Raw genomic sequence first — 63061 nt, 5'->3', positions numbered from 1 at the left:
TTCCACAGGAAACAAATATGAATTGCTTTCCTTGGGAAATAACTATTGAAAAACATCGAATCACCTTTGGTAACGTATCTGGTAAAATATAAGTAATAATTTTAGTTGTGTATGAATTAATAAATATCACCTGTTTAATTATTTACCTCATGAATTGATGTAAAAATGAATGATGTAAGCCAAAATTAACCATTTTAAACATTGTACGTAATATTTAAACTATGAAATGTAGTGGAAAAGAGCCATAAATGTGAAAGCTGAGTTCTTCATTCACAGAATATTCTCATCTTACGTCTGAATGTATTTATCCATCTGACTGTAAATATTCATTAAGTTTTGATGGATAATGCAAACAAGGTTTGAAAAATATATTTTTGCAGGCACTTAGAAGGAAGTAGGTACAGTCTCTATGAAATCGATATGCTAAACAGTTGTTTGACCTATGGTAACGTATTTGGCTCATCCCTTTAAATGAAAATGAATAAATAATTGTTCAACTTATCAATGAACCTCGAGTAGTTCTTCATATGTTGAAAAACACTAGAATAAATACGCAACAGAACACTGAAACTTTTCTCGGAAGCGTTTCATAAACTACTTTTTACTCTTTCAAAGTTTGGTAACGTATCTGGCGTACCGTAAATGAATCTGTCGGTGAAGTTACAAAGCGATTTCTACTGAATATTCTTCATTTGAACATAACTTTAATTTTTTATGGAAGCGTCATTCTATGCAGAATTGTTTTATGAACACTTTGTTTTACATAACATTATTTGTCACCGTGGGTGCCCTGAATTATACGTAACGTATCTGCTAAATCTGAAAAGCGAAAAACTGATATGCTGAATCTTAGCTTCGTCTTGTAAAATAAACGTTCAAAGTTGTTGCATAGAATATGAAAGTGGCTGGGTTTTATAGAATAGAACGTTGGAGTTTATGAGCACACAACGATTTGTTTGTAAAAACATTTACAATTTCTTTTCAGCATTTTGATTATGTGGTAACGTATCTGTCGGAAAACTTGGCATTAAGTTGTGAGACACTGACGCACAAAGAAAAATCATGTGGAAGTGTCGCTCTTTTTCACCTCTCTGTCCTTTTGGTGTAAGAATATAATCCTGAGGTCCAACAAAACGAAGCATGTAATGTGTAGGGATGAATATTGACCAGATTTGATCCCCAGAAAGCACAAGACCAATGAGCAAAATTCGGTCACGTATCTGGGGTAACGTATCTGTGGTAACGTATATGGTCGATCATATTATTATGAGAGCGATATCTACCAAATATTTCTCACTTGTACTAAACTTTAATGTTGAATCGATGCGTCATTCCGAGGAGTAATGCATAATATACAATTTGTCTGACATTGCAATATCTGTCGCAGTGGGTGGGGTGAAAAGTATGTAACGTATCTGTCCAAATAAAAGTGTAGAAAACCGATATTTCAAACATTATACCGTATTCTCAATAAAGAGCTGTTGCCCAAAAAATCTAAGTACTTGCAGTGTATGAAGTATATCCTCAGGGTTTCATATACACAGGGTCATTGCATAGTCTTGTTATTTTCCCAATGCTGTAACACTAAAGAAACTGGTAACGTATCTGGCGGTGAATTTGGCGACAGGTTTCAAAAGGCTATAAAAAAAGAAGTCAATAAAAATTTTGGAACTTTTTGAGTATTGTGATTAGCACATATGATATGCTCATCGTCCATGAAAATGATATTTGGAAAGTGTGTTTGTGGACGGAGAGGAGCAATAAAACATAATTCTGAAATAGCCGGCGACACTGCGTTTTGGGGGTCTTAACGAAGTTTAACAGCAAAATTTTATACAAAAAGGCAGACGACCGCATTTGATCGTGTTTATTTCTAACAAATAAAGTCCTCGTGATATATTATAAACATTTAAATAGTATCTAATAGGTTTCAGGGAACCGCAAACTGTCATGGAATGTCGGCGACACCAAAATTCCGTATTTGAACGCTTTTGCTGAGAATGGGCCATAAGATTGAGGGATAGCTGAACCCTCCCCCCTTCCCTGGAGAAAATTCCATGATTAGGCGAATGCCATGAACATTGAAATACAGTGTCATGAAATAAAACTGAGAAAATGTCGCTAAATGCTGTTCACACAATATTCACGCTACAGAACTGGTTCTGCACGAAACTACTATGGACAGCTAGTGGTTATTGCACTTTGAAGGGGCTGCACAAACGAGATTACTGTCTGACATTATTTCAAATAAGCTAGGCTGTTTGTGATAATAGAGTTGATGTCACGCAATGGAATTATGAACTCAACTGCTTGTTTCAATGTTTGGTAGAATAATAAAGTGCTTTTAAAAAATCTATGAACAACCAAACGAGGTGATAATAAAAAATACATTGCATCGAATGATATTCATGATAAAGATTGCACTCTTACGGGTGTTATGGACCACATGAAAGAAATGACTCATAACAGAACATCAGAGCGTAATAATGCAGTTGGTTGTCACTTGTCATGGTGGGTTAATTTATTACATATTTTGATGAAAACAAACAAACAAACAAACATACAAAAATGGTCATGGTCATACAGAAGGAGTTACATACTTCGGTAAAATACAAAGGTAAAAACACCAAAGCTGCTACGAGAAAACAGTAAATATCAAATGCGAGGGAAAACAAAGGCCAAAGGCCTATCAATGCCTTATCCCAAGAAAGTTTTAAAAATATATATATAATTGTTACTAAACAGACACAAATTTTTTATTTATTTATTTTTTTTTTTTGGGGGGGGAGATGCTGATGTCCTATAGATATTCCCATTAGTTTTAAGATAATGGACGTTAAGAGACAGTCATGAGGACATCTATAAAACTAACATTATGTTAGTGACGTTCTAAACGTTTTGATACTAGTATTGAATGACTGTATACAACAGCTCCAATAACTTTCTTCCATCATTTACAATCTATCATAATGAATAACATTACAACGGTATTAAAACATCAAAATCATTCCTCCTTTTAAATGTGATTATCGAGTCTTTATAAAAACTAACCAAAACTACACCACGTTTCTCAGGTCTACCTTGACTGAGAAAACTATTACCATCTAAATCAAAATTTGTTTTTCGAGTAACCACGTTTCTGATATGATGATCAAAACTTATGATAACTTGAGGGGGTACATAAGGGCGCCTTCATATCGTCAAATTTTTCATATTTCTATACAACTGAAATAAATCAAGATAAAACATATTTCGATATCAGAACTGTCTACTACAAAGTTATCATAATCATGAAGTAGAATATAGCGTGTGCCACATACAAAATCATAATGCATTGCCCTTGCATCATCATATTGACAAGTGATTGACTATATGAACACATCCATGATTATGGTTATCGTTGATATGAATTCTACTGACTAGAACATGGTGCGAGAGCATGACAAATACTGTAATAAATGTTTAAATATATTGTACCAGTTCAAAAGTGTAATAAGTGGAAAGGAGGTAGAGAATTCATTCATTCATTCATTTAATGAATGACAGTTGGCGCATTCTGAGTGACACAGATGTGTTCGCTCATTCAACCCAGTTATGGGCTCAAAAGGTCTTTGACAGTGCGAACTACTTTTGTTATCAAATTCCCACTTGAGACACTGACAATAAAAGGCAAATTACTTAAAAAAACAACAATCAAACCCCAAAACATGCAATTTGGATTTTCATAGCACGCGATTGCACCGCATTTATGGTGATTGACATGACCGTACGTCCTGTAGTCTTATCCTCTGTTTTCAATAATGTTTTTAGATGTACGATCCATTCAGTCAAAGCTGGAAAACCATCTGTCTCAACCGACCAGGATTGTGTTTTATCATTTTCCGTTTCCTTTTCATTGTATGTGCTGGCAGAGAAAGTACACTCACAAAAACCATCGTGCAGTATTTTGAAATACACTGACGCTACTATAGTTCAATGATCCTGATGACCACTTTAATAGTCGTATACGGCCTATCCCAGGATGATGACTTTGTCTGGTGGTGCAAAGATCATCATCTCTCACTGAATATACAAACAAGCATGAAGATAATGATCATGATTTCAGGAACGACAATGCACGACATGAACGTATTCAAGAAAGTGTCACTGAACAGGTTCAAGAGTATTAGTAATTGTGAAGAGTCATTGACGACAAGCTATGCTACAGAAAGACTTGTATGTCTATTCAAAAGAGACCAAACCAGAGGATTTTTTTCCCTCCGAAACTTAAGACGTTACAAGCCGACCGGACCATTAATTTTACCTTCATCAATCCATCATTGAAAGTGGAACAGCCTTTAACATTATCATGCGCATTCGGGATCATTATAATCGTTTCGACTTATGCGATTTATCGACTAACACGATGACGGGATTTGCTGTATTATCATTTTCATGATTGAAGGACTAAGAGGCGCCTTTACGAAATTAAAGAGACGCGCACGCGCCCACCATTTTTCCTTGTTTTATTATTTTTTTGTTAAAAAAAATTATAAAGTGTAGGCGCGCCCCGGTACGCCCCCCCCCCCCCGATCCGCCACTGGCAACTGAGTGTTCACAAAGTGCGTGCTGAAATAATAATGATACTGATAACAAATTCTTATATACCGCATTTCAGACTTGAAAAGGATTTCAATGCGCTTTACAAACAAATTATCCCATAATACAAAATATAACAACAAAAATAGCAATTTACCAAACGCAATATATTACTCTATACAATAACTATTTCTTGTTCGTACATAAAGGGTCAGAGTTGCCAATATATCTGATACCGCTTTCAGTAACTCATGCATTTTTGGCCCGCTCCTGGTCCGAGCTAAATTAGCCCGCGCCAAGCATGAAAAATTGCGTTCAGTAACTTTAGCAGAGCCGCGCTACTTTTACGGTGACCCATTCATAAACTCGGTCAAGTAAGGGATAACTGCCATGGTAACTGAACACCTCATGGACAGAGCGGAAGTGCATTTTCGCGCGATATTTGATGTGCGTGCCGCGCGCTTGTGTGCTGAGCAGCGTAAGCTGTGACCTTTGACCGTGCAAGGAATTTTGGCCCGCGCCTGGTCCGCACCTGGAGCTAGCTGCAGCAGCGCTAAAATAGTCCGCACCTGGCGCGGGCCACTTTGGCCCCCACCCATTCATAAACTCAAAATTTTCGGCTTGGTCCGCTCCTGGTCTGAGCCAAGACAAGAGGGTTACTGAAAGGGGTATGATATAACTACATTAATGAGTTCAAGTTCGACAATCATATGCTACTTTGTATAAATAAGTTTCGAGTTTTTGTTTGAAATTGTCTATTGGCATCTGACTTTTCAGTGGGTCTGGCAGAGAATTCCACAAAGTAGGTGCGGCAAAAGAAAAAGCCCTCTCCCCATAAGACTTTGTTCGAATGGTAGGTACAACAAGTAAGTTTCGAGCAGAGGATCGGACACACCTTGAAGGCTCGTATGGGTTAATCGAGTTCTGTAATGTAGTGCGGGGCTGTTCCATGTAGTGCTTTGAAAGTGATGAGGAGGATCCTCTTGTGCACGACGATAACAAATAGCGCCAGTAGAATAGTGCTCGATTAACGTGGCTTTGCGGTCAAACCATGGCTCGCAGTTCTTAACGTTGGGAAGGGGCAGAGAAGGAGTGTATGGGTTTTGAAAACGTCAGGAAATGATCTTTTCTTTGATAAAATCAGCGTAACTAATCTGTTATGCTGGAGGAGAGGGTAGAAATGACAATTGCATGACGATTTTATGACGATTGTCATACGTAAAGTGTGTAGAAAGCCTGCTTCTAAAGAGTGTAACTGCACACCCATCGGGATCATCCCACGAGACCGACACCCACGAGTCATACGGTCCACGAGACCGACATCAACAATAGGTCCATGAGTCATACAGCCCATGAGTTACACGGCTCACGAATCATACAGCCCATGAGTTCGACACTACGCACAAAAGGCTCACAAGACCGACACAAAGCAAAGAAAGCCCACGAGACCAACACTGCACAGTAAAGGCTCACGAGACCGACAGTACGCAAAAGAGACTCACGAGACCGACACTAGGCAAAGAAGGCTCACGAGACCGACACTAGGCAAAGAAGGCTCGCGAGACCGACACTAGGCAAAGAAGGCTCACGAGACCGACACTAGGCAAAGAAAGCCCACGAGACCGACACCAGGCATAGAAGGCTCACGAGACCGACAGGATGAACAGCGCCATCTACATGTCAATTACCTGTACAGGGTGTTCCATGAAGGGGAAAATTACATATTGGCGTCACGCTATCGAGCGAGAGATTGTAACTAATTGAACAGCAGCATCTACATATCAACGATATCAAGTAACTATGTATTTCTACACGTGTGGTTTTTAGAGGGCAGTTCTGCTACGCTACGGGGAGCGACATTGTTACCAATTGTGACCCTGCACCTCAAAACAAACAAAAAGTCGCCAGACATGAAATTTTAGTAAAGACCATATTCTGAAAGAGCAGACTTTAAGCTTTAAAGTGATGTATAACTCAAATCAAATGGACTCTCCTAACGATATCAAGTAAGTACAGTGTCTATGTAATCTTTACTACACGTGTGGGGATTTTAGATTAGAGGGTCCAGTTTCTATCACTATCCTTTCAAAAGTTATTAGAGTTGAAAGTGAAGAGTGTGGACAAGGTTTTTCACGACCCACCTACACACTATTCTACCAAAAATGTTCGGGTGCTAAAAAAACACACTTTCCTGCCCGTTTTACATTTTAGTAATGTAAAAGAAGACCCGCTCTTTCAGATTAACAAGTTTATCTCTTCTTTTTTTTTGGGAACAAAATTATCCTCTTCATGGGACCCCCCCCCCCAAAAAAAAAAAAAAAAATGTATGAAAAAATAGCAGAGGACAAGAACGATGTATGGTTGGATTTTAGATGCCATCGTGCTATTTTTGATAGGCTCTCCCAATTTCTAGATAGGCGGTGGACAGGATGTAAGTTGTTTTTTTCGCCTTTTCTTTCTCGCTTCACTAGTTAAGTATTCCTTATTAGATCCTATCCCCATGCTTATACCCGCCTGCTTAGAATTCAATTTGTATTTTTTTTTCTTTAACTATAGTGCATGACATTTCAAAGGATGAAAACGTGTTTTTATCGCAGCGATTCACCTCGATTTTTGGCTTGTATTTGTAAAATTATTCTCCTCAAAACGGTACATTTTTCGTGAAATAGAATAGCTGTCTTCATGGTTGCATCTCCTTTTTCCGAATCCTTAAAGCTACATTAATAGACGATTATATCATTTTCTGTGAATTTGTACTAAATCAGCACCTTTACAGATGACTACTCCCCTTCCATATCATGTAACGCAAATGTGCACTGCAACATTGACCATTTTGTGAAATATTTCCTTGTAAACTTCATTTCACACCTAGGTATTATTTTAGTTGGTTGATCTGAATGTCCACATAATTTTATTTTATTTTATTTTATTTTTCTAAGCAGGTGTATACCGGTATATGTTTTGCGGAAAGGGAAACGAGAGTGTTTGTGCATTTTCGAAATTAATGTTGAAACATCTTATGCACTTTTATTGAATTTTGTTTATTTTTTTCACAAGCATTCAAACGCGCAAACACAATTAAAAATCTTGAACAATTCGGGGGGCGAGGGAGGGCAATTGACGGGGTAATCCCCTAGCAACTCTCGAACCCTTTTCCATCTCTCATATTTTCCTTATGCCATTATCTGGACACCCTATACAATTAATTGGTCTATAGGTGGCGCTGTTTATCCTGTCGGTCTCGTGGGCCTCTTTTGCCTAGTGTCGGTCTCGTGAGCTTTGTTTGCCTAATGTCGGTCTCGTGAGCCTTTTAAGTGTAGTGTCGGTCTCGTGGGCTTTGTTTACATAGTGTCGGTCTCGTGAGCCTTTTGTGTGTAGTGTCGAACTCATGGGCTGTATGACTCGTGGGCTTGTTCTACTTCATGTCGAACTTGTGGGCTTTATTTACTCAGTGTCGAACTCGTGGGCTGTATAACTAGTGGGCTGTATGACTTGTGAGCTGTATGACTCGTGAGCTGTATGACTTGTGGGCTGTATGACTCGTGGGTGTCGGTCTCGTGACGTGCACCCCACCCATCTCCATCCACAATGCACCATAGAAAGTCTCATCAGTAATTATTTAAGCACCATGCTTCTTGTCATAATGATCTGTTTTGTGATTACGTTGTTACACAGTGGATGAGACACTGCATGATGGACTGTACAATAGTTGATCCAAAGCTCGAATCCGGTATATTATTGTGCTGACACTATAGTAGCTGATGGACAAAATGCCTATACAAAACATCTTCTCATCCAGATATCTAAATGGTCATCGAGCAATGCTGCGGCAGTAATAATGACAAAGCCATCCGGAATGGCAAAGTGAACACCAACGAACATTGATGATATACCCTTGGTAGATCAGTGACATGATTAGGATACCCCCCGACTCTAACATATTTCATACCACGGATTCTCACACGTTTCGCTTATCAGTAGATCACAACTTTCCACGGCTATTTTACTTTTTGTCATAATTGAAAAGTATGCAATGTTTCTCTCATTTTGAATATCCATATATCATACTTTGTATTATACTCTGTGGCTTATCCTTCATACAAATTGTTAAGCAATGTAATTTCCCGAATGGATACTTTGTATCATGTTTTTGCTTTGTTGGATGGAGAGTACAATAATTATTGAATTGGAATTGAAATATTCTAAGAGCGATAAATTTCTATGCGGCCCTACGGCACTTTAGGCAGAATGGTATATCTTAGGAAGTTTTTAGGACGATGTGATTATAAATTTTGTATTTAGTGGAGAATCTGGTGAGGAGGGCATAGGTGAAGTAGCAGAAGAACATGAGTAGCTCTGCTATGCCAAACACGACGAAGGCCAGACGATAATCAGACGTAACATCGAAGAGGAGACCTGAGGTGAAACGGAAAGAGTAATATAAACAGAGTGATGAGTTTCCATCTGGCCAGACGAGTTAGGAAAGAATCATAACTGGCAAGCTAGCTTTTCTGGACTTGTTTGAAATGTGGAGGTAACAATTAGGACTCGATGAGTAATGTGTTATGTAAAGGACTGTATAGATAAAATTTGTTTCTGGAAGTCGCTGCTTGGCCGAAACTCTGTCATCCTTTCAACTTACAGGCAAATTGCCCGCAAGTAATATTCTTTGTTTGCGAGCTTAACGTCTTACCATCTACTTGACAGGATGAAGACTGTGTATGCACGTAGTAACTTAAGTTTGTTAAATATTTAGAACTTTTTACAGCGAAAGTGTACAGTATACATTCTCTCAAAAATAATGAAAAGTAAACAAAATAAACGTCCGACTTCTATAAACGAACAAAATTCATAACGTACTATCAACATTAGCATTGTGTCAGTAGTAGAATGAGTAATTCACCTGTGACAAAACTTCCTGTCAGGGTCCCGGCTCCATTTGCGACTAATGTGAGACCAAGTCCCATGTTGAAGTCTTCTGGAGGAACAGCATACTTGACACCTACGACGATTAAGGCACACTGGCTGTAGAGGATGAAACCGATGATGAAAGCATGGACGGCCTGAAAGGAGAAACTGCTGTCAATGTAATCAAGAAAGAACACCACGGAGCCAACGACACCGGAGACAGCGGCAGCATCGACCCCACTGTTCGGCTTGAAAAAGAGCACGGACGAGGAGATGGCAAGTCCGAAAAACCCACCGATACCGCCGATCATCGCTAGATACGATCCGTTAGTTTGAGACATTCCTAAGTACTCTGCATGAGGAACGAGAAATAGCGTCCATCCAGCCCAAACAGCCATTAGGAAGAAGTTTGATATGATAAACAGCGAGAAGAGCGGTGATCGATGCAAGACTGACAAGTTGGTTGCTTGGCAGAGGTAGGTACAAGCTAAGAAGTTGCGCCGTCGATCTCTCTTGGGTGATACACCGTTATATCCGACGTCCTCTACAGGATAGTTTTTAACTTCTCCGTGGTTGGATTCCGAAGTGGGCAATTGCTTGAAATCGGCACATTTCTCAGGAGCTGAAGATTTTGTCAGGGGCCTGAGCGTCGCGGCGCAGACAAACGTGTTCATGTAGAGGGAACCCAGGATAAAGATGGTTCCCCACAGTCCGTAGTATTCGAACAACTTCTCGGACACGACTGGTAGCAAGAAAGCACCGACTGGTGAACCCATGATTGCAAGTGTGTTGATCACTCCAAACCTGACCGGAAAGTGTTCGTTGATGCCGAGTATGGTGCATATAATCAAAATGTTGTTTCCTATTCCTGGGAATCGAGAAATGAAAGCGGGGACCCATTAACAATGCCATAATCTCGTTTGTTGGATATCGTGCACAAATCCCTCTCTACTACATAATGAAGAAAGTCGTAGATAGAAATAATCTAGATAAAAAGAAACAAAACAAACTGGGCGTTCAATTACCACAGTCATGATCTGCGTTGCAGTATGATTGTGCAGTTCCATGAGTGCTCCAGTTAACGTGGTATGATCAAATCCTTAAAGATGATGCAGTAGCTTAGAATCAGTACATGCTCACCGAGGAAAGCCATGGAGAAACCTAGAGCAATCTCACTCTTTGAAAAAGCTGCCGAGACCAGTCCGACGCTGCAGGAGATTGCACCAAGGAACGCCGCCTTTCGAGGGGAAGTCCGCTTGATGAGGTATGACAGAAATGGCGCTGTCGGGAAATACAAAATGAAAGACAACAAGGACATTCGTTTTACCAGTATATTATGGTGACCCATGACCTTTCCTCATAAGTTCCCCGAAGAACTAAACAAAATGTGTTATATTTCCCCTTTCCTGATTATCATCATTACCTACCAACTACCGATGATGGATGTATAAAATCCAGCATTACCTTACGTATATTTCAAATTCGTTTTACATAGAAAATGCCTGTATTTCTTTAGCATAAACATTGCATTTGAGATATTTCTCGTACCATTCTCCTGAATGTTCCCAGATGTATATTCTGTATGTCTTTGTCGAATGAAAGTACAAGCATCATCTAGTACACTGTACTAATTTCATACTCTCGAAAGTATTTTTTGATCATCGTTGACTCAACGTGTTGATAGTTTCATATAATACATTTACCATGTTTTGTATGGAATACGGTTAAAGGCCGTGGACATTTTTTCTTTTCCTGCCTTTTCCCAGCTCGCTCACTCCACTTGTTTATAATCCTGAAAATAATCGTCATGGGAACATCTCAGTATATGTATGATACACGAAGCATGGAACGTAATTACCTCAGCCATAGTAAACTGGGCTGGCGGAACTGGGAGGCACCCCGGCCCCCTCCCACACACTACTAGTATTTCTTTTTTTTTTACCCCGGAAGTGGGACCCAGAGCGATTCTTTTGTTTTCCTTTTCTGAAGAAAGCCGGGAGTGGAATCAGAAAGGGGTTTGTTGTTGTTGTTGTTGTTGTTTTGTTTTGTTGTTGTTTTTGCTTGTCAGCTGAAGAAACCCGGAAAATGTTTTGCTTGTTAGCTGATGAAACCCGGAAGTGGTAGCAGAAGTTGTACTGAAGCCCCCCCCCCCCCACACACACACACTCACACACTTTTTTTCTTTGTTTGCTTGTTAACTGATGAAACCGAGAAGTGGCACCAGAAATATAAACTGGGCCCCCTCCGCTTTTGAAAACTTGGCGCCGGCCGTGATAAACCTTAAATATAAAGCTTTTCCGCCACCACCCTTGCCCCTCCCCACCCCTGTACTCTCATTACACCAACGAAAGCAATAGAACGACCTGTCCTCGTGAGAGAGGCTATGCTGTTGTCAACAGCAGACTGTAGGGGTATTTCATATTGGAATAACACCATAGTAATGGACACTATAGACTGAAAGAATCATGACTGCCTACTTCTGTCGTTCACCATGACGAACAAGCGGATATCCTGAAAGATGGCGTTCTCACCGCATGATAACGCGGCAGCTGTGAAGCTACGGATGATGGCATATAATCTCTGCCAAATTGATAACCCAAGGGCGCTCCTTTTTTAAAGGGTACTCCTTTTTTTAACCTTCAAAAGTCGGTGTCAGATTCTCTGACTAACTGTTTGAATGAATGCTAATTTTTTTTCAGGAATTTTCTGAAATTAATCACCAAATATCTACAGTTAAGCGTGATTGTCTCAATTGGAGAAGAGATTTTGATCGTTGGTATTGAGCTGGATGAGAGAATTCATCTTGTTCAAGATCGATTCGTTGACTTGTACAAGGTGCTTTCTGTGCTTGATGAAAAACGGTGATCAGGGGCCCGTTTCATAAAAATTGTTATCAGTGACAACTGCCACATATCTAAGACAAATTTGCTCTCAGCCAATCAGATGCAAGGATTTCCGTAGCTTGTCACATCTATGACAACTTGTCACTGATGACAAGTTTTATGAAACAGGCCCCTGGTAACCGACCTGCAAGTCAGCAGGGTGAACCGAAGCTATATCGTAGGACGAAGATTGGGCGTGACGTCAAATTCATGACTAATGAGTACCTTGCGTTAGAACTGCACATACTGAATAATTCATTTTGCACGTCAGTCCCCATTGGCATAAATAGATCACAATGGATCAATGCTACCTTGAACGTATGCATATACTGCCAGGTCAGTGAGTTAGTCTCAGAAAAAATACATATGAGTGAAAATTTAATAGTAATGAATGACATGATGTCTTTAACTGATTCGCATGGAGTCAATTTATATGCATGACCGAGGAAGAGGTATATGCTGTCATACTTTCGTGTCAGTTCATGAATATATAATTGTAATCGAGATACGGTGAAGTGTTGCATCCGAATCTGGTTAATGCAAGTCTTGCTTTCCTGAGGGTTTTGTGCTATTCAAGATGGCCGCCAAAATGGCCGCAAAATCTTGAAAATCTCAAAACCATTAACCAGATTAGGATTCAGCACCTTTGAAATAGGATAATCCCATCAGTAGTAATATTTCTTTTTCAATTTATTCATCATATTTAAGGATGTACTTATTGTTGGAATTTTAATTTTTGACGACCATTTTGGACATCTCAAACCCTCTGGTCTGCAAGAGTTACATCATCCAGATTCGGATTCAGCACCCTCGAAATAGAGTAAAACTATCTAAAACATGGGCGGACGGTGAAACAAAATTAGGCCCAAAATCTGACTTTTGCATCCAGACTGTTACATCTGTGCATCACGATGTTTATAGTAATTAGATAAAAAGAAAGTGGATCACACAGAAAGTGATTCAACTCAGTACAATTGTATTTCAACTGTAGCTCGCATAACCTTACTCATGCGAGATTCCTTCTACAATACTTCAAGGACACGAACTCTCTGAAACAATAACAATTTAATTTCAGTTTTTATATAGTTTCAAATTATTTTTGCCTTCATTCAAACAATATAACAAATTTTCAATCTTTGTACATAATTATGGAAATGAATGAAAAAGAAGATTGGGAAACCTAGCACAGCCTATGATAAAGAATCCCTCTTATACCAGCAGCAAACATACTGTAACACTATATAACAAAAGGAAAAATAAACCCATTGTAAGCAATCAATTATAGAAAACAAAATTTTAGAGGCTTTGGTGTAAATGGCTGTACACGTAATATTGGAAACAGACAAAGGAAGAGAGAACAGGAAGGGGAAAGGGAAAAGGAAAATGGGGAATGTAAACTAGATAAGCACAGAAAAGAGGAGCATGTGATATATTGATACATTAGCTAACTAGAGATTTTAAACTGATACACCTACCAATAAAGTATACACGAGCATTTCAAATGATTAAAATATCCATGAATCAAAGCAATACCTTTGGAGAAAATAGGATTTTGGTCAACGTTTAAATACACACAGACTGGCAGCCTCAGCAATCTTGAATCAGTGAGCACAGAAGCCTGTTTCAGGCTTGAACATTCGAGATCCTAGCTGCACTGGTGTAGATGTCCCCAACTTTCAGAATTTGGTGTTTCTGGAAAAGTGCGCTAGATTGCAGGCCACGAGATTTAACATCGCATGCGACATTATGATCCTTAAGACCATTTTTATCAGTAATAATGTATCTTAATGAAATCATCATATGTATTTTTAAATTGTCCTGTGATGGTACACCAATATTGATGTAGGGAAAGCAGTCCACGAGATTTAACATCACATATACGACATTATGATCCTTCAGACCATTTTGATCAGTAATCTTAATGAAATCATATATATTTTTAAATTGTCCTGTGATGGTACACAAATATTGATGTAGGGAAACAAAAAGACTTACGTACAAAACAAAAATGAACAATGAATAGTGTGGAAAGCAAGATTTCACTTTCCGTATCACGCCAGCGTTCTTTGACCAAATTACAAGGATTGTATTGATATTACCATTCAGATATTACCATTGAAAAAAAAAATCATCTGTATAGTATCTTCTGCTTGCACTGTTGAAAAATGCAGATCTCTTTAAAGAGTTACAATTTGCATGAATCCAAGTAGTAATATTATGAAATTCTAAGTTTAGCTTCCCAAGTTCTGATAAGGGTCGATAGATTTGAGGTCATCAGCTAATACAATGACGGAAAATTACGTAAGAGGAATATTGAATATCACTGATATACCGAAAATAACAGTGGGCCTAGGAGAGATCCTTGAGGGACACAACTTTTTTTCAATTCAGAATCACTTCCACCTAATCTCCATGTATTCCAAACACAATCAAGTCCATCATATGCAAACTGTTTTCATGTCGTTTCATTTCATTCAATTCAATTCAATTCAAAATGATTTTATTTCCATATAAAGTAATACAAAGTAATGTACATAACGCTTACATGAGTACATAATATTTAAAGGAACTTTGAACCACGTAAATTTCATTAAAATATGAATAAAATTATTATAATGATATCAACTCTGGTTTGGATAAATAAACAAGTAAGCAATATAATCTAAAAATAACTCTACATGGAAAAGAGGAATTCACAAGAAAAGCATAAGTTTGTAAAATTTGTGAATTACTCTAGAAGGTGAGGGCATCTCAAGATCCGTCAAGGACAAGTAAACATTCCAAAATATTTCTAGCTCAGTAAAAATCTGGTATGACTGCTTCACTGTATGTTTTGATATAAGCCTCTGTGCACAAAGTAATTCCTAAAGTCTTCATATTCTAGTAACTCGTTAGGTAAACTGAACACAACTTTGGCGGTTGCACTCCGTGTGGCTTCCGAAAGAAGGCTGCAAAGAAAACCATGACCCCTTGTATCTTCCGAAAGTTCCATTTCATGTCCATTTCATTTATTGTTTCTGCATGATACAAATTAACAAATCACCTGAGAAAAAAATACGAATCAATTTGCCGTTATTTTATCATGGCTATTTTATCACATGAGAGAATATATGAAAAATCATCGTGACAAAGAAACACAAAGAAAATCAAATCACCATGCAGGTGGGTCCCCAGTAGGCAAAGCTAAATGCATGGTGTTAATACACAGAAAAAGAGATAGTTACATAAACTATCATTGTACATAGCTACAACAAAAACAACAAACTATTTCAGAAAACAAAACAATAACAGACAATAAAAAAAAGGAATGACAAAAACAGATGATAATGAGAGGGAGTAAGACAAAGGGAAGACTCCGCGTTAATCTGCACTGTGATTATTCATTAACACGCTAGGCCTATATAGGTGCGCCAGGTAACGGCTGTGTGAAGCAACTGAACGCCCATGATAAAGGTAAAAACATTCCTATGGCAAACTAAGTCTGTATACATAAGACAGAGCAACAACACTCAAAATGTTCCAAATAACACAGTATACATTTGATGGGATGTTGTAGGTCAGGTCACTGATAGTTGGCAACAAGCAAACCTTTCTCTCTCTCTCTCTCTCTCTCTGAAAAATCAGTTGGTTGGGCTAATTGCACGAGACTGGGCTGGTTAAAGGGTATACATGGCATAGGTAACGACATGTTACTGATCGTATTACAGGAATGTACACACAATACACATACACAACGTGCACAAACATGTGTCGGGCATGCAAGCAATGTATGCTCCTTCCCTTTTGAAGAACACTGATACAAACGCCTGTTTAAAAAAATTAAATTAAATTAAATTAAATTAGATTAAATTAAATTAAATTAAATTATATTAAATTCAATTCTATTCAATTAAATTAAATGCAGATTGTATTTTTTTCAATAGATTATACAAAGTAATGGTGAAATTGGACATGTGTGCGTTAGAACAAAGTCAGATTTTATGAAATTTCATACATTTTGTCAATTGTGCTGGACAAAAAGAAATGTGTCTACGAGCCCTAAATGTAGTTTTAGTTGATGTTCTAGGCCTAGCCCACTCGCGAATGTAATAAAAATACATTGATCTGAATTGAGTTCAATTGGATTCAACGCTTGCACACATTCATGTGCGTGTAAGGAAAGTAGGAGGCCCTACATGGCTGCAGTCATTGTAAAAGTGGGCTGTGAAGTTATCAATTCGCATGCACTTTGTACTAGTAGTCCAAGAGTATTAGCTTTAACCTGGACATTTTTGGTAACAAGCTGATTTTTTCAGGATAAGTCCAGAAAAATGTCTAGAATAACAAACTAAAAGTCCTCATAAATCCTCCTTGAGCATTTTCCGCAATCCAAGATGGCGTCCAAAATGGCCGCCATTTCCAGAAATTCTTATAACTTTTCAACCAGAGAACCCAAATACAAAATTTGAATGTCTAAATATATGTTTTGAAGCATGAAGAACTCAATAAAATACATATCAAGAGATGTTGATGCATGCAAGTACCGAAATCCAAGATGGCGTCCAAAATGGCCGCCATTTTCTGAAATTCTTATAACTTTTCAGCCAGGTAGCCTAAGTACAAAATTTAAATTTCTACATATATGTTTTGAAGGATGAAGAACTCAATAAATTGCATATTAAGAGTTGTTGAAGCTCACAAGTACCGTAATCCAAGATGGCGTCCAAAATGGCCGCCATTTCCTGATTTTTTTTTCATAATTTTGCAAGCAGATTTCAACTGTACACACTTGGAATGTCGAAATATACGTTTTGAGTCTCAAGGAACCAAATATAATACTTATTCAGAGATTTTGAAACACAAATAAAGCACTTGAGCACTTTCAGAAATCCAAAATGGTGTCCAAAATGGCTGCCATTTCCTGTTTTTCTCATAACCCTGCACCTATGTAATCGCGATACGCACTTAAATGTATACATATATATTTTAAGACATAAGGAACCCAACGAAATACTTATTTACAGATCATGAGGCACATAAGTACAAATAAAACCACGTGAGTTCTTCCCGAAAACAAAATGTTGCCCCACATGGCCGCCGTTTGTTTATCAAAAATGGCTGTTTTTAGCCTGTTTCAAGAGACAAAGAAATTCAACATAATGTTCGAGATTCAACAACTCAGAAGGTCCAGTGGAATCTTTCCCTTAAATGTGCACAAAACAGGTATAGGTTGGGTTGGATGCACCCCCCCCTCCTCCTCCTTGGGGAAGGTGGTGGCCTGTACAATCATTATTTTCCAAATTCAACCTGAAGTATTTGCACTTTGTCATTCAGCACTTTGTCATTCAATTGCAATCATAAAGATGCTAAACGTCCCTCGCTCGGCCCCTTTCCATAGACTTTGTACACTTCTGAGATTAACAAATTTCCGAATCTGTCATCAAAAAGTGTGCACTAGATCTTTCACTTACAAAATGCAAAAGTTAGTTCCCTCATATTGAAGGGTAATTTGCCCTAACTCTTCAACCGCTCACTTCCCCCAATATATATTAAATTCCCCTTTTGATTAACAATTCCCAAATATTCCATCAAAATTAATGTGTGTAAATGATATAATTATTTCATTTCTATTCAAGTGTAAAAGCTCTCTCGTTTCGGTGGGGGATGGGGATATTGAGACTATTATTATCTACTCTTCGAGGATGGATAATTTTCTCTATATAACACCAAGGGTGCATTAGGCCGTTTAACGACGATCATCGAAATGCAAAACTCCCTCCAGTCGAAAGAGACCCCCCCCCCCCATCATCTACTAGCTCATAGCCTTGAATATTCTAGTCTTTATTCTACTTACACTTTTTAATAGACACAAATATCTAGTATTTCACCAACAGAGCGCACCATGAAACTCGTAACCTAAAAAAAAAAAAAACATCTCCATTTTGTGGGAAGGTGCATCACCTCATACACCTCCCCCGCATATTTCCATAAGTATATATGAAGAGTTTGTTTGCAAAAACCGATAAGTCCATTTTTGAAGATTTTGAGGTACGGTCTCTGTAATGAAGTACAAAATAATACCTTTTAAATGATATATTGGTGGCTACATAAAGGTACATTTTTTAAGTTATGGTAAAAAGAAGCAAACATTTTCTCATTATTCTCTTTATTTTTCTTGACCTTTAATCGCAAATATCTCCATTTGGCAAATATATAGACTTATCGGTTTTTGCGAACAAACTCTTCATATTTTCTTACTTTTAGGACAAAAACAAATCTCAGATATTTCACCAAAGAGTGCGCTAAATCTCTGAATTTCAAATTGGAAAATCCAAAGATTTCCGAGGTATGGGAAGGAGTATTCTCCTCTCACACTTCTCCCTCCCCGACACTTTCCTGAATATATATTTTTCCTAACGTTTTCAAGTAGAAAAACAAATATCGGGTACTTCACCAAATGGATGCAACAGCTCTGTGAATTTCTAGTCCGAAAATACGAAATTTTCCCTCGTGTGGGAGCAGGCAACCCTATAACAGCGCACTTCCATGATTGTATATCTTTTTGTTCCTTTTTTGATGGAAACAAAAATCTAATATTTCACCAATAGGGTGCATCAGATCAAGGAGCTCGTAGCTCTTTGATCAGATGTCTGAATATCAGGTCTGAAAATGCAAAATCTCCCTCATGTTGGAGGGGGGAGGGGGAGGGGACCCCCCCCCCTTCCACACCCTTCCATAATCATATTGCCCATTTCCCTGAATACTACTTTATATCCAATTTCCTACTCTTTGATGGAAATAATTCAATATCTTACCAAACGTTTGCACTATGCATTTCACTTTCGAGTAAAAACAAGAAAGAAAAAAGGTCCCTCGTGTGGTAGAGGAGTATCCCTCCTCCATGTACCAGTAACTTTACTTTTCAAAGAATTGTTTTTACTTCTCAAGTGGTAGCTGACAGTTTCAACTGGAACTCACCTCATGGTAGACATCAAATGCATTGGTAATAATTCAATTCAATTCAATTCAAAGTTTATTTCATTTTCCGACATAACATATGTTTCACTTCTTTTGATAACAGAGAACAAGGTAAATAGAACATAGTGAAATGAAAAGACTGTACAATAATTGAGGACCTTTAGTAATCATACATTGTATAGTAAAAAAGAAACAGAAGTGATCGAAATGAAGTACATGTATACCGTGCGAAAAATGGAGGGACCCACTAAAAAGACAGAGCTTGTAGTGTGTGGGCCCCTCTGGAGAAGAACATTGATGGAATTGAATCATCGTAGATACAAAAGATAACAAAGTGGAAGAAGTCTGGATACAAAAGATAATAAAGTGGAAGAAGTCTGGAAGCCCACTAAAAATTAGATTACCATATATACACTTTCATAGACGCTAAAATAAAAAGGGGCTAGCGCTAAATTTTCATCTCATGTGCTTAAGGTGACGAAAATAGACCATGTGGTAAACAGATATAGCCTTCTAGTAGGCTTTCTGTTTAGCAACAAATCTGTTGGTGAAATATTTCTCTCGTAACAAGGACACACTCCTTGAGGTTAACATGCAAATGCTATTATTTGTATACTTTACACATAAGAACTATATTTTAAATAAAAAGTTTCTTATAAAATATTTTTGACATTTCTTTACATAATTGTGAGATAAAATTGTGACATTTTGCACCCCATTTTCCATATTAGGAAGAGCTCGAGCGTTAAAATCGGTACATGCGTGCGTCTAAATCTCTTAATATGTATTTTAATGAGTTATTCATGTTTCGAAACTTGTAAAGACACTTAAATTGTGTATTGGGTTCTCTAGTTGAAAGGTTATAAGAATTTCAGGAAATGGCGGCCATTTTGGTTGCCATATTGGATTACGGTACTTGTGTGCGTCAACATCTCTTAATATGTATTTTATTGAGTTCTTCATCCTTCAAAACATATATCTAGACACTTAAATTTTGTATTTAGGTTACCTGGCTGAAAAGCTATAACAATTTCAGAAAACGGCGGCCATTTTGGACGCCATCTTGGATTTCGGTACCTGCGTGCATCAAAATCTCTTGATATGTGTTTCATTGAGTTCTTCATGCTTCAAAACATATATTTAGACATTTAAATTTCGTATTGGGTTACCTGACTGAAAAGCTATAAGAATTTCAGAAAATGACGGCCATTTTGGACGCCATCTTGGATTTCGGTACTTGCGTGCATCAACATCTATTGATATGTGTTTTATTGAGTTCTTCATGCTTCAAAACATATATTTAGACATTTAAATTTTGTATTTGGGTTCTCTGGTTGAAAAGTAATAAGAATTTTTGGAAATGGCGGCCATTTTGGACGCCATCTGGATTGCGGAAAACGCTCAAAGAGGATTCATGAGGACTTTTAGTATGTTATTCTAGACATTTTTCTGGACCTATCTTGAAAAAAATCAGCTTGTTACCAAAAATGTCCAGGCTTAGGCCTTTTTTGACCTAATGCTCTTGGACTATAGCAGGGGCGAGACGATAAATGCTCCACTGACAGAGAGTATCGGGGTTATGTTTTTCGTCTCCTGTTTGAGTATTCACGGTTGATCGGTGAAACTGCATGTATAAATGCAGTGTGACCAGTGATATCTCGCAATATAACTCAGAGTCAATATGAACAACCAAGGACCTCTCCTTTGTGATACAAAGCCATAGAAATAGATGTAGCAGAATATGAACAACAATCTAAATATATTGTGGTATGAATCCATATTTTCATGCTATAAAATGGACTAAAGGGATGGTATAGATTTTGTTGAGATGGCGCTTCATTTCTCCAGTGTTTTTGTGAGGTAATGGAAAACCTCTCATGAAACATTAGGTATAGCATTAATTATTCTGAGACGAATTCAAAGTTTATTTCATGAAAATTGGTTTTGAAATGGCTGGGATATCTTTAAAAAAAGACCTTTCCAAAACTGATTTTCATCAAATAAACTTTGAATTCCTCTTTGAATTATGCTGTTTAATTTCATAATTGGTTTCTAACCATCTCGCAAAAGAATTCCCAGTCTCGACCAAAATCATACCATCCCTTAAAGGCAGCCGATCGCCATCCCTAATGGTACGTAAACTCCGAACGACCGAAGTTTGTGCATGCAATTGCGCAATGCTACCACTGAGACATGTGTGTGTGTGTGTGCGTGTGTGTGTAAGCATCATGCACAAACATTGTCACCGCGAGCTACGGTGATTGGAGGAGAGAGGCCAGAAGACGCTGCGGCGTGTGTGTGTGTGTGTGTGTGTGTGTGCGTGTACGCATCATACACAAATATTGTCACCGCGAGCTGCGGTGATTGGAGGAGAGAGGCCAGAAGACGCGTGGCTCTTTTGGCCTCTCTTCATGTGCATGCGCACTGAGAGTGTGCGTCCATTCGGAAGCTCTCGTGGCTCGCTTTGACCGCCATTTTGGGTTGGGAGATAAGCACAGGGAGCCCTCTTGTAGCCTATCGTACTTTCGCTGACCCATTGAGCCATCGCTATTCTCATTCGGGGGTCACTACATTTGATACAGAATGGGGGAGGCAGCGTGTTGCGTTCGTCTCCGTGCCGCACAAACCACTCGCCACGACTGAGTGTCTTTAAACGCCATTCAAACAAGGAATTATTCAATTTTGATAAGGTTTATCTCTCAATAATGATGATAATAATAATGATAATGATAATTGTATCTATATAGCTCTTTATGCGGGTGTTTCTAAGCGCACTGGTGCTCTTTTTACAAAAAATGAAAAAAATAATAACATTAGAACAATGCAAAACCAAAGAAACATGAACGAAAAAGAAAATACATATGTCATGATGAATAGACAATGACTGTGTGTATAGTTATCATTGAAAACAAATGTATATTAAATTGTGTTCAAGGATTTTTTGAGATTTAAAGTAATTGTAGATCATCAACTATTGACAATTATTGATTCCTGGAAATATCTTGTTTCACACGCAGATATATAAAACTATGACCCCCCCCCCCCAAAAAAAAAAAAAAAACAAAAACAAAAACAAAAAAAAAAACAAAACAAAACAACAACAACAACAACAACCAACAACAAACAAACAAATACAAAACAAAAACAAATACAAAACAAAACATTGCAACGCATTCCCTCTTAGGCCCACATAAAGTATATTTACTTGTGTCAATTACAGGTAACATTATGCAAACATTCGTTGACATCTATAATGTTTTGTTAGTTTGTTCGTTTACATAATAGAGTTTGCTGAAAACTTGCCCAAGCTTATTATGCATGAAGATAAAGTCATATAAGATTGAACTGAATTACCTAGCAGACTTCCGAGTGACTCTGGAAGGCCGCAAATCAGTCCAACCACGGCATTGGTAGACCCGAGTTGTGCGACAAGGTGCGGAATAAATATGCCGAAAGACTTCACGACGCCCGTGCTCAACATTAGGCACACAAATTTAGCCACCATACAGGCATAGCCCCAATTTAGAAACGTCTTACAGTTCTTCATCTTACCCGGCAGTGTCGGGGCAAACAGACTCGAGCGGAGTGCTTGAGCTTCAAAAGTGAGATAATCACCAGTAGATCAGATCTTCCAGGTGAAGTCCTTTTCACGGGCTGGGATCCAGCTCTCCCTTCGAAAACCAAGACCGATGCGCACGTTATCAAGCGCATAGAAAACAGGAAGAACAATACGATGCAGTTTAGCGTGCACGACAGCTATTATGCGTTTCAGGATCGCCGGGTGCCGGGGGGGGGGGGGGGGGGGCTTGAGTGGAGGGACTGAAAAGAATTAAATGTGCGAGCATGGTGGGAGCGGAGCGACCGATCAGCGGGGGGGGGGGGGGGGGGGGGGGGGGGGGAGGGGGTGCAGTAGAAGCTCCCACCCCGATCCCAAAAAGGGGGATTTTGGATGTTCAGAATTGAAATTCAACTATCTGATGCACGCTTTAGATAGAATATTTGGAAATTGTTTTTATCTATAACGTCAAAATTTTAGAATATCTAGGTATCTGTCACCTTCTGTTCCGCGTGTGCGTCGTCAGTGTGTTCTACGTACGTCTTTGAAGGTGGACCGAACATGGGTGGGGGGGGGGGGGGGGGTTTGGAGGGCTACCTCCCCCCCCCCCCCCCCCACACACACACTCACTAAGGAGCCTTTGCCTTTCTTGAATTTATGAAAAGATCTCAGGCACAAATTTTATGGAATGTTCGAAAAATTGTCAATCCCTAATATTTAGAGTACTTTGTCTACGGAGGGGGACCAAGCAAGACCCGGAGAAGATTAGAGGTAGATACCCCCCCCCCTCACATCAGAGAGCGCACTCTTTAGAAAAGTATCTTGAAATCAGACAATGCAAAAAGTGTTCTAAAGTCAATATGGAGGGAGAGGTAAAGGGTAAGGGTATAGGACGGGATATCCCTCCCCCCCCCCACATACATCCTTTGTCATGTTCCAAACACATTGTGAACCTAGATGGCCCATGATATATTCAATCTTTTCTCCCTGCTTTTATCTTAATCGGCACCAGTTTGCTGCTTATCTTACTGCACGTCCAATAGTACATGCTTGAACAAATAAGATACCACTCTCGCACACACAAAACAAACACACACACACACACAAACACAAACACACACACACACACACACACACATATATATATATATATATATCATGGGCGTAAATCCCGGGGGGATGGGGGGGATATATCCCCCCACTTTTGGAGGGGGATGGCCTGTACAAATATCCCCCCTTGAAATTCTCCCAAGAAAAAGATGTAGGAACAAAAAACAAACAAAAAGAAATGTGGCGATATTGATTTCAGCATGATGGATTATTGCTGTCACATTGAAAATGCATTTCCAGGTTGTTTCATGTACAACACCTATCGGTCATTCAACTAGACAAACATGTTTACGGGTAGGGATAACGAGACAAAAAGTGCGAGTGAGTGAGCGAGAGAGAAAGCGAGAGTGAGAGAGAGAAAGTGCTAGGACAGGTGTAAATGTTTTACAAGTCGCGCCATCGATGACCGAGAGGAGTTCATTTATTTTTGCATGTCAATTAATGTAGAAAGAAAAGACAGGAAATAGCTCCAGTTCCGGGAGAGTGCGGTATAGGTGTTTTCGTTCAAGTCCTTTTAGTTGTATCAAATATTCCAAATGCCTCGAAAAGGAGTGTCGTAGTCGAGTAGCAATTTAACAGTAGAGTTGGATCTTTTCGTGGCAGACACCATTTTGATTTCACCGAGAGAACATTGAGTTAGCTCCGTGATGGCAGGAAACCAACCTGCCACACCCAGGCGCCAGTTGGCAAGATAATTTTGTGTCTAAGCCCAATTTCGTTTGCGGCCAGGAGCCGTCCGTCCACCTTACCGTCAGCCTGTATACTGGCTGATTTGAGTTCAGATTTTGTTTGCTGCCAGAAGGCGTATTCCAACAGCCTTTGCAACCTTCCAGTAGCCAAGAAGAAGAGGCATTTTGGTTATATTACACCGGTCATTGGTAAGTTAAATTGCGATTTGATTTCTGCTTTGTCGTGTAAAAGGATGTGAATGTGTTTCAGGGCACCACATATAGCCCCGGAGAACCCCGTGAATAAGTGATAAAGTATATTATAATGGTGTACAGTTTTTGAAAACGATGCGGTGATGTTTGATAAGCTATGCACTGTTATATTTCCAATGTTTGAAACATTTCATTATGTGAATTTTGTATGTTAATTGGATAATAATGCAGTTCTCAAATTTTCACTGTGATGTCAGGATTTAAGCTGATAATGTTTTTGTGTGTGTGGTTAGAACACACCCCATTGGTATATGTTGCATTTAAATAATTTTGTAGATGGCGCCGAGGCCGAGGACGAGCCTACTCCCAGGCCGACGCATTCGCAGCAGAGCGACTGTGTCCGCCCCTCGCTAGGGAGGACTTTGGACGCCAAAGAATACGGAACGCGGGTCCCTCGCGAGACTTTGGAGCTGGAACAGCAACCTCGCATACAAGGACGCTCCACCCACGAATCAGTTATGTTCTGGAAGCGAATAGTTTGACAATTAAGGTGACTCTGTGGACAACGCAGGTGAGCGATGAACCTGGCGGGTGCATGACACCCTGTTGATATGATTGGTTATGACGAGGAAGTGTCGCCGAAGTAGAGAGGTGAAGGTCATGTTAAATTGGTAAAAGGATGAATATGATGTGCACATAATTCGAATGTTGGTATTTATACACTCCATGATAGTTGCGGGTTAACACAGAACCCGGATGTAAACGGAAGCAGTGTAATTGAAGGCAAGTGTTATAACCGCGGTAAACCGTCGTGCGTGCAGGCTGGTCATCTCAGGATCAGCACTACGGTGGTGTGAACCATATAGTGTTGCGCTTGATAGCAGATAGTGTATTGTCAGGGATAACGAATTAATAGTGAAGCTGTTATAATTATTCTGAAGAAGTGTCAAGCCAAAAGTACAGGTGGAACCGGACCAAGACAGGGTCCCGTTCACATGGTTGTCGAATATAAGAGTATTGTAATTTAATTTATCTCACTCAGAATTTTGATTTTGCATTTTATGTTGGTCACAACTCCTTGATTTCAGTCTTGTAAATATTCTACAAATGGTTTATTAAATTGTACATTAAAGTGAATGGCACGAGTGTGATTGAGTATTATTTAAGTCCGCCCATGTGACATTTTCTGGGGGCTTGTCCGGGAGTATAACTCGTGCCATTCGAAGTCACATGGGTATATAAACGGAGAAAACAGAGTAAAGAAAAAGGTTGAGGAAAACTTGTGATTTTTTTGTTTCCTCTACATTTGTATGTATGTACTATCTATGTATGTATCTATGTATGTACTATCTATAGGTGCACCGTTGTATATTCATTGTGTACATGATCTGAACTGATCTGAATACATTTTTGTATTATAAGTGCTCAGGTAATTCAGAATGGAGCTAGCTAAGTTAACTGAAATTGGAGAAAAGTTCGGATTCAGTGGAGAGGAGCTTAGGCAGTTTGTTACAGACGAGCAAAAGAGACTCAGAGAGGAAAGAGCGGACATGTTAGAGTTAAGGCGACAGGAAAGAGAAACAGCCGAGCTACAATTGGCGATAGCGCGTGAAAAGCAAACCAAAAGCGAATCAAGTTCTAATGGGTGCAAAGCTCGATCTCCAAAATTGCCTCTATTTCAGGAAGACAAAGATAACATAGATGCCTATCTACAGCGGTTCGAACGATATGCCAAAAATCAAAACTGGCCAACTACAGACTGGGCACTCAACTTAAGCACACTGCTTACAGGTAAGGCTCTTGATGTCCACTCTAGATTGTCAAGTGCGGAATCCAATGATTATGACACTTTGAAACATGCACTCTTGAAATCCTTTCAGCTCACTGCAGAAGGATTTCGCTCCAAGTTTTTTTCAGGCAAACCGACAACAGGAGAAACGGCATCCCAGTATGCAAACCGACTAGAGAACTACTTGAACAGGTGGGTAAGCCTCTCTGGTATAGAGCACACCTTCGAGGAGCTGGCAGATCTACTCCTCCGGGAGCAGCTCATCAGTGGGTGTCATCGAGAGCTGGCCATCTTCCTGAAGGAACGGCAGCCCGAGACTTCGAAGGACGTGGTGAAACTAGCTGAGCAGTACTTAGACGCCAGAGGAGGCACCTTCAAACCACCCCCACCGGCACAAAGGAACATCCAGACACACGTGGGACAGATGCCACGGAGCAACACCAGACCTGAAGGTAAAATCCCTCCAAATAACATTTCAGGAAATAGGCCCCCATCTCAACCCAAATGTTACAACTGCCACCAACACGGTCACCTTGCCCGTGATTGTACAAAACAGGGAAACAGAGGCAGAACGTGTTTCATATGCCACAAACCAGGTCACATTGCTAACTATTGTCCTTTCTCCCCCATGAAATCGGCAGGTCTAGTCCTCGCCCAGGATCCAGAGCAAGGAAACCCCCCTATCTCGGAACACAACCTGGCTTCATTGGAACCCGATCAGGTAGAACCAAATCCACATACTCCCTGTCAATGTCCAGCTTGCACTAACACAAAGGTCAAAATTGAGGCTTCTTGTATGATGGTTCGGATGCCACTCAATGCCCCCAAGCTAGAATCCACCACAGACCATATCCAATTCAAATGTGGACACTCCTTGCCGTTGATGAGTGCAGCATGCACCAAAGAACATGTGGTCAGACAAATGCCAGTTACTAACGGACTAGTCAATAACAATCAAATTTCTGTTCTCAGAGACAGCGGCTGCAGCGGAGCTGTCATTAAACAAGATCTTGTCCAGCCAACCCAAATGACAGGTGAAGAAAGTACTTGCGTGCTGATTGACGGCACAGTGAAAACTCTCCCCGTCGCTAGAATAGATGTAGACACTCCCTTCTACGTAGGAAAAGTTAACGCATTGTGCATGAAAACTCCACTCTATGACCTGATTTTAGGTAACCTACCCGGAGTAAGAGAACCAGACAACCCAGATCCTGACTGGACGGCTACACCAATGCCTGTCGGCGCAGTACAGACGAGAGCCCAGGCTCAACGAGACGGTAAGCCATTTCGTCCTCTCAGAACCCCACACCCAATGGAAGATATCGTGACTCCAACAGCTCTCAAAGAGGCACAACAGAAGGATGAAACATTACACCGCCTGCGAGAACTCGCCGATACTCGTTCAGAGAAGGTAAGTCGCAATAACGGTCTCTCTTCCTTCTTTTACAAAGACGGAATGCTGTATCGCTCATTCCACTCTCCCCAAATGGACCCCGACACAACAATCACACAAGTGGTAGTACCAAAACAATACCGCAAACAGGTTATGCAAACAGCCCATGAAAATATACTCGGAGGGCATCAAGGTACCAAAAAGACAACAGAAAAGATACTTACCAATTTCTTTTGGCCCGGTATGAACTCTGACATTACCAGGTACTGTAGATCGTGTGACGTCTGCCAACGTACACTATCAAAAGGTCGTGTAACCAAGGTCCCACTCGGAAAAATGCCGCTCATCGAAGTCCCCTTCGAACGCATTGCTGTAGACATAGTTGGACCAATACACCCAATGACTGACCAGAAAAATAGGTACATACTTACCGTTATTGATGTTGCTACTAGGTACCCCGAGGCAATCCCACTCCCAAGCATCGAGACAGAAAGAGTTGCAGAAGCCCTAGTGAGCATCTTCACCAGAGTCGGAATCCCCAAGGAAATGCTGACCGATCAAGGGACTCAGTTCACATCTGATCTCATGAAAGAGGTAAGCAAATTACTCTCCATCAAACACTTCACTACATCCCCATATCACCCTGCCGCGAATGGACTAGTTGAGCGCTTCAATGGCACTCTAAAACAAATGTTGAAACGTATGTGCGCTGAAAACCCAAAAGACTGGGACAGGTACATTACTCCCCTTCTATTTGCAGTGAGAGAAGCACCACAAGAGAGCATGGGGTTCTCCCCGTTCGAGCTTCTTTACGGCCGGAAGGTACGCGGACCCCTCGACATCCTGAGAGAACTCTGGACAGGAGAAGCCGAAACAGGTGAGACCAAGTCTACTTACCACTATGTACTTGATCTCCGAAACAGGATCGACGAGACATGCCGCAACGCCCACACTCAACTTCAGAAATCAGCAAACAGGTATGCAAAATACTACAATCAGAAGGCAAAACACAGGGAGCTACAAGTCGGAGACAAGGTACTCCTACTCCTACCAACTGACAGGAATAAGCTCCTTCTACAATGGAAGGGCCCCTTTGACGTGATCTCCAAAATCAGCTCCATGGACTACAGGATCGACCTCAACGGGAAACCAAAGGTGTTCCACATCAATCTTCTGAAAAAGTATCACGCTAGAAATGATGTTCCCTCTATTTCAGATGCCGAAGCTGCTTGTACCGCCGTGATCGAATGCGAAGAGCAAAATGATGACGAGGAAGAAACGCAGCAACCACTAACTAACACATCTCTCCTACAGCCTTTCCCATTTCAGGCGAAAGAGTCACTCGACGATGTCTCAATTAACTCAGCCCTTTCCTCCCCACAGAAAGAACAGGTCAACGAACTCCTCAACGAGTACAAAGACGTCCTGTCTGATCTTCCCGGTCGAACCACGTTAGGCGAACACCACATCAAACTCAAAGGAAATGAACACCTGAAGAGTAAACCATATCCCATTCCCCACTCTCTTAGAGACACAGTCAGAGAAGAGGTAAAAACCATGCTATCGCTCGGAGTAATTGAGCCATCAGAAAGCCCCATTGCCTCCCCCATAGTACTGGTTAAAAAGCCCGATGGCAGCAACCGGTTTTGTGTAGACTTCAGAAAACTCAATAAAGTGACTGTATTTGATGCTGAACCCATACCAGATCAAGATGAACTCTTCACAAAAGTCGCCCATGCAAAGTTCTTCACCAAAATAGATCTCAGCAAAGGATACTGGCAGGTACCCATGGCTGCCGAATCCAAACCACTAACCGCTTTTCTTACCCCCGATGGTCTCTTTCAGTTCACAATGATGCCCTTCGGCTTAGTGAACGCTCCCGCCTCCTTCAGTCGACTGATGAGGAGACTGCTAGACCGACTCGGAGGAACGGTGAACTACATCGACGACATCCTCATCTATTCGACCACGTGGGAAGAACACCTACGTACACTCACAGAACTCTTCAGACGACTACGAGCCGCAAAGCTCACTGCTAGACCAAGTAAGTGCTTCATCGGACAGACAAGCGTCGAATTCCTAGGACATGTGATCGAACACGGACAGGTAAGACCCCGCCCTGAAAAACTCAAAGCCATCCAAGAGGTAAGTCAGCCTCAGACCAAACGAGAGCTCAGATCCTTTCTAGGTATGGCGAACTACTACCGGAAGTTCATTCCGAACTACGCCGCCGTCGCCGCACCACTCACAGACAGGACCAGAAATGCTGAACCAAACAAGGTAAAATGGGAAACGAGCCAAGAGCAGGCCTTCACAACACTGAAGGAAAAACTTTCTAACCCCCCTATCCTTCATTTGCCAGATTTGTCACAGGACTTCATCCTCAGGACAGACGCCTCCAACGTTGGACTAGGAGCAGTCCTCCTCCAAACACACCAAGACGAACGATTTCCAGTCTCCTACGCGAGCCGAAAACTGCTTCGACGAGAACAAGCATACTCAACCATAGAACGTGAGTGCTTAGCTGTAGTTTGGGCAGTAAAGAAGTTCGAACCATACTTGTACGGCAGACAATTTGTGCTAGAAACCGACCACCACCCACTAGTGTACATGAACAAGGCTAGCCCTGCAAATGGGAGGCTAATGCGTTGGATTCTGGCTTTGCAACCCTACAGATTCCGGGTGGAAGCTATCCGCGGCAGCGAGAATGTTGGCGCAGACCTACTAAGCCGGCTGTAGAGAGAAAGATAGTGTTATAAGTAATTTCTTTTAATTATGAAATGCATTTTTCGAAAGGGGGAGTGAAATGTCACATTGAAAATGCATTTCCAGGTTGTTTCATGTACAACACCTATCGGTCATTCAACTAGACAAACATGTTTACGGGTAGGGATAACGAGACAAAAAGTGCGAGTGAGTGAGCGAGAGAGAAAGCGAGAGTGAGAGAGAGAAAGTGCTAGGACAGGTGTAAATGTTTTACAAGTCGCGCCATCGATGACCGAGAGGAGTTCATTTATTTTTGCATGTCAATTAATGTAGAAAGAAAAGACAGGAAATAGCTCCAGTTCCGGGAGAGTGCGGTATAGGTGTTTTCGTTCAAGTCCTTTTAGTTGTATCAAATATTCCAAATGCCTCGAAAAGGAGTGTCGTAGTCGAGTAGCAATTTAACAGTAGAGTTGGATCTTTTCGTGGCAGACACCATTTTGATTTCACCGAGAGAACATTGAGTTAGCTCCGTGATGGCAGAAAACCAACCTGCCACACCCAGGCGCCAGTTGGCAAGATAATTTTGTGTCTAAGCCCAATTTCGTTTGCGGCCAGGAGCCGTCCGTCCACCTTACCGTCAGCCTGTATACTGGCTGATTTGAGTTCAGATTTTGTTTGCTGCCAGAAGGCGTATTCCAACAGCCTTTGCAGCCTTCCAGTAGCCAAGAAGAAGAGGCATTTTGGTTATATTACACCGGTCATTGGTAAGTTAAATTGCGATTTGATTTCTGCTTTGTCGTGTAAAAGGATGTGAATGTGTTTCAGGGCACCACATATAGCCCCGGAGAACCCCGTGAATAAGTGATAAAGTATATTATAATGGTGTACAGTTTTTGAAAACGATGCGGTGATGTTTGATAAGCTATGCACTGTTATATTTCCAATGTTTGAAACATTTCATTATGTGAATTTTGTATGTTAATTGGATAATAATGCAGTTCTCAAATTTTCACTGTGATGTCAGGATTTAAGCTGATAATGTTTTTGTGTGTGTGGTTAGAACACACCCCATTGGTATATGTTGCATTTAAATAATTTTGTAGATGGCGCCGAGGCCGAGGACGAGCCTACTCCCAGGCCGACGCATTCGCAGCAGAGCGACTGTGTCCGCCCCTCGCTAGGGAGGACTTTGGACGCCAAAGAATACGGAACGCGGGTCCCTCGCGAGACTTTGGAGCTGGAACAGCAACCTCGCATACAAGGACGCTCCACCCACGAATCAGTTATGTTCTGGAAGCGAATAGTTTGACAATTAAGGTGACTCTGTGGACAACGCAGGTGAGCGATGAACCTGGCGGGTGCATGACACCCTGTTGATATGATTGGTTATGACGAGGAAGTGTCGCCGAAGTAGAGAGGTGAAGGTCATGTTAAATTGGTAAAAGGATGAATATGATGTGCACATAATTCGAATGTTGGTATTTATACACTCCATGATAGTTGCGGGTTAACACAGAACCCGGATGTAAACGGAAGCAGTGTAATTGAAGGCAAGTGTTATAACCGCGGTAAACCGTCGTGCGTGCAGGCTGGTCATCTCAGGATCAGCACTACGGTGGTGTGAACCATATAGTGTTGCGCTTGATAGCAGATAGTGTATTGTCAGGGATAACGAATTAATAGTGAAGCTGTTATAATTATTCTGAAGAAGTGTCAAGCCAAAAGTACAGGTGGAACCGGACCAAGACAGGGTCCCGTTCACATGGTTGTCGAATATAAGAGTATTGTAATTTAATTTATCTCACTCAGAATTTTGATTTTGCATTTTATGTTGGTCACAACTCCTTGATTTCAGTCTTGTAAATATTCTACAAATGGTTTATTAAATTGTACATTAAAGTGAATGGCACGAGTGTGATTGAGTATTATTTAAGTCCGCCCATGTGACAATTGCATAGCCTATAATTTAGGCGGAGAATGCAGTTATTGTCTTTGTAATTTGCTGTTAAGCTAAACGTATGATGCAGCGAGGTAATTGTCTTTGCCAAGCGATACATCTGATGCGGCGAGACTACGAACAGTGGACGCATCTACCGCGTCCGCTAGGCGCCACGATCGGTGGCAGTTTTTTTCCCGTGTAAGAAGACTGCCACCGATTAAAAAAAAAAAGAAAACAACGACAAACAACTGGATCATAGGCGGTGTATTCGCGCGCATCCACTGTTCGTAGTCTCGTCGCATCAGACCAGCTGCATCCCCACCTAGGTTATAGGCTACATACTGTAATGCATGAGCCATGACGTTCGCACGCCCGCCTTGTGACGAGAGCATACTGCTGAACAGTGCTAGCAGCGCTCGCGTACTTCTCTCGCACGCCAATGCATGTAGAGCAATATCGACCGTAATGCATGCTTCGGATGTTGATATACAAATGATGCACAGGATAGAGTGCGTTAGTGTAGGCGTAGTGCACTCGAGGGTATTTACAATGTAGTGCAACATGCACTCGGCTTCGCCTCGTGCATGTTTCACAATTGTAAATACCCTCGAGTGCACTACGCCTACACTAACGCCACGAAATAATCCTGTGCATCATTTGTTTTATAAAATGGGTCGAAAATTCGAAAACTAACATCATTTTTCAGCGTTTTTCACGTACCTTTGTGGGTCAAGACGTCCGAAGATGTTCGTCCCAAACTTTTACGCACGTCGCACTCGCGGAAGTCCCGCACATACAGTATAAGTATAATGGGGGGTTGGGTTTCCGGACACCCGCATGAAAACTTACTTATTTTACATAGAATATGCACCCTTTACCTTAAAGACTTGATATAGACTCCTCATATAGGCCTACTAGACAACATACTCTGAAAACGGCGTGAGAATTAACCTGCTAAATCGTTGGATTTGCTCTTCAAAGTGACTCCATGTACGCGTCCGGTCCCATAACGCTTGGTCTACTGTACTGTACAAAGTGTACGTATAGTACAGTATACGTACGTACGCCACATATGTTATGCACAAGGGAAGACAGGCCGGCCGGCCGGTGTCACAGTCGATCCGTTCCGGGTTCCGGGGGAACCGATATACTGGTCGAATCCAGTCGATTAGTTCCGCGGAACGAATATACCGCACAATAGGCCGTACGCAGAAACGTTCCGCAACCGCCGATCCTATCCGGGTTGTGCGAGTAGGCCTCATTAAAAAGAAAATAATATCTGTGTATTGTGGATGCTGATACCAAACCAAAAAAATCTTAAGAAAGCTATTTCTTCATTTTTTAAATGATATTAAGGACAAACCTATTTTTACGTTCTGATAATTTCCCTTTAAATGAATCATATTATAACCTCGTACAAGTAGCGCGAAGAAATGAATTACTGTAGGGCCTACAATGTATTAGCTAAATAGCATGCACAAATACGTACGAGTCGATCATCTGGAGCCGTTGCGCAGACAGTGTACGATTAGCCTTTATTTATAGACAAAACTTCAAAGAACAGTTCAACGAAAGAGCATGATAATACTATAGTTATAGGTCCTACATTTATAAGAGACTGCTTGAAGTGGGAAGGAAGAGAGAGGGAGGTTTTGCTGGTAGGGTACAGCAAGGATAAACATGTTTTTTTTTTTTTTCGGTTGAGCTTTGTTCTGATAAGAAAATTATTGTTCAGCTGTACTTCAAAACAAAAAAAAGAATGTTGGTCTAATAGTCTGCAAACAAATTGTTAATGTGTATGCCGTGTATGCAGTGGACTAAAATGGAGCTATGCATTTGGATTTCATTTCATTTATCTATTTTATTCTCATTTTTCTTTCAACAAAACATAACACAAAGTAAATCAAAAATGCAAACATAAGCAAGTATACAGTACAAAGTATGACATTCAATGGTAATTAACAAACTAATAAAGATATGCACACATACAGGTATTACAAAGTTATGTTTGCAGGGTAAAAATGAGAACTAAGAGGTCCACTAAAAAGCGTTGGTTGTAGATTTTAGACCACTCTAAAATATCTTCAAAAATACTTATTATAATTACAAGTGCGTAATTATGCATAATGCAAAAAATAAGACAAAATGAAAGAAACAACAGAGACACAACAACGTGACATGACTAAACTGAGGGGAATATACGAATGAAAGGATTACAGCAAAAACAAAATTAAAGGAAGGAGAGAGAGAGAGAGAGAGAGAGAGGGAGAGAATGTCTACACACTGAATAGGATAAACGGAAGAGGAGATTTATCGATTGATTACTTAAATTGTCCACTCTGGAAATTCTTTATACATTGGATATCGCAACAAAATTTACATTCAATACATCACAGGTACACCACAATCAGACATGTCATAGAGTACAAAATGAAACTCACTCACATTAACATACATTAACGTATGCACCATAATAACAATACATTAACCCGACATTTACAACTACATGTATACAAAAACTATTGATATACAGCTGTATGCGAATTGAATTGAATTGAATTGAATTTATTTATTTATGGATACATGGATTAAAATTTCTTTATTTTAAGCTGTTGATGTAAAGCTATTATAACTCGAGATGAATAAAATTTTCCTTTGTTTACTTTTCTCCTTATTTTTCTCCTTCGCACTCTAAATCTCTTCTTTATTCTTTATTTTTAATTCTGTGTTGTTCTTTTCTCTCTCTGTTAGCCTACCGCTTTTACCCTTTTTACTTTTTATCTAAAAAGATGCCATTTTGGGGTACATTAAGCCATATTTCTGTCTGTTTCCTGTCGATTCATGTTACATGTAGTTTATTATAGCTGTTTTTCATTTTCTTATCTCTTTCAATTTCCGTCTATCCCATCGCCACTATTGGCTTCACACCTTTTACATGTGCATATAATATGTGTTTCCATTAAAAATGTATGTACATATATAAATGAAACAATGTTTACGAAGAGAAAATGTAACTTTTTTTATGGAACACCAGATTTCGGACATAGGTGCACTGTTTGGATATTCAAGTTATAGGATATAACTAGAAGTCAGAAAATTTACGTGAGTTTGTGATATATGACCCAATATTTTGCATGCACTCTAATTTCTTTCAAGGGGAGGGCTAGTAACTGATCAATGGGTATCAGTGGGAATGCTCGGGGAAGATTGTTCCAATTCTAGTAGGATTCATTAAAGAGTACATTAATATATCTATTGTTGTATGAAAATTATTTGCTTCAGAACGGTCTCATATTCAAGTATAACTGTGTTGTTTAATTCCCCGTGACTGTACAGGCATGCTAACCCGGAAACATTACACTGCACATTACTTGAATATGAGACCATTCTGAAGCAAATAATTTTCACAGAACAAAAAATGCACTCTTAAATGAATCCCCCAAGGATTGGAACAATCATCCCCCAGCATTCCCACTGATTCCCGATGATCAGTTACAAGCCTTCCCCTTTTAACAGAAGATATTTTTGGGGGCCTCAGTCCCTATCATGGAAAGGGAAGACATTCAAGATTGAACGGATGGTACAGTATTGACTATAAGGTGGTGTTCAGAACAAACAAATAATGAGAAACCTGCAATACTAAACAGCATTCAATTCTTTTAGGAATTCAGAGTTCATTTTACACAATTAGCTTCAAATTGCTGAGATATATGTAGCTACAGTGCGTATAAAAAAAGCAACAAGATTTAATTTCGAATTTGTGAAGATGGTGTTTACTTTACTCCAAAGTAAGTAGCAACATCATAAGCCATATAATCTCCTCTTTCCAATGACATCTTATTTATTCTTACACGGTCACGGATGGCTGAGTTTCAGTTGGTGAGACCAGCATAAATCCTTTTTAATTCACTTTTTTTTAAATGTTCAGACTGGTGAGACATACCTAGGGCCCTTCTTCTTTGAAAACAACCGCAACGAAAATGGATGCTTACAAATTTTAAATTAACATGTGATTCCTGAATTAATGGAAAATTTCCCTGTGCAACAAAGGGGTGTGTTCAGACGCCTATGGTGGGCACAGGATAGCGCACCAGCCCATCGACTAGTTGCAGTAAGAAACAGATTGGCTGAGGTATTTGGAAATCGGGTGATTGCCTTGTATCATGGTGTGCATTGCCATTGGCTACCAGAATCTCTGGATCTGACTTCTTGCAATTTTTCCCCCTTTGGGGTTATCTCAAGAGCAAAGTGTTCATTACCCTTCAACCTGACATTGCAACTCTGAGACAAAGAATCACTGAATTTGAAGCTCTACGCCATCAAGCCACAATGATTCGCAGAGCTGTGCGTGAGATGTAGAAAAGAGCTAATCTCTGTGTGGGAAGGAATGGTGGCCATGTTGAGGGGCATGGGATGTAATGTTAAAAAGAGATATCCGAAAAAAACAATGGTAAGTTGTGGTTATTAATTTCATTATTCCATTAATTTGTTAAGTTAATTTCTGATAAGGTGCATTGATTCTTGCGGGGTCTAAACTTGGTCCCAAGTCCAATTTACCCATTGTCTAAAAAGAATGATTACTTTGCCATCCATGACCGTGTATGCATAAATAATTATCATTTTGAAGAGGAGTATCATATGGTTTTAAGATGTTGCTACTCACTTTGGTGTAAAGTTAACACAATCTTCACAAATTTGAAATCAAATCTTGTTGCGTTTTTTTTTTATTCGCATTGTATAAACAAAGAGACCCTAATGAAAGGATGGACCCACCTTATCTGCCCACTACACATGTCTTTTTTTTCAGTCCAAACCGATTTTGTATAATGTACTTTCAATTTCTCTTAGAATCGTACGCTCTCTATTTCAAATGTGCTTTCTAATTACAAGTCTTGCAAAACGTTAAATTTTCAATCGCCCATCTCAACCAAAACTATACTGTATCTCTTTAGAATACCTTTCCTGTTTGAAGTAATCTCTGTGTATAGATAGACCGCCTCCCCAATAGAGAGAAAAAAAACACACACACACATTCATATGCACATACACACGGACACAACATATAATAAAGACAACTTAACACACAAAAACAAAATTCATCGCGTCATTTTTAGTTGTTACAACTGAAAAAATAATGAACCAAACGAACATGCATGTATGACGTTGACGATCATATTGGTCGTTATATCGCACTAAAATGATTAGACTCTGTGCCCTGAAAATAGACATTAAAATGAAGGTGGACTATTTGAGCTCATAGTATGTTTAATATGAAGGTCCTTGTATTACAGTAGTTAACATGAAGCATGCCGAACATCCCAATTACAGTTACTCATTCGGTTATTCTGTTCAAAATGATTCAAATCAGAGAGAGGTTGGCATGTCCAACGTCACATCGTGCAGAACTCTACAGAGCAGAGTTCTGTGACTGTACCATGGCCACCATGACGACGAAAGAGATAAGGGAGGGGAAAAAAGGAATCGCTTTGTAGTCCGGGTTTCAAATTGGCAACTTTGTTCGGTTGGCTGGTCAGAGAGATTTGGAGAAGTTCATTGGCTGTAGAGGGAGACTGGAAGAGTACATTTTACTGAAGGGGTGTTTCCCCATTACCACTTTGTATACATTGTACGGTAGAGACCCGGAACGAATCGGCGGTGGGGGATCTTATCGGCGGTGAGGCAAAAATCCCGCCGATTGGATCTGGGGGATCTTATATACCGGCCACAGTCCGCCGATAAGTTCTGGCGGAACTTATCGACTGGCCGGAACGGATCGCCTGTGACACCGGCAGCCCGAACTAGAAGTTGTTTACAGGATTGACAGCGCGTACGCGTATGCATGCAATTCATCAAAGGAGCCGCCGCGCGCACAGACGATCGGCAATCTACCATAGGATTACAGGCAGTGCAGTTGTACTGAAGTAAAGGAAGGAGGTGTGTCTCATTTCAGCGCTTCCTATTGGCTACATTCTTGAACCCATTTTATAAACTACTATAGTAGCCACACAACCAGATGGCAACCAGCGGCATGCAACCAGGGAGGTGCTCTTCCCACCTCCTTGATGCAACGTAGGGCCATGGACGCAGGCGCGAACGAGTGCATCATGCCGAGCGCGATACGACTCACGTCGAGCTCCGCATGAGTTACCCAAAGATCTAGATAACAATAGAGTTCGTTAACAGCCTTGTACGAGTTTCAGTCGTAGGAATTGCAACACATTTACCCTCTCCATATTGGCAATGATTTTGCTCAGTTAGTATAATTCGTTTGCCTCCAGAAAAAACAAAAGGAACGGGTGTCGATTCTCATATTTTGCCATATGCAAGTACCTCCTTTAATCTAATGAACATTGCTTTCAGACCTATTAACCAAATTTCTTTTTGTTTTCATGGGAGATGTGCAAAAAACACAAGAAAGTTCACCTGTTAACAAACATACATCAATAGATTAATAAGACAAGTTTATTCGCAGCCAATTTCATTGATATGCAACATTCATCTCACGAACAGAAAAATGGATTCTTTAATCCCTCATAAACAATCCCACAGAAAAGGCAAGACATTCTAACAGTTTGCCAGAATAGTACGAAAAGATTTTCACTTTTTTTTTTCCAGTGAATAGGACCTACTTGGAATTGAGTACTGAAACGGATATTGTACCTTACCAAATCATTTTCACACGTTGGTAAGAATGTATAAAACCTGAAGTGTGCCTTGATCCAGAATGAATTTTACAACTGTATTTATGAGCCTGTTATGTTGTTGGAAAATAACGTTGCTTATCATGTCATTGTGCTTAGTAGGGGCCAGATATGAAGCCATTAACTTGACAAAGATGGAAAAAAGGTAAGCAAAATAAATAGAACTATCTCTACGAAAAGGAAGGGCTAAACTCATTTTGATTTCTGCAAATATGAATGGTGTTTAAATGGTAATAAAATATACAAAAGAATCTTTAAGAAAAAAATCTCAGGAAATTATTCAAATTGTAGGCATCATATGCCCAATTATGTTTGAACTTTCAAAGGCTACAGTATGTTAACATCTGATAGACCTGGGCTTCAGAAGTGCTCTGATATGTAGGCCTATGTTGCGAGATTTATAGTTAGTAAACGTTGGGTTGTCTTCAATAAAGTACAGTTTGCTTAATCTATTCCTGTGAGGTAACTGAAGTTAAAAGGTAAAATTTCCTTCAATACGAGATGAACTTTCAAGTTTTCAATCTCCGCCCTTGCGTTTCTGATAATGTTTATTGTTTACTCTCCAAAGGAATGGGGTTAGACATAAAAGATAATAATTATTCTATATGGTCGATTGGAATTACGGAACATAATTATTTTATTAGAGTCCACAAAGATTGTCATATAGAGACACATACGGAGAAAAAACTGTGCTTGTTTGTTTAACCTTGTTTGCTTTGTTACTGTTTTATGTTAAGGTTTTTAACACATAATGTACAAAACTGATCTCGGGGAATAAATTTATTCAAGTGAATAAAACTATATATTATATTCACCTTTATCCAGCAATTTGTTCTCAATAGTGTTTTGATCAGAGGAAAACTAGTGTGTTTAGTTGTCGCATGTCACAAGTTATCCCGGGTTACATAAAGAGCTGTCACTATACCTTGGCACTACAACTCGACTTCTGTGGAAACCGTTCTTTGTTATTCTGCCAAGTACCATTATATCCCCCCCCCCCGAAAAAAAGCGCAAGCGCGCGAAACCGCGCGAAACCGAGCGCTTTAAAAGTTCAATCGTGTGCAGTGGATGAAGTTGGGGGAGACAAATCATTTTGTCCCCCAAGCAATTCCCGAGATGAGGACAAATCTCGAACTTTCTTTATGGAAAATTGGACAACTACCGCCAGAATTATGCACCGGATCCCTGAATTGCAATCATAAATATGCAAAAGCTATACTGGGTCCCTTTCGATAGACTTTGTACACTTTTGAGATTGACGTTTTATTTCCTTATTTTATCAAAGAGTGTGCAGCAGATCTTTCACTTACAAAAGCTCCCTCATATGCAGAGGCGTCGATGGAGGGGGAGGGGGATGGTTCCCCCATAAAAGTATTGGGGACAAACAGATCATTTTGCTCCTCCTTGTAACTCCCGAGATGTGGAAATGTTCTTACTTTTTTTGATAGAAGACTGTCTAAATATTTCACCCAAAGATGGCTGAATTTCAATTCTGAAAATACAAAATCTCCCTCCCGTAAGAGGGGGATAGGCCTATCCCCTCCCATACCCTCCCCGTTCAATCATTTCTATTTAATTCACTTTAGATTGACAGATTTCAAAATGTTTCATCCAAAGTGTGTACCACTGTGACTACCAGGTCTGTTACTTCAGTTTAAAGAAATGCTAATGTTCCTTGGGTGGAAGGAGATATCTAGATACTTTCAATTAACGGAGGATCCCCCCCCCCCTAAAAAAATATTATACACTTCTGGGATTGAAATTTCCCCAGATTACATCATAAATGTGTTTACGAGATATTTGTTGCTGCCAGTAATTGCCAGCAGTTGCGCCCGGTGCGCCCCCATCCCTTAACAACTGCTTAATTTCCAAAGCGAAAAAAGTACAGCTACAAACGGCAGTTTTTGGACTGTAAAATGTCAAAATATAAAGCTCGCTCGCTTCGCTCGCTCGCATTGAATCGTCATGCCATTCTCCTGATGTTGCTGCCGGGTAATTGCCAGCAGTTGCGCCCGGTGCGCCCCCCTATTTTTCAAAGCGAAAAAAATATAGCTATACAAACGGCAGTTTTGGAACTGTAAGATGTCAAAATTTTCAAGCTCGCTCGCATCAGGGAGGTGGGAAGAGAAACACCTCCCTGCTCGCATTTAATCGTTATGTCATTCTCCTGATGCTGCTGCCAGTAATTGCCAGCAGTTGCGCCCGGTGCGCCCCCACCCCCCTTAATTTCCTAAGCGAAAAAAGTACAGCTACAAACGGCAGTTTTTGGACTGTAAAATGTCAAAATTTTCAAGCTCGCTCGCTTCGATCGCTCGCATTTAATCGTCATGCCATTCTCCTGATGTTGCTGCTGGGTATTACCAGCAGTTGCGCCCGATGCGCCCCCCCTTATTTTTCAAAGCGAAAAAGATATAGCTATACAAACGGCAGTTTTGGGACTGTGAAATTTCAAAATTTTCAAGCTCCCTCGCATTTAATCGTTATGTCATTCTCCTGATGTTGCTGCCAGTAATTGTCAGCAGTTGCGCCCGGTGCACCCCCACCCCCTTAATTTCCTAAGCGAAAAAATATAGCTACAAACTGCCATTTTGGGACTGTACAATGTCAACATTTTCAAGCTCGCTTGCTTCGCTCGCTCGCATTTAATCGCTATGCTATTCTCCTGGTGTTGCTGCCGGGTAATTGCCAGCAGTTGCGCCCGGTGCCCCCCCCCCCCCCTTAATTTTCAAAGCGGAAAAAATGTAGCTACAAAAAGCAGTTTGGGGACTGTAAAATGTCAAAATTTTCAAGCTCGCTCGCTTCGCTCGCTCGCATTTAATCGTTATGTCATTCTCCTGATGTTGCTGCCAGTATTAAATTGCCAGCAAATGCGCCCGGTGCGCCCCCCTTAATTTCCAAAGCGAAAAAAATATATATAGCTACAAACGGCCGCTCTTGGACTGTACAATGTCAAAATTCATGATCGCGTTCATGATCTTCAGTGTAAGAATTAAGACAAGAAGTTTCTCTACCATTTTATAGGCAAAATTGTTCAATAATAATCTACATAAAATGTACTGCTACCTTAAACATGTTGGACTGTTTCAAGTCGATAGAACACGCAAAAAAAAAAAATCAAATTGCACCATTTCCTACATCAATATGCAAAAAGTTCTCACTGTGGGAGGGGCAAACCCCCCTCCCACACTTTCCCCCCTCGCTCGCATCTCTCCCTCGCATCTAACCGCTCCCCCTAAGATCAAATCCTGGCTACGCCGGTGATAGGCCCCACTATTAAGTAGGCCTTCACAGTGATGTCGCACAGGCGGAGCAAGAGCTGAAATACCACGATGTAGTCATTCAATTATCTATGAATATTTTTTTCTTACTTGTTTTTTTATAGGAAAAAAAATCCCAAATTTTACCAAAAGTGTGCACCAGATCGCTGAATTTGAGGTCTGAAAATGCCAAATTTTCCTCCCCCAGGCCGCTCCGCTCCCTCGCACAGATATTCAAACTCAGAGTCCCTCCCCTACCCCCCATCATTAAAACGGAACGATGCCTCTGTGATGATTGCTTCACTGACTTAAATCAAGAAAATTGAAGAATACAATTAATAGCTACAGGAAAATATCTACTACGTTATTAAAGAAATGGATATCCTTATTAGCATTTTATTAAATTTATTTGGGCATTATTCAGGGCTGCGCTACGTTTTTGAAAGGGGGGGGGGGCACAATCGCCTGTCAGTCAAGAAGAAAGAACATCAAAAGACAAGAGAAACAACAACAAAAAAAGTCTTCATACTTTTAAGGTCTGATTTTCCGCCGAAAGTCGGCTGACTAGAAAAAACAAACAAACAAAAACAAGAACAAAAAGTCGTCATATTTTTGCTGCCACTTCCCTAACACTTTGCATGGAAAAGAGTGGGACATTTTGATCCCTGTAAAGTGTGTGTGTGTGTGGGGGGGGGGGGGGGGGGAGCTTCCCTCCCCCAGGGCTGCGCCGGTCCAGTTATGGGCTTGTAATCGTGGTGATGGTGACTATCGCCAATCATCCCCCCCCCCCCCACTCCTCAGTACGGATTTACGCCGTTGATATATTTTCTATACACAAATACAGTATTCCACCAACAGAACAAACACAGACACGCTTTACATGGCAGAGTAAAACCTGCCCATCCTCTGCCCTTTCACAAGGTGAACCAGTTCATGTCCAATACAATACCAATGTAATGAGGTACAGTGTTGTGTACTACCGCTTACCTCAGTGATATCAGCATCCAATGTTGCTCCGTATTGCTTCATTGCAAACTGTATTTTTCTTTCTTTTCTCTATGTGTTCATACACTTGGTCGGAGGCATCGGAGGACCTTGCGAGAAATGGTCGGGTGGGGCGTTACTCACAGCAATGCACCATCTCCTCTGCTTGACTGAGCATCCAGGCTACACAGTATGTCCCCTCCCCCCCCCCCCCCCCCAAAATAAAAAAAAAAAAAAAAATCACAATCAGATTTTCGCATGATGACCCAATGACCCAATATTATTAAATTGTCTAAATGCTACTTGAGAGTCTTAAAAAATAAAGTTTTACCTCTATTTTGCTGAAAACCCCATTCGATTTGGTTAAGCGGTCACAGAGAAATGTGGATTGTTCCAAGTTTAGCAATTCGATGATCTTGTGTGTGAATACAATAGACAGAACTTGGAGGGAAGCAGCTATGATTAAGGGCTGGTATAGTTTCCGTTGAGATGGGGCTTCAGGTTTCCAATGTTTTCGGTGGTGATTTTTTTTTTTGAAGATAATGAAAAACATCCTAATTATATATGAAAGAACATGTAATTCTAAGCATATGCTAAGAGGAAGTCAAAAGTTTGTTTGGTGAAAATTGGTTATGAAATGTAGTGGCTGAGATATCCAAAACAAAGTGATCTTGACAATAGGTGGGACCCACCTTTCGTTAGGATCGCTTTGTTTAACATTGTTTTTGCATATCTCAGCGATTTGAAAACCGGTTATCATCAAATAAACTTTGAATTCTTCTTAGAATTGCATTTTTTTCATATTTCATAAAGTGGTTTCTAACTTGCAAGAAGTTAAAAGCTGAATCCTCATCTCAACTGATACTAAACCATCCCTTAGAATATCGCCATTTTGTCGGCCGTATCTTCAACACAAACAGAGGTATAGGGACATCTATATCCAATGCATTTCTTGCTATACCTTTGACCGTATGACCAAAAATTTAATTCTTTCTTTCTTACTTCAGTCCTTCATTATTAACACACCCTGCTAGTGAAAATCCGATCAGTTCTTGAATTATTTGTTGATTAAGCATATCTATGTCCTTATAATCCCAAGACCTTTGATCTTTGACCTCATGACCCATAAATAATTTTTAAATGATATCTTTATCACTTTATCATAAACACACCCTGCAAGTTTGGTGAAAGTCCGATCATTCGTTCTTGAGTTATTGGGAGATTAAGCTTATTTTGTGCCCTGTATGACCTTTGTGACCTTTGACCTCATTACCCCCAAATTGAATAGTTGCTTGCTTACTTTCATTGCGCAAGATATATTTTTTGATTGTTCTCACATGGAAAATTTCTTTATAAACGGTATATTTTGTTGTGATATATACAGGATCGTCTCCCCATTTTTGTTGTTAGGAAAAATGCACCCATTTCACCCCATGACCAGCAGGCTGAACATCGACTGCTTAGAAAAAAAAAAAAAAAAAACAGTACCAGCATTGACTCATTACATTTTGATTTTGCGCAGGAGCAACGGCTGGGTGTTTACCAAGAAAAGGACGCCAATATGATGAGGCATATGAAAACTTTAGTCGAAACATTGTGTATTTTTATGATAAAACATTCCTCTGTTTGAGCAAAATGATAACACATAAAGAACCTTTTGGTTCATGCGAGCTTAAAAATGAAGTAAAAAGAAATACTGAAGCACAAACGAACTCCGAGGAAAATATTTGACTCTGTTGTTTGGTTTAGCTCAAGTGGAAATCATCTGTGGCAATTCCCACAATGCGTTGCTCAAGTACCAATGAACATGTAACAGATTATTTTATAGAAATAGAAAAACTGTATAGAGAGGTATCATGCGGCTCATGTTATGAAAAGAAATCACGGAAAATGAGAGGTAAGAAGGTGAATAACCAGATGTCGCAGACTCTCGCCTATACGAATTTGAATATTCATAACGTGTTTACATCCCTGTTCGACATATAAGAATAAAAGTCATGAATGAATTATGGAAAGACCTTTGATGACAAGAATACACGGACGATGATTATGAGAGGAAGTATTTGCTTTTATTTTTATATGTTTTTACGATTACCAACGCACAATATTGTCCTCATAATCAATGTTTTGTGCGATGAGAATCTTTTTGTTGGTAGGTTTTGTTTAAAATATAAATCAACAACGGGGAAATTCAATCATTTTGCGCTGAATTGTAATGAAATGAGTTCAGAGTGCCATGATGTCTCTTGGCGTCTAGTACGAAGTCGAAGGTGACCCCATGATGACTAAGAGACTCGGTAGGTGATCATCAGTTGCAGGTGTGTGCTCTCGATCAGACAGTACCCGTAAGATCTGAACTCCTCAAAGATGCGAACGTGGTCTCTCCGTGTTTGCAGCGCCCCTGCATGTGCGCCGATCACTGTTGGTGTATCGAATCAGACCAAGAAGGTTTTATACATGGAGTTCCAACTGGCTGTAATTATTCAAACAGTTGTCAGATTTCTATTGATGCACAAAAGAATTCCACAGGTGCACTTGTGCCTTTGATGATCGATGTTCCAAGCCGCCGGCTTGCTGAGCAATCTGAAGATTCATTTTGAACGTTGTCATAATGTTGGCCATATTTTGCTTATTTATTTATTAAATGAAATGAAATTTCACTTAATAATAAAGCATGTAAAACAAAAGTCAATTCAGAAATTTGCGCAAAAGTGTAAATCAGAGCTGTATTATGTGAAAATGTTTAAAACTGTACCATCCTGGAAAGCTGCTTTTATCACTTTTCGACTTATTTCCCCAAATGAAACTAACATGTAATAATCTTCAAGTATAATTCTTTATTGATAGATATATCAGATTAGTGCCCACGTATGCCCAGTCGAGTAATTTTCATCTTCATTTCAGCATTTTCCCTCAATTTCTGTTCTCGTGTCCTCGTGTCTGTACCACCTAGCTTTTATAAGAAGGGATAGCGAAAAGTAATTACCATCACAAAGACATATCTTCCTTTGAAAGTGGCTGGTGATTATGCAGTGAGACACGAGTCAATTGTCTTCGCATCGGCGCGGCAGATCCTGTTTGGCACATGCTTCAAATATTTTTGAGCGGCGGCTTCGAACATAGATCAAGGGAATAAATACTCTGTTGTTACTCCATCTCTTCAACCTCCTTGATCAGACGAACCGTCCCGACTCGCGATAGCCGAGTTGGTGAGAAGGATCCTACGGTAATGAAAGTCTCTTCTTCATTCACGCACTTCCAATCGGGATTCACGTGATTTAATGGTGTTGAGTCCGCGTGATGTGATTGTTGTGAGTCTGACTGAAATGTCATTAAATCAAAAGATCCAAAACAGTAACGGGAGAAATCCACGCAGTTGCAGAATAGAAAAAAAAAGGTGTTAGATTTTGGCAGAAAACTAATTGCATAGTGTATTAATGTAACAGGTTAAGTTCAATTAAGAGAGATACAATAGTTCCGGTCTGTTCACTGTAACAAAACCTTATGCGTATTCATGTATCATTATATGCCTTAATGATTTGAGTAATCACTGAATATATAGGTACTGAGGACATCGATGAAAAAATGAAGTTGTTTCATTTGCATTCAGCATAACATCGGTTAAGTCACGGTACCGGAAATTATCTATCACTTTAACACTGTAACACATGAGTTATACCTTACTATCCCATTTAGTTGTGGATTAAAGCATTGAAGTTGCAGGATCGTATACGAAAGTGACTGCGATGATATCAAAAACTCTTTGATATTAAATGAGTTTTCATATTTTTCCTTTTCTCCGTGAAGAAAAACTTTTGAATCAGCAGAAAGGCAAATTAATGCTTTCACAGGTCGAGATAATTCCACGTCTAGTGAAAATCGGGAAAACGATAAATCACGACCTACATGCAGGAATGCATGATTATTGAATTAGATCAAAACTACAAGTAGTATTAGCGATCTTTGATAATACATGCAGTATCGCTGTAGATACGCTGCATTTTCCACGCTCTCAGTGGAAACAAATCTTCAACGCAAAGACCCAACACAAATTTGGGTATTTTCAAGGGTGTGTACAGTTCTGGTCGAGGTGAAGATTTAGCTTTTAACATTTTGCGAGATATTCAGAAACCACTCTATGAGATGTCAAAGAGCATGCAGTTCTAAGGGGTATCAAAAGTTCATTCGATGAAAATTGGTTTTGAAATGGCTGAGATATCCAAAAACAAGGTGAAACAAAGAGATCCTAATAAAGTTGTGGCATGTCGCCTTTTATTATTAGCACTATTTTGGATATCTCATCCATTGAAAACCAATTTTCATCAAATAAACGTTGAATCCTTCTTAAAATTACATGCTCTTTCATATTTCGTAAGAGGCTTTTCATTATCTCACTTAGGAATGTTTAAAACATGAATCCCTACCTCAACCAGTACTGTACAGTCCCTTTCAAAATGTACATGTATTTTGTAATTTTTTTTTCTTTTCGTTTTGTCTCCTCTTCGTTTCTCAATGTCCAACGAACACAATAAAATCGATATAGCGTTGGAATAATAACAAAAAAAGATCAAGATTACCCGAAGGAGCATCGACACGGCCACAGATCGATCGAGAAGGTACCGGTATTATCTTACATGCATTGACTGAGACATCGACAAAAAGGCACATTTTACGCATTATGTACTTGAAAAAAAGATGGATTAAATTTCAAACAAAACAAGGGGCCCGTTTCATAAAACTTGCCATCAGTGACAAGTTGTCTTAGATGTGACAAGCTACTGAAATCCTTACATCTGATTGGCCGAGCGCAAATTTGCCATAGAAATGTGGCAGTTGTCACTGATGACAAGTTTTATGAAACTGGCCCCAGAAACGAAATGAAATTATCTCACGTAGGCTTGGTCGGTTCACTTGACCCATAAAATCTCTAGTGTTCAGTAACCAGTTCAGTAACCACCATGCTGGTTATAAATCGATACTGGTAAACTGTATAGAGAGAGACGAAGACCCCCCCCCCCCCCTCCAATAATCTGAATATCCGCCACACTCCCGTTGACTGCATACAGGCTTCAGAAAGGTCAGAAACAGCGTAGTGTACTACTACGCAACGTCAAGGCGCATCACACACACACACACACACGCACACACACAACCACACAATCTTACACACGACGACACACAATGTACCTACATGTAACATGATATTGACAATTATAACCAGCGTAAAGAATAAATTCATCTCTATGCACCCCTTAACAAAATAACATACAGAGTTTGAATCTTGTGATTATATGCTGACATAATTAGCCGTGGACATAAATTATTTAGCGTACACACAAGAAGCGTAGTACAACATGTACCACCCATTCAGGTGTGTACTAAATGAGCACCTAGTAAATGCCGCAGTATACAGTGACAGGGCCATCCGGAATGACAGAGTTAACACTGAAGACACTACCCTAGGTAAATCAGATCATACCACTGACATAATCATGGAGACAATATAATATTTCTTAGCTGCGCTATTGCATTTTTGGCCCCATGGCATCTTAGGAATTTTTTTGGGACGATGTGATTATGAATTTTGTATTTAGTGGAGAATCTGATGAGGAGTGAATAGATTAAGTAGCAGAAGAACATCAACACCTCTGCTATGCCAAACACGACGAAGGCCAGACGATAGTCAGACGTGACATCGAAGAGGAGACCTGAGGTGAAACGGAAAGAGTAAACAGAGTGTTGAGTTTCCATCTGGCTAGTCCAGATAATACTGGACGATTTTAATCGTCCGCATTCCCCACACTAACACACGCATACACATGCATGCACCCGCACAATGCGCCCAACCGCTGATTGCGACACTCCACCATATTGTCCCGGCGTTCAGACGATCCCCCTCTTCGCGGGGAGAGAGGGAGAGATAAACCCGGCGTTCAGACGATCCCCCTCTTCGCGGGGAGCGCGTAGAGAGATTGTATCTTTTTTACGATCGACCGTCCACACGTGTCTTGATATCCCCCGGTGAACGGGGGACAAATCACGGCTAGGCACCGTATGCGCGTACAAAATGGCATTTTGAGCATGCGCACTTAGTAGTCCAGTCAAAATAAGACAAAAAGTGGGTTAACCCACAACCATGGGCGTAAATCCCGGGGGGATGGGGGGATACATCCCCCCCTGAAATGGAGGAGGGGGGATGGCCGGTACAATCATCCCCCCCCCCCCCTTGAATTTTGAAAAAAAAAAATGGAGGAAGCAGAAATGTGATTGTATAAATTTTTGGCATATTGCATGACGTTTGTACGCCGGCCTTCAGACAGGTAACAGAGCTGAACAGTATTCTATCTTGTAGGAAAATGTATACATAATTTTCTCAAGCGCTCGCTCGCTGCGCTCGCGCTCGCGAAGAAGTAACATCGACGTACACTGTAAGGTATGGCTCAGACGTTGACAACGTCAAATAGTATAGGCCTGTATGTAAACATGCTATTATATGACGAGAGGTAACTGGGGACCATCTGCAAGATATGTACGAAAACAAACAAACAAACAAACAAACAATAAAAACTATATCGCCATAATTGAACCCCCTCCATTTCCTGAATCATTCCTGAGAAACGACATTGACTGGTGACTCAGTCAGGATAGATTCTATGAGCATACCAGGGAAGATCAGGGGCGTCGAATCTATCTTGGGGGGGGGGGCAAAGGGGCATTTTGCCCCGCCCCTACGGAAGTGTTTAGGCAGACAAATCATTTATCCCCCAAGCAATTCCCGAGATGAGGACAAATCTCGAACTTTCTTAATGGAAAATTGTCCAAATATCGCCAGAACTATGCACAGATCGTTGTATTGCAATCATAAACATGCAAAAGCTCCGCTATACAGGATCCCTTTCGATAGACTTTGTACACTTTTGAGATTGACGTATATTTCCCTAATTTATCAAAGAGTGTGCAGCAGATCTTTCACTGAACAAAAGCACCCTCATATGCAGAGGCGTCGATGGGGGGGGGGGGAGGGGATGGTTCCCCCATAAAAGTGGGACAAACAAAAGCGAAAAATATAGCTACAAACGGCAGTGTTTAGGGTGTAAAAATGTCAAAAATTTTAAAGCTCGCTCGCTCCACTCGCTCGCATTTAATCGCTATGCCAATCTCCTGATGCTGCTGCCAGTGAATGGCAGCAGTTTGCGCCGGTGCGCCCCGGCCCCTTAATTTCCAAAGCGCAAAATATAGCGACAAAACGGCAGTTTTGGGACTGTAAAAATGTCAAAATTTTGAAGCTCGCTCTCTTCGCTCGCTCGCATTGAATCATTTTGCCATTCTCCTGATGTTGCAGCTAGTAATTGCCAGCAGTTTTCGCCCGATGCGCCCCCCTTAATTTCCAAAGCGAAAATATAGCTACAAACGGCAGTTTTGGGGACTGTAAAATGTCAAAATTTTGAAGCTCGCTCGCTTCGCTCGCTCGCATTTAATCATTATGCCATTCTCCTGATGTTACTGCTAGTAATTGCCAGCAATTTTCGCCCGGTGCGCCCCCTTAATTTCCAAAGCGAAAAAAATACCGCCACAAAGGACAGTTTTGGGACTGTAAGATATCAAAATTTTCAAGCTCACTCGCTTCGCTCGCTCGCATTTAATCGTTATGCCATTCTCCTGATGTTACTGCCAGTAATTGCCGGCAGTTGCGCCCGGTGTCCCCCCCCCCCTTGATTTCCAAAGCGAAAAAATACAGCCACAAACGATAGTTTGGGGACTGTAAAATGTCGAAAATTTTCAAACTCGCTCGCTTTCATTTAATCGTTTATGCCAAGTCTCCTGATATTGCATGCTGCCAAGTAATTGCCAGCAGTTGTGCCCCGTGCGCCCCACTCCCTTGATTTCCAAAGCGAAAAATATAGCTAATACAAAAACACAAACGACAGTTTTGGGACTGTAAAAAGTCAAAAATTTTCAAGCTCACTCGCTTCGCTCGCTCGTATTCAATCGTTTATGCCATTCTCCTGATGTTGCTGCCAGTAACTGCCAGTAGTTTCGCCCGGTGCGCCCCTCCCCTTAATATCCAAAGCGAAAAAAATACAGCCAAAAGCGGCAGTTTTGGGACTGTAAAATGTCAAAATTTTCAAGCTCGCTCGCTTTCTCGCTGATTAATGTTTATGCCATTCTCCTCATGTTGCTGCCAGTTAATTGCCAGCAGTTGCTCCCGAGTGCGCCCCACCCTCTAATTTCCAAAGCAAAAAAATACAGCACAAACGGCAGTTTTTGGACTGTAAAATGTCAAAATTTCTCAAGCTCGCTCGCTTCGCTCGCTCGCATTTAATCGTTATGCCATTCTCCTAATGTTGCTGCCAGTAATTGCCGGCAGTTGCGCCTGGCGCAGCTGACCCCCTCCCTTAATTTCCAAAGCGAAAGATAAGATATGAGCTACAAACCGGGAGTTTTTGGACTGTAAAATGTCAAAATTCTCAATAAAAGATTTCACCGTGGGAGGGAGAAACCCCCCTATCATACCCTCCCCCCCCCCTCGCTTGCTTCGCTCCCTCACGATCTCATAACCGCTCCCCCAATCCTGTCTACGCCGGTGATAGGCCCCACTATTTAGTAGGCCTTCGCAGTGATGTCGCACAGGCGGAGCAAGAGCTGAAATACCACGATTTAGTCATTCAATGATATATTGTGAATGTTTCATTTTCTATTGATTTTTTAAAGAAAAAACAAACAAAAATGTCACCAAAAGTGTGCACCAGATCGCTGAATTTCAGGTCTGAAAATGCAAAATCTTCCTCGTGTGGGAGAGGGACACCCCCCCCCCCATACACACCCTCCCCCAGTTAATCCGGTCGCTCCGCTCTCTCTCTCACAGATATTTCAAAAACAAAAAAATGTCTTCATACTTTTAAGGTCTGATTTTCTGCCGGAAGTCATCTGACAAGCAAAAAAAAAAGCAACAAGAACAAAAAGTCTTCATATTTTTGCTGCCACTTTCCTCCCACTTTATATTTCATGCAAAAGAGTGGGACATCTGATCCCTGTAAAGTGTGCGTGTGTGTGTGGGGGGGGGGGGGGGGCACCAAGCTTCTCTCCCCCCCCCCCCCCCCCCCCCCAGGCTGCGCCGGTCCGGTTATGGGCTTGTAATCGTGGTGATGGTGACCATCCCCCCACTCCTCAGCACGGATTTACGCCGTTGCCCACAACTAATTGCAACAGAAACGATTCCACTTGCATTTGACCCGGAGGAATCTGTAGCAACTTTCAAGCATCCCTTTATATAGTTTTTGCATATATTTGCATATAATTATATGCAAAATGGCCGCCATATTGCCTGTGCAAGCCCGTATCTTCGTATACCATTAATGAAGTACACTCAGGAATAAGTCGCTATATATCTGGACATAAAACCCACAAAAAAAAATATATTCTGGTATCTAAACCTACGTTTTTTTTAGGTCAGGGAATACAATTATGATATTAGCAGTAACTTTCAAGCTTCCCTTTATACATTTTTGCATATATTTGAATTTAATAAATGCAAAATTGCCGCCATAGTTCCTCTACAGGCTTATATCTCTATCTGTAAAAGGTACCCAGTGGTGGTGTCTATGGTCTTAATTTTACTGCTGAAAGTCACTGTTGTAGAAAACGTTCCAATCAGGAATAATTACCTATATTTCACTAAAAATTTGCATATATTTATACATAAATCTATTAAAATTAAGAGTAGCTTATATCCATAAGCTACTCTACAAAAGTTTCATGAGTTTGGACATTTGTTTAGAGAATGTTCTTGTCATATCAGGGTACCATGTCACTCACTCACTTTCTGAATAAAAGACCCAGGGGTCCAGCCCTCACTGAGTATCTCAAGTTCACCTTCCATCCATTCTTACAGACTATTACTTGGGAGAGAGGAAATTGGAAGACTTTGGGAACCTCTAGGGCCATATCTACAAGCCTTTAGGGACCTCCATGGTCCAGGGAGGCATGATGTTCATATATTCATGACACTAGCAATAAATGCACCTACAGTACTAAGTTTGTTGAAAATTTGACCATATGTTTTCAAAAAGAGGATCAAAAATCAAAAGTGGCCCCCAATAATTTGGTCCCAGCCCCAAGGCGTCCGCACCTATAGGTAATATTTAAGGTGCCTTTGCCGGGCATCCCTTGGCCTGGGGTGGAGGGGGGGGGGGTTTGGGTATATATATATATATATATATATATATATATATAAGATGACGAAGTATGGTGGTAATGCATTTCAGTTCAACAGTGCTATTTATTCAGACCAAATTTTCGACGGATACATTCGTCTTCCTCAGGATCGACAATGACAATTGTGAAGAAAGACGAATGTTTTCGTCGAAAATTTGGTCTGACTAAATAGCACTGTTGGACTGAAATGCATTACCACCCTAATTCGTCATCTTTTCTGTACTGGTACCAACACATGGATTACAAGTATCATATATATATTAAATGTGTAATATTTCGAAAACAAGTTAAACTGCAAAAGTAAACTTAAATCTATATGCAATCTCCAAGATATTCAACTTTGTACATTATACCTAGCTCTGTTACACTTGGTTCTACTTTTGTGTGTGTGTGTGTGTGTGTGTGTGCGTGTGTGTGTGTGTGAGGGTGTGTGTGTGTGAGGGGACTTTTTTTTAATAATAGATTCCTTAATTTCGGGGTTCTGGGACCTTTTGGACATGGTGTCTATTTGAACACCTTGAAAGTCTATCATCCTTGGGATGCTACTATCCTATAGTTTGTTGAAAATCTGTCATTACATGGGTTTTTTAAAGAGAACCTGGAAATGGTTTTTGAAAATGTATGCATGACCGACGACCGGACAGTAGAATATAAATGATGGCTATTTGCAATATTAGCTTGAACCTTTTTTGCTGTCTTGAACCTTTGGCTAAGATGAGTTTAAAATCTAATGGATCAAAGTCACTTGATTTCAAGAAAACTTTCTTTCGTTTCCTGTACATTATTTTCATTTTCTAGCTTGTGATAATACAGATACTAAGGTATGTAATGTGATCTCTCAAAATAGAGATCAATGATAAAAGTGAAAAACGAGTATACAAAACTATAGCTTACACTCACAGTGTTTTATGTGTTTACCACAAATTCTGGACTAGGATGGTGTGAAATTGCAGTCGATTAATTTAAAGCAAACAGGATCTCGGCTCCATTTCATACTGAAGCGTGGTAAGTCTCACGTTTGTTGTAAACTGTGTCCTTATTCCTAGTCACCAATTAGAACAGCATAATCTCACTCCTCACATATTTTAGAAATACAACATTACAAGTGTCTGATATGTAATTGCCCGCATCTGACACTGGTATGGGTTGTGTGCAGTCAAATCTACTTGCCCTGCAACTATATACTGCCAGTTGCTAACATCCTGTCTTGCAGTTGCATCAGACTTTCTTCAGGAGTTCCTTAATAGCTGCAGCTTTGTCTGTAGTGATCAGAACATATTTGATTTTTTGATTAAACATCTTCCTCAAATCGTCCCAATTCCAATGATTGTATGTCATTTCCCTTCCACTGTTTAACTTGAAGAAAAGCTGCTACCGAGGTGGAGGGAAGGGACCTTTTGGAAGGGTTAGGAACAGAAAATGATGTTATGTATTTTGTTTTTTATCTGACTTAAGACTGCTTTTTCGCCAGCAAAACTGAATTCAGCCTTCATGCTTCTCGCATTTCTAAAAAACAACAACTGTGTGTTGGTGAAAATGTTATTAGTTGCGAAGACTCAATGCAATAGGAAACATTTCTTTTAATAAAGCTGCAGATACAACACGAAAAATGGTAAAAGTAAGACTTATAAGAATTTATATGCGTTGTATGAGCTTGAAGCCAATGAGAAGGATGCTGTTTGTATTGATCGACTGATGAATCCAGAGTACTAGTAATAGAAATGTTAAGGCATTTCCTTTTTTTTTTCTTTTTCTTTGTATCTGGCTGTAAATCACAATGTTTTACATTTTCAGTGAGTCACTGGGTGAAACCGTGCAAAAATATGACAAAATCCACTTCCATACAAATTATCACGGTCATATGTTGCTCATTGATAAACATGCCTTTACCAAAAGTTTTGCAACAAAGGACACAAGTATCAACTAAACATGGATGTAAATCATCGCAGGTAAGAAAAAATATGTTTGAAAAAAAAAAACACAACTTTTGTGTACCGTAAGCACACTTTCAAAGCTATACGAGATATGTCCAAACTCATGAAACTTTTGTAGTGTAGCTTATGGATAATCATGAACTTGATGATATGCCCCCCCCCCCCTTTGGCAAAAAAAAAAAAAGAGAGAGAAGAAATAAAGAATTGCAACATAGACACAAATAATAAGCAGTAAACATGAGGGCAAATTACAAAACATAATACATTAAATATCATGCAATCATGAAATATTTTAACGATTCCTACTACATAATTTCAGACTTTAATATTTGTGTACCTATTGAGCACACTTTGGAAGATAAGTTGAATTTACAGTTAAATAAAGATATGTTCTATTCGATGCTACTTACAGTTGTTTTCTGTTTTGAGGCTGTAATTCAAGAAAATGTGAGTACAATGTAATACAATACTTTTGATAAATGCAAGAATATACACACCACGTGTAAGATAATCATCAAGGTTTTAAATGGTATTATAACAATTTTCCCTTGATATCTTGGATGAGACATTACAGTACAATTAACGTTCTGCAGCTTGTATTCGTATATCTGAAATCATATTCACGGTATTAATTTGAATAGATTTATGTATAAATATATGCAAATGTTTAGTGAAATATAGGTAACTATTCCTGAGTGGAACGTATTCTACATCAGTGATTCTCAGCAGTAAAATTAAGACCACAGACGCCATCACTAGGTACCTTTTACAGATAGAAATATAAGCCTGTAGTGGCACTACGGCGGTCATTTTGCATTTAATTGAATGCAAATATATGCAAAAACTGTATAAAGGGAAGTTTGAAAGTTAATGCTAATATCATAATTGTATTCCCTGACCTAAAAAACATCTATAGGTTTAGACACCAGAATCTATTTTCTGCGGGTTTTATGTCCAGATATATAGCGACTTATTCCTGAGTGTACTACATTAATGACATACGAAGATACGGGCTTGCGCAGGCAATATGGCGGCCATTTTGCATGTAATTATATGCAAATATATGCAAAAACTATATAAAAGGATGTTTGAAAGTTGCTATACATAACATAATTGTATTCCTTGACCTAAAAACATAGGATTAGACACCGGAATTTACTTTCTGTGGGTTATATATCCCCAGATATAGGCATAAATAGGTTGTATGGCGGCCATTTTGAATTTATGCAAATTAGACACTGATCCACCACTCGAATTTTAGGGAACTTTTAATATGTTATTTTGATAGCTCTTCCGGGTCAAATGCAAGTGGAATCGTTTCTGTTGCAATTAGTTGTGGGTCATTTCATATTTTGACTGGACTAAAGGAGGAAAACAGCTGCATGAGCTGCGCGCTCTGTCCCCCACCAGAATTTGTTGCCGGGCTCGACAAGCTTTCCGGGGGACAGGGGAATGTCCCACCGAGCGTCCACACGATGGGATTGCCGGGGGATGTCCTGGCAAACGGGAGATTCCCCTCGCAGCGGGGGATCGTCTGAACGCAGGGATATAGGACACCAATTGGTACTCCCGAAAAAAATCAAATAAAAAAATCAAAATGTATTCAGGAGGGGTGATTTTGTGTAATACAGTGTACATACAGACACGCATCAACGTAAGTCCGTACGTACGCGGACACACTGCATGTCAGTGTATACATAATGCTACGAATACAGTCAAGGAAGTGGACTACCATCTGGCCAGAAGAGTGAGGAAAGAACCATACTGACTGACATGCTCTTGTTTCGAACGCGAAGGTTATTACTAGTATTAGGCCTGCATGAGTAACGTCTGATGCTAAGGGCTGTGGGATTAAGATTAAAGAGGAATCTCATTCCAGTTATAAGTTAGTCTGATAAGAAAGAGTAAAATCTTACGAGTACAAAGGCGAAAATTTGATCCAAATCGGATAAGTCATCGGAACAATTATAATCGGTGAAGTTATGATTTTGTAAAGTTTCGCTTTTTAATATTCTGCAGAATAGTTCGTATAGTTGATATGAATATGCAAATGAGTGAGCTGATGATGTCATCACCTCACAATTTTCCATTGATCGTGTACAAATAAAAAAAGGTGAAAATTCAATGTTTCTGTCAGTAAAACACGATGTCATTCCTGGACGAATAACTTTAGAATGCTGATCAGTTAGATATACATGTACCAGGTGCGAGACTGTGGAGTAATTGCGCGTGAATGAAAACCTGGAAATTAAAAAAATCTTACGTACGTATTACTATACGGCAAGTTGTGAAGGAATGACAACATTGCTGTGCATCTTCATTCTGACTGTTCAAAAACTGTTTCCTAAAAAATTAGCGAAACTTCAAAATGTCATAACTTTCTTCTTTTTTATCCGATTTAGATCAAATATTCACTTTTTGTGCTAAGAAAATATTACTCCTTCTTTTCAGACTAACTTTCAATTGTACCAGAATTCGCCTTTAGATTTGTTAGTGGAAGCCATTGATCGACCGTAATTCTCTCATGCTTTCAAATCACAGCCGAATTATTGCTTAGTTTCCTACAAACTGTTCTTTTTTTTCTGCAAACTTGATTTCTAAGAATAAAGAGCTTGTATCTAGTGACTTAATTTTGTCACATGTCTAAATTTGTCGAATGTCTATATAGCGAAACGTGTACTCTAAAATAAAGGTATATCCGACTGTGAGAGGACCATAGAGCTGCATTTACAGCTCTATGGAGAGGACCAATCTCTGTAAACGTATACAGATACTGTCCATATCAACACTGTGTCAGAAGCAGAATGAGTTATTCACCTGTGATAAAGCTTCCTGCAAGGGACCCGGCTCCATATGCGACGAATGAGAGGCCAAGTCCCATGTTGAAGTCTTCTGGAGGAACAGCATACTTGACACCTACGACGATTAAGGCACACTGGCTGTAGAGGATGAAACCGATGATGAAAGCATGGACGGCCTGAAAGGGGAAACTGCTGTCAATGTAATCAAGAAAGAACACCACGGAGCAAATTACACTGGAGACAGCGCCGGCGTCGACCTAGTCTAGCTTCTGGACTCTTCTTACTCGTAGGGGTGATTCAGTGTACGCGACAAGCCGTATGAGGGCGTGACACCCGAGGATTCCGATACGCCGAGAGAACTGCGATACTACAAGTAGTGCCCGTTCGTTGGGCGCGCAGTCTCTCGATTATCGCTATCAGAAAATTTGCGCCCTCTCTTGGTTTATCGCACCAAGGAAAAGGGGACGGAGCCCAGACTAGCGTCGACCCCGATGTACGGCTTGAAGAAGAGCATCAATGAGGAAATGGCAAGTCCGAAACACCCACCCATTCCGCCGATCATCGCTAGATACGATCCGTTGGACTGAGACATTCCTAAGTACTCTGCATGAGGAACGAGAAATAGCGTCCATCCAGCCCAAACAGCCATTAGGAAGAAGTTTGCTATGATAAACAGTGAGAAGAGCGGTGATCGATACAAGACTGACAGGTTTGTGGCTTGGCAGAGGTAGGTACTAGCTAAGAAGTTGCGCCGTCGATCTCTCTTGGGTGATACACCGTCATATCCGATGTCCTCTGCTGGATAGTTTTTAACTTCTCTGTGGTTGGATTCCACAGTGGACAATTGCTTGAAATCGGCACGTTTCTCAGGAGCTGAAGATTTTGTCAGCGGCCTGAGAGTCGCGGCGCAGACAAACGTGTTCATGTAGAGGGAAGCCAATATAAAGATGGTTCCCCACAGTCTGTAGTATTCGAACAACTTCTCGGACACGACTGGTAGCAAGAAGGCACCGACTGGTGAACCCATGATTGCAAGTGTGTTGATCATTCCGAACCTGATCGAGAAGTGTTCGTTGATGCCGAGTGTTGTACATATCACAAGTACGTTGTTTCCTACACCTGAGAAGCAAGAAATGAAAGCAGGGATCATTAGCATAAATCAGTTGGGTTTTTGTATGACACCATGCAGATTTCTTGCACAAGCTCCATAACACAACATAGGGAAGTCTTTGGTAAAAATAAAAGGTCGAAGTCAAAGATTCCACGGCATTTAATCGCCGCGGTCATGATCTTCATATTGTTCAAGCCCTGCGGGGGCTCTTTGAGATTTACGTGCTCAGTTCAGTTTAGTTTGGGTAAAGACCGGGCAACCAAGCAGAATTATAGAAGACCCTATACAAAACAACCTTTTCAGAACTTAAAGTAATACTCACCTAGGAAGGCCATGGAGAAACCTAGAGCCATCTCACTCTTTGAAAAAGCTGCCGAGACCAGTCCGACGCTGCAGGAGATGGCACCAAGGAACGCCGCCTTTCGAGGGGAAGTCCGCTTGACGAGGTATGACGCAAATGGCGCTGAGGGGAGGTATGAAATAGAAGAGGAAAGCGATCCGAAGTTGTTGGTTTCATCATAGAGAACAAAATAAACAAATATGTGATATTTTCACGTCTCATAAGTCTCATCATCGTCACGACCTACCAACTACAGGTGGTGGGTGCTGTATTAAACATTATATGTTTATATTCTATTTTTTTTTTATTGATAATACCTACAATGTTTTTTTCATTATCATAAATAATATATATCATGATGTGGACGATAGGGACTTTTTGTAAAAACAGAGTACAAAAGTCGCGTTTAGAGCATTTAAAAACACATTTCTGGGGAATTAACATATTGAAAAAAATCAGTTGGAAGGACTATAATCATAACATGCGGAGGGTACATTATGTGACGGTGTGAGCCCTTCGGCGAGGGAGCGAAGCGACCGAGCGGGGGAGGGTGTGAGAGTGGGATCCCCCTTCCACGGTAGGGACTTTTTGTAAAAAACAGAGTATAAAAGTCGCGTTTACCGAGCATTTAAAAGCAAATTTCTAGGGAATTAAACATAGGGAAAAAAATCAGTGCGAAGGACTATGATTATAACATACGGGCGTACATTATGTGACGGTGTGAGATCCTCAGCGAGGGAGCAAAGCGGGGGAGGTTGTGGGAGGGGGATACTCCCATGGTAGGGACGTTTTGTAAAAACAGAGTATAAAAGTCGCCCTTATAGAGCATTTTAAAAGAAATCACTGCGAAGGACTATGATCATAACTTATGAAAACTATTCATTTTACTATAAGTATATACGGGCAGAGCGAGCGAGCCACATTCACTTTGCTATTTGTCTGAATATTGTTCGAGCAATAAAAAATATTCTTATACTGCTACAAACAGAAGAAAAGGAAAAATGTAAGGTAAAGGTATGTTTCAGCGGGCACACTCGAGGACGCGAGGCTACCATGTATACACTAAATTTACTCAAAAGTTAATATTAGTGTATAGATATAATAATGTATATTGTTAATGTTTTATAATTAAAATTTCGCATTTTCAGTTATGAAATTGACAACTTTTAGACAAGAAAATGCCTTTATTATTCATTTTGGTCTTTAAATAATTGATTAATTATTTGTTACAGGGGACACTGGGGGGGGGGGGGGGGGGGGCAAAAACTCGTTTTGCCCCCCCCCCCCCAACATTTAAATGCCCCCCCCCCCTTCCGGCGCCCTTGTCCTGAACAATGGGAAAGGTTTGAATGCTCTATCACATATTCATGAGAAATTCCACTATCACAAGTTTATCGATTGCATACTGCTCTGTTGCATACAACGATTTCGGTTGCTGCTTCGCGTTACATCTCGACTATAGAATGCACTCACTACGTAGACCTGGTATTCTATATGAAAACAAAGATTGGTCAAAAAAAAAAAGTTGTCTGCCATGGCCTGGCTGTTGCATCTCATTGCAAACCTTACCGCTTACTAGAAATATATACAGTCATCTATTTCACCTAGAAATTTTCAATTGTAATTTATATTTAAGGGAATTTAACTGTCTCCAGTCCCACATGTACGTTTAAATGATAAAAACATAACAAACAAAAAATAGTGAATTTGAAAACAGAAACTTTATGATTTGTGAACATACAGGTTAACATAAGGTTAACATAAAGAGGCATATTGCTTTTATTATGTCGTGTCCTCCTATTTATGGACCTGCCCGAAAGTACACTCGTCATGTGTTTCTACAAGTTTACTTTTTTTTCCTTACTAAAGTAATTACACTCTATGTTTAAAGTCATTCCTGACGTAGTGATACTGGTAGGACCTATCTTTTCCAATAATGAAATTATTTTGAACAAATAGTTTCAAACATGTAATTTATACATGTTGTTGTAAACATTGTTTGTTTTCCTTGAAATCGTAACAAAACAAAAATGTAATGTTGGAAATAAAATTTGATTTAATCTTGGATTTGAAAAAAAAAATGGTTGTCACTTTCTTGTGTTTAATCTTGAACTTTCTTTCTTTGTTTACTCCATTTCCCTCGATCGCGTTCAGTTTAAGAATTTACAAGTTCCTTTACTTTTTTTTTCTTAACAGAATTTGTGAATGAGGTTTGGCTTGTCACTTTTTACCCTTTCCTCTTTCTTTAATCTGTTTGTTTATAGCTTTTGTCTCTAATATTGACCTGGATTTGAAAAAAAAGAGACAGATGAATATAATGATTCTCGAAATATTATCTATACTATACAGGTACAACAAGTATATATAAACCTTAAGGTTTCAATGTTTGAAATAATACATTTATCATTATCATCACGAGAATCCCCATAAGCATTATTGTGACATGACCTGTTCTCGGCACTCTTTCAGCAGAAACATCGGTCTGTCATCCAAATCTGTTACCAATTCATGTCAAATGACTGTAGGCCCCAAATTACAAACATATTAGTACATGTCACAATAGCAATATTACTATGCCTAAGAAGTTTTTTTTTTTAATGGTAGCTGTGGAATTTATACTTCGAAAACACATGATAATCTGCTTGTATTTAATGATATAATAATACAAATAGGAATATAACTAAAATGAAGGAGGAGGAGGACCAAGCAAGGGGAGGATCTTGGAGATGGATACACCCGCTCCACACACACACACACGCACACATCAGAGATCTTTTGTGAAAGAATTGGATTTCAACGGTCTGGAGCACACTTTAGCAAAATATCTTGAAATCTGACAATGTAAAAAGTGTTCTAAAGTCAACATGGAGGGAGAGGTGAAGGGTAACGGTGTAAGACGGGATACTCCCCCCTCCATTTGTCACGTTCCAACTTGATGTCTAGAACCTAGACCAATATACAGTCAATCCTTTCTTCCTGCTTTTATCTTATCGGCACCAGTTTGCTGGTTATCTTACTA

At 40.1% G+C, this 63061-nt stretch overlaps 2 protein-coding genes across 2 annotated transcripts; one reads left to right on the top strand and one right to left on the bottom strand.

Annotated features, from left to right (window-relative positions):
* Positions 1-8836: 8836 nt before the first annotated feature.
* Positions 8837-11979, bottom strand: LOC139730959 (monocarboxylate transporter 2-like). The gene is made up of 4 exons (XM_071641840.1): positions 11964-11979; positions 10627-10767; positions 9482-10354; positions 8837-8994 (listed from the first exon to the last, which is right to left on the bottom strand). The coding sequence occupies exons 1-4, from the start codon at positions 11977-11979 to the stop codon at positions 8837-8839; spliced, it is 1188 nt and encodes a 395-aa protein (XP_071497941.1).
* A 13868-nt stretch (positions 11980-25847) lies between these two features.
* On the top strand, positions 25848-28635 carry LOC139730958 (uncharacterized). Its single transcript, XM_071641839.1, has 2 exons — positions 25848-28072; positions 28507-28635. The coding sequence occupies exons 1-2, from the start codon at positions 26312-26314 to the stop codon at positions 28633-28635; spliced, it is 1890 nt and encodes a 629-aa protein (XP_071497940.1). The 5' UTR covers positions 25848-26311.
* Positions 28636-63061: the final 34426 nt, after the last annotated feature.

Source organism: Diadema antillarum, unplaced genomic scaffold, assembly GCF_040938485.1.
Source record: "Diadema antillarum isolate AM-2024a unplaced genomic scaffold, OU_Dant_1.0 seq00000345_RagTag, whole genome shotgun sequence".
Taxonomy (NCBI): Eukaryota; Metazoa; Echinodermata; class Echinoidea; order Diadematoida; family Diadematidae; genus Diadema; species Diadema antillarum.
Note: the sequence above shows the minus strand (reverse complement) of the source record. Positions and strands in the feature narration are given on the sequence as shown.

Bases quoted from the DNA above. Each gene is read 5' to 3' on its own strand.
- LOC139730959 (XM_071641840.1), bottom strand. The intron at 10,355-10,626 runs GTGAGCATGTAC...CTCGATTCCCAG, and splicing joins TTTCTCCATGGCTTTCCTCG to GAATAGGAAACAACATTTTG. The intron at 8,995-9,481 runs GTGAATTACTCA...GTTTCACCTCAG, and splicing joins GACAGGAAGTTTTGTCACAG to GTCTCCTCTTCGATGTTACG.
- LOC139730958 (XM_071641839.1), top strand. From the start codon at position 26,312: ATGGAGCTAGCTAAGTTAACTGAAATTGGAGAAAAGTTCGGATTCAGT. The intron at 28,073-28,506 runs GTAAGTCGCAAT...TGTTGCTACTAG, and splicing joins CCGATACTCGTTCAGAGAAG to GTACCCCGAGGCAATCCCAC.